This window comes from Bos mutus, chromosome 7, assembly GCF_027580195.1.
Source record: "Bos mutus isolate GX-2022 chromosome 7, NWIPB_WYAK_1.1, whole genome shotgun sequence".
NCBI classification, from domain to species: Eukaryota; Metazoa; Chordata; class Mammalia; order Artiodactyla; family Bovidae; genus Bos; species Bos mutus.
Window position 1 is genome coordinate 43,125,740 of NC_091623.1, and position 72,089 is coordinate 43,197,828.

At 42.8% G+C, this 72,089-nt stretch overlaps 3 protein-coding genes and 2 pseudogenes across 4 annotated transcripts; 4 read left to right on the top strand and 1 right to left on the bottom strand.

The window, feature by feature from the left end:
- The first annotated feature begins 3,436 nt into the window (after positions 1-3,436).
- LOC102273070 (olfactory receptor 7A17-like) lies at positions 3,437-4,386 on the top strand (annotated as a pseudogene).
- A 4,924-nt stretch (positions 4,387-9,310) lies between these two features.
- Positions 9,311-13,705, top strand: LOC102272779 (olfactory receptor-like protein OLF4; annotated as a pseudogene).
- A 7,285-nt stretch (positions 13,706-20,990) lies between these two features.
- Positions 20,991-21,929, top strand: LOC102272487 (olfactory receptor 7C1). Its single transcript, XM_005904162.2, has one exon. It carries the CDS (start codon positions 20,991-20,993, stop codon positions 21,927-21,929), a length of 939 nt encoding a protein of 312 aa, XP_005904224.2.
- An 11,421-nt stretch (positions 21,930-33,350) lies between these two features.
- Positions 33,351-34,313, top strand: LOC102272208 (olfactory receptor 7C2-like). Its single transcript, XM_070374694.1, has one exon. It carries the CDS (start codon positions 33,351-33,353, stop codon positions 34,311-34,313), a length of 963 nt encoding a protein of 320 aa, XP_070230795.1.
- A 7,490-nt stretch (positions 34,314-41,803) lies between these two features.
- SLC1A6 (solute carrier family 1 member 6) lies at positions 41,804-59,404 on the bottom strand. 2 transcript variants are annotated; one of them, XM_005904152.2, is made up of 9 exons: positions 59,200-59,404; positions 57,940-58,077; positions 55,922-56,126; positions 54,277-54,319; positions 53,521-53,864; positions 48,360-48,593; positions 46,916-47,110; positions 44,244-44,378; positions 41,804-41,999 (listed from the first exon to the last, which is right to left on the bottom strand). In XM_005904152.2, exons 1-9 carry the CDS (start codon positions 59,402-59,404, stop codon positions 41,804-41,806), a joined length of 1,695 nt encoding a protein of 564 aa, XP_005904214.2. The 2 variants fall into 2 exon arrangements, with proteins under 2 accessions (XP_005904214.2, XP_070230882.1); XM_070374781.1 differs by lacking the exons at positions 41,804-41,999; positions 44,244-44,378; positions 46,916-47,110; positions 48,360-48,593; positions 55,922-56,126 and having other exon boundaries at positions 53,834-53,864.
- Positions 59,405-72,089: the final 12,685 nt, after the last annotated feature.

Genomic DNA, 72,089 nt, shown 5'->3' on the forward strand with positions numbered 1-72,089 from the left:
GTTGATTTGTAAGGCATATATTTGGCCTTAAATTTTTCTTAATTTTATTTAGTTATATAGGTCTATTGTCTTGTTTCTGAGTCTTTTGCATTATTTAAGGTGATTCTCCCCCCCCAATTCATATTTATATTTCCATGTCAAAGGGTTCATCTAAAATGTGCTGGCTATTCTTACACTAAGGATGTAATGTCTCTAATATTTGTAAAATGTTTGAGGTAGGCGAGAAACCATTTTTTACAAGATAGATATTTATGCCAGCTTTAGGAACATTTCAGTCTTTCCAAATAAATTGAAATGCAACCTTGACATATATTAAATGTCCATATATAAGGAGACCTAAGTCCTGATTTATTTAACAAATAGTAACTGAGCATATGCTACATGCCAGATTACTCTAGGAACATTATATATCATATTATTTTGCATTTTGATCATTGCCAATTTTATTAATACATATTGATTGCTAATTGCTAAGTCACTTCAGTCGTGTCCGACTCTGTGTGACCCCATAGATGGCAGCCCACCAGGCTTCCCGTCCTGGGATTCTCCAGGCAAGAACACTGGAGTGGGTTGCTATTTTCTTCTCCAATGCATGAAAGTGAAAAGTGGAAGTGAAGTCGCTCAGTCATGTCCGACCCTCAACAACCCCATGGACTGCAGCCTTCTAGGCTCCTTCATCCATGGGATTCTCCAGGCAAGAGCACTGGAGTGGGGTGCCATTGCCTTCTTCGATACATATTGATAACATAACTTTTTTCTATTATATTTCTTCTTCAGTTAGTTTTCAGTGCTCCATTCAATTCTGTTTACCACAGTCTTGAAACCATGCTATTTAACTTGGTTTCATTCTCTTTGTTATTCTTTTTATTTCCTAACTTTTCATTTATCGAAATTCATTTTTATATAAGGGCATATACATTTACATACTCAGTTAAAATACAAAGATAAACAAAACAGCTGAAGTCCCTCCATGTATGGACCAAGCATTATAATTGGGAAGACAGAGTGCAATGAAGGAAATAAGTGTATAATACAATATCCCTAGGTGACTAACATGAAGAGTGTTGGTGACAGGTTGAAACTGTCATGGTGTATCCAGGTTTTATGTGTATGGACTTTTGATCTTTTGGGCAAAGATCAGAACCAGGGCTAGAGTGCACCCTTAGGACTCATCAAAAAAAAAGATTAAAATCCAAGAATAACAACAACAAGAAACAAGATGTCACATATAAAAGGGGAGAAAGAGGTTTGCTCCTCTGCTTTCGTATAAAAACACTTAGTCAAATGAAAATGAAATAAGGACAGGAAAAACAAGTTTTTCTGCCTGATATTAAAAATGGCCAATGTTCAATTCCTATCCATTGTGCTTTGTAAGCATCCTTTTGTGAAGTGCTATTTTGTTCCCTTTACTCATTTTTCTCTTGGGTCATTCAACCCATAAGTATTTTAGACCATAAGTTATTGCTACTCTAGATAAATTTATTTTTTCTTTTTAATAATTTCTGCTGGGCATCAAAGGAATATAATAGCATGTGAAATGTTATAAGAACCAAAGAAATTTTCTGACCACAGTCTCTCAGGGACCATTTGAGTTTATTAGATCTGTATTCTCTTTCATGTCCATTCTCTATTTCTCTCTTTCGCTCATGTGTAGAAATATATGTTGTTGTTGCTATTGTTCAGTTGCTAAGTTGTGTCTGAAGCCTTGTGACCCCCTGGACTACAGCACACCAGGCTCCCCTATCCTTCACTATCTCTCGGAGTTTGCTCAAATCCCTGTCCATTGAATCACTGATGTGATATAACCACCTTATTCTTTGCTACCCCCATCTCCTTTTCTTTCAGTCTTTCCTAGCATCAGGGTCTTTCCCAACGAGTCAGCTCTTTGCATCAAGTGGCCAAATTGTTGGAGCATCAGCTTCAGTATCAGTCCTTCCAATGAATATTCAGGGTTGATTTCATTTAGGCTTGACTGGTTTGATCTCCTTGTAGGCATATATATATGCTCAGTCATGTCCAACTCTATACAGTCCATAGAATTCTCCAGGCCAGAATGGTGGGTAGCCTTTCTGTTCTCCTGGGGATCTTCCCAATCCAGGGATCAAACCCAGATCTCCCACATTGCAAGCGGGTTCTTTACCAACTGAGCTATCAGGACAGCCCCATATATATATACATCCATATTTAAAGATACAATACTGACATATAATATAGTTGAACACTGAAAAAAAATTATATGTCTTTAATACATGGTATAAAATGGTCATACCAAAATTAAACACCAAGTTTCATTGATACCTAGGAAAATTACAAACTGGAATTTCTGAATACCAGTTGTACATAATCTTATCTGATCAACTTGAATTGTATCTAACTCTAAATCATTTGTGGTTGTTAAGGGTGAAAAATTCATGGAAATAACACAGCCTAGGAAGCCAGGGTCTTATTGTGTGTCTTTTGTTTTCTTGCCTTGTGAAGGGTGAGAAGTCTTCAGAGCAGGGGTACTGAGCTCACATATTCCACAGTGATTCTCATACACAGAGGCCAGAACTCAATCAGCAAAAGGTACTAAAGAAGAGATTCATTTAAACATATAGGCTACAACTTCCCTGGTGTTTCAGGGGCTAAGAATCAGCCTTCCAATGCAGGGGATGCAGGTTCAATCTCTGGTCTGGGAACTAAGATCCCACATGCCACGGGGCAAGTAAACCAATTCACCACAACTAGAGAACCTGCAACTACAGAAGCCTGTACACAGCAATGAAGAGTCAACAGAGCCCCCACCTCCAAAAAAAAAAAAAAAAAAATACAGGCCCCCTTTGCAGCAATTTCATAAAGTGCTAGAGAAATGTAATATGGAGGAGGGACTCCTTGTAACTTTCAGTCTCAGCAGCAGCAAGGAGACCACCTTGCTCAACATCCTCTGACACCATCTCTCCTCACTCTCCCTCCTATTCATTTCCCTCACCACACCAGTTTCCTTTTTTCAACTAAAACATCTTAAACGAGCACCTTCCCCAGGGCCTTTGCACTGGCTGTTCTCCCTGCCAGGTACACAGTTCTCCTGATAAGTTCATGGCTCCTGTTCTCTCTTCCATGAGGTCTCTTTTCAAATGTCGACTTATTTGTGGTCTTACCTGAACACCCATAAAAATAACATCCCTTCTTTACTCTTTCCTTTACACTTGCTTTCATTTTATTCATAGTATGTGTCACCATATGACTGTATTTATTTTTATTTGCTACATTGATTCTCCATGACTGGATTTCAGGAGCTTTTGATTACCAAAACACTGTACTCATTGCATGAACAAAATATTGACATTAATTTCCTAATCACAAAATACATAAGGTAGCATTTCAACAATGTGAGTAATGTTCACTTGCATGAAAATTAGTCACGTTTTTTCCCTTTACTTGTAGTCGCTTCCACTATATGGCACCAAAGAACATCACAGAAGTTTCAGAATTTCTTCTTCTCGGATTCTCAGAGGAACAAGAACTACAGCCCCTCGTATTTGGACTTTTCCTCTCCATGTACCTGGTCACTGTGTTTGGAAACCTGCTCATCATCCTGGCTGTCTCAGACCCCTGCGTCCACACCCCCATGTACTTCTTCCTCTCCAACCTGTCCTTTGTAGACATCTGCTTCACCTCCACCACCATCCCAAAGATGCTGTGGAACATCCAGACACAGAGCAAAGTTATCACCTATGAAGGCTGCATCACCCAGATGTTTTTTTTACACTGTTTGCAGGGTTGGATGACTTCCTCCTGACGGTAATGGCCTATGACCGCTTTGTGGCCATCTGCCACCCCCTGCACTACACAGTCATCATGAATCCCCAAATCTGTGGAATTCTGGTTCTGGTTAGCTGGGCCATCAGTGTCCTTCATTCCTTGTTACAAACCTTAATGGTGTTGAGACTGTCCTTCTGTGGAGAACTAGAAATCCCTCACTATTTCTGTGAACTCAATCAGATGGTCCAACTTGCCTGTTCTGACAACTTTCTTAATGACATGGTGATGTATTTTGCAGCTGGGCTGCTGGCTGGTGGTCCCCTGTCTGGGATACTTTACTCTTACTCTAAGATAGTTTCCTCCATATATGGAATCTCGTCAGCTCAGGGAAAGCTTAAAGCCTTTTCTACCTGTGTATCTCACCTCTCAGTTGTCTCCTTATTTTATTGTACGAGCTTAGGAGTGTACCTTAGCTCTTCAGCTACCCAGAGCTCACACTCAAGTGAAATTGCCTCGGTAATGTACACTGTGGTCACACCAATGCTTAACCCTTTCATCTACAGTCTGAGGAACAAAGACATAAAGAGGGTTATGCAAGCATTCTTTAGAAAGGCAGCTCTAAATAGGCCATTTGTCTTTAGCTGAAGAAGGCCACCTGATTGAAGGGTTCAAAACCCAGAGCCAGAAATTGCAGATCTTTTTTCAGATTCTTTCATTACATTGGAGAAGTAGGACGTGCTTCTTGTATTTATTTCCTAGAAGTTAAATTTCTTTGAACTCCTCCATATAACTTAATTTCACTCACTTGATTAAGATTTGTGATCTCTCTCATTTTCAAGAGTTTTTCCATGTTAAGGTTTTCCCACTCTCTCAAATTTATTCTCAACATTGGATCTAAACAATTTGGGAATTTCCATTATCGTGTGATTAGATATATTCCTTGATACAAATATATTATGTCATGTGTGCAGGCATACTCAGTCTCTCAGTTGTGTCTGAGTCTTTGCTATTCCACAGACTGTATGTAGCCCACCATGCTCCTCTGTCCATGGAATATTCCATGCAAGAATACTGGAGTGAGTTGCCTTTCTTACTGCATAGGTCATGTATATGTGGAATCTTTTTGAGAAGTCAAAATCATGCAAATCAGTTCAGTTCAGTTCAGTCACTCAGTCGTGTCCGACTCTTTGTGACCCCATGAACCGCCACATGCCAGGCCTCCCTGTCCATCACCAACTCCCGGAGTCCACCCATGCCCATGTCCATTGAGTTGATGATGCCATCCAACCATCTCATCCTCTGTCGTCCCCTTCTCCTGCCCTCAATCTTTCCCAGCATCAGGGTCTTTTCAAATGAGTCAGTTTTTCGCATCAGGTGGCCAAAATATTGGAGCTTCAGCTTCAACATCAGTCCTTCCAATGAACACCCAGGACTGATCTCTTTTAGGATGGACTGGTTGGATCTCCTTGCAGTACAAGCGACTCTCAAGAGTCTTCTCCAATACCACAGTTCAAAAGCATCATATTTTTGGTGCTCAGCTTTCTTTATAGTCCAACTTTCACATCCATACATGACCACTGGAAAAAACCATAGTCTTGACTAGACGGACCTTTGTTGACAAAGTAATGTCTCTGCTTTTTAATATGCTGTCTAGGTTGGTCATAACTTTCCTTCCAAGGAGTAAGCGTCTTTAAATTTCATGGCTGCAATCACCATCTGCAGTGATTTTGGAGCCCCAAAAAATAAAGTCAGCCGCTGTTTCCACTGTTTCCCCATCTATTTGCCAAATTTTGCAAATAGAGAGTAGAATAGTGGTTGCCAGGAACCCAGGCTTTTGGAGAGATGTTGATCAAAAGGTACAAACTTCCAGTTAAAAATGAAGATGCCTTGAGGAGCTAAGAGAGCATGATGACAACAGTTAATGATTCTCTATTATATCTTTGAAAGTTGCTAAGAGAGTAATTCTTCAATGTTCCACCACAAGAAAAAAATGGTAATTTTTTTTCAGGTAATGTTAACTAAATTTATCATGGTAACTATTTTAGAATACATAAATATATCAGATCATTCCATTGTTGGCTGAAAACAGCATCTCAAGTAACCCTGAGCAGAGAGCTCAAAGGATACAAGGGTAGGAACCAGATCATGCCGAAGTTTTGCAACAAGGGGCAGATAGTCTGAACGTCAAAAGATTTTTTGTAAATTAAAGAAAACTAAATACCCCATGTTAAGGACAAAAATTAGTTGTGAAATATCTTCCAAATATTAGTCAAATTCCAGACCAAGAGGAGGAACTGAGGAATGGAATATTTCCTGCCATATCAGTAAACAACAGATGTCAATAATCAGTAATTTCAGCCACCACAGAAGGTGAGCTGGTGAGCCCTGAGGGAACTCAAGAAGGAAAGATTATCTGCCATCTAGCAGTCATCAAATTGCTGCCACTCCCTATGATGAGCCCCAAGGAAGCTCAGGATGTGAAAAACACAGAATGAAAGTGAAAGTGTTAGTCACTCAGTTGTGTCTCTTTGAGACCCCATGCACTGTAGCCCACCAGGCTCCTCTGTCCATGAATTCTCCAGGCAAGAATACTGGAGTGGGTAGCCAGTCCCTTCTCCAGTGGATCATCCCAACCCAGGGATCAAACTCAGGTGTTCCTCATTGCAGCGATTCTTTACCATCTGAGCCACCAGGGAACCCCAGATAGGTGAGGTGCATATCAAAGGAATAAAGTCTCATGCTTTGTCAGAATGGATGTCTCCTCAGACAATTCACTTCTGAGTGTTAGACAAAAGCCCACTCTCAGGCCCCAGAGGGGTCCCCCTTCCTGCAACAGATTACTCCTGGAGGCTCCAGGGAAGAATCCATTTCCTGTCCTACTCCAATTCCTAGAGAATACTTGCATTCCTTGACTATCACCGCATCACCAAAGTTAGCAGCAGTTAAGATTTTCAAATATCTCTATGAGTTCAATTCTTCTGCCTCTCTCATTCATGTTTAGAGGATCACTGATTAATAATCATGGCTGCTCCTGCTGCTACTAAGTCGCTTCAGTCATGTCTGACTCTGTGCAACCCCATAGACGGCAACCCACCAGGCTCCCCCATCCCTAGGATTCTCCAGGCAAGAACACTGGAGTGGGTTGCCATTTCCTTCTCCAATGCATGAAAGTGAAAAGTGGAAGTGAAGTCATTGAGTCGTGTCCAACTCTGTGTGACCCCATGGACTGCAGCCTACCAGGCTCCTCCATCCACGGGATTTTCCAGGCAAGAGTACTGGAGTGGGGTGCCATTGCCTTCTCCGATAATCATGGCTAATTGTCTTAAAATGACTTATTAGGAACTTTATTCAACTAAGCACCTTAATTTAAACATTCCTGCTATGTAAAATAACATATTCAAAGATTATAGGGATAAGAACGTGAACATCTTTGGGAAGCCCTTATTCTGCCTACTACACCAACTTTTCCAGAAGTGCATTATTTGGGGCGATTCAAGGGCCCTTTTTTTGCCTTTTCATACTGTTCATGGGGTTCTTGCAGCAAAAATATTGAAGTGGGTTGCCATTCCCTCCTCCAATGGACCATGTTTTGTCAGAACTCTGTACTATAACCTGCCTGTCTGGGTGGCCCTGCATGGCATGGCTCATAGCTTCATTGAGTTACACAAGCCTACTTGCCATGATGAGGCTGTGATCCATGAATGGGACACAAACTGGATGCAGATTTTCACAGCCTCTGGAGTGAATGCACATGCTTTTCTTCAAAATTTCATACAAAGATGATTTGTGATAGAGAAAATGTAAAACTCTGTAGAAGACTCTAAAACATAACCACAGCCTTGTTTACTCAACAATGGTCAAAATCCAGTACCTGCATCATCAACACCATCCAGGAGTCTGTTGACTCACCAGGCAAGATCTGCTGATCAGAAAGTGCATTTGAACCTGCATCTGGGTGGCTGGTATGAACACTGATGTGGGAAAGTTATGGTCTAGGTTAGGTTTAATCATTTTCTCACTGTTTTCCTTTTGGGCAGGATCATTATTTGTGTTGGCTGCTGATTGGGCATTATAGTATAGCTGTTTAGCAGCACCCTTTCAGACATGACCAAATATCACCCAGGGTAAAAGCATCTCTGACTGAGAACCACTGGCCCAGAGTTTGAAAGCTGGAAACAACTGGGGAATTCCAGAAAAGGTCTCATACCTTACTCAGATTATAACTGGCAGATCACTAATCCCTATGAAGCTCATTTCTGCAATGGAAAATGGAGTTCATAGAAGTACTATCCTTCCCTGGAGGCTCAGATGGTAAAGAATCCGCCTGCCTATGCAGGAGACCCAGGTTCAATCCCTGGGTTGAGAAGATCCCCTGAAGGAGGAAATGGCAGCCCACTCCAGTATTCTTGCCTGGAGAATTCCATAGACAGAGGAGCCTGGCAGGCTACAGTCCATGGGGTCATAAAAGTCAGACACGACTGAGTGGCTAGCACTTTACACTTACCACATAGAATGGGGTTTTCTAAAAATTAAGCTGTAGAAACCCCAAAAGGAGGTAAGATCTATGAGTTTCTTATAATTAAAAACATTTTCTAATGCAGAACTACCTGATTTAACTTTTGCACTTAACTTCTGCACTTAACTTTTGCTTTAAGTGCAAAATTGTTAACATTTTTTACAAAACTGTAATGAATTCAAGCAGTGTACTGCCCCAGGTTTTACATTAAAAGAATAAATTTATCCCACTGTTTGAAGGTGAGAATAGTAATTTTCTAGAGATATTAGGGGCTGGGACCCACCAGGAGTAAATGCTTTGATCATGGACCCAGTCAAGACAGAAACCTCGATCTTAGACTCTGGAGAAAATGTGAACTCAGAGTTGGGAGAGGACTTTAAGTTTTACTCCCCCAGAAGGACAGGAAAAATCATGGAGAGAAGTAATAAATACTAAATCCATCTGACACTGTCACCTAGAAACAGAAAATGAAAAGAAAATATTCCTATTTGTCCAGACCAGTGTCCCACAGGGATATCAATTATTAGAGATGGTACTAACAGGAGGGAATTGTACCTAATGAGCAGACATGCTGCTGCTGCTGCTGTTGCTAAGTCGCTTCAGTCGTGTCTGACTCTGTGCGACCCCATAGACAGCAGCCCACCAGGCTCCCCCGTCCCTGGGATTCTCCAGGCAAGAACACTGGAGTGGGTTGCCATTTCCTTCTCCAATGCATGAAAGTGAAAAGTGAAAGTGAAGTCGCTCAGTCGTGTCCGACTCTTAGGGACCCCATGGACTTCAGCCTACCAGGCTCCTCCGTCCATGGGATTTTCCAGGCAAGAGTACTGGAGTGGGGTGCCATTGCCTTCTCCGATGAGCAGACATGGGGAGCTGTAAATATCTCCTCTGCTGCATCCCTCAGCCTGGGCAACCTTGGGATGGACAGGGCACAGCTGTTGCTTGCAGACTCATAATTCTGACTAGAAGACCAATGCTTGAATTCATCCCATTGTCTTGTCTGGAAACAGAGCCTCTGTCTCCATTATCAGTCATCCAAGAGCACCTGGGACATCTATGTTGCAAACTTCCCCTCAGAGACTCCACCCAGGTGAGTCCAAGAGTCCAGGAAATACTGCAGGAGAAGGTCAAATGGAATGGAGGCAAGAACATTTACCTGAGTTCACCTGAGCCAGTCTGAACTAACTCATAACCAAGATCACTGGGGTTGTTTGTTTACTTGGTTAATTAATGTTTTAACTTATAATGCAAAAAGAAATGTAAATATTGAATTACTGGTGGCACAGTGGTAGAGAACCCACCTTCAGTGCAGGAGATGCAGGTTGGATCCCTGAGTCAGGAGGATTCCCTGGAGAAGGAAATGGCAACCCACTCTAGTATTCTTGCCTGGAGAATCCCATAGACAGAGGAGACTGGCAGGCTACAGCCCATGGGGTTGGAAAGAGTCAGACATGAATGAGCGACTGAGAAGTGCAAGGGTCAGTGTTGGCCATTAAATGATGGACATAAAGGCTCCATTAAGAGAGTGAGTTGGAGGTGTAAAGCTTCCAGTAAAAGTAGAAACAAAGTCCAAGGATTTTTGCTATTAACTGAAGTAAAGATACTGAATATTAGCTGTGGAGGGTTGTACAGACATGTAAGGACTTTTATTTTTTAAGATGGAGCCAAGTGACTACAATGAGAGGGATCCAGACAAAGGAATACTGGCAAACATTTCCCTACAAAAGTAGTTCATGGGACATATCTTTCACAGTATCTTCTCCCTCCTAATATTCAAATTAAAGAGTATTTATTATGTAAAAATGGACATGCTAATGAGCTTACTTTGCAATTATTTCATTACCAGTGAGGCTGAATATATTTATATATTAATAAGAAAGTTAGTTGAAAACTGTCTGTTCAATTCCTTTGCTTTTGCATCATGAATTTGGCAGGATTCTTGCTTTTGATTGTATTCTTTCAAAGACTAAAATTTTTTTCATCATTTTTGCTCTTTGCCACTTAGTTGTTTTATGTATGTATACAAGTTTTGAGCAGAATGTCTGAGAGTTTATAATTTTTGTGTGGTAAAAATCAACAAGTCAGTTATATTCTGTTCTTTTCATTGCTTTTTAATTTTTTTAACTGAAAGAATAGAGCAGTCACTGACACATTCTTCACTGCTTTCACCAAAAATGAAAATGAGTGTTCTTCTGCATTGTGTTGTTGTGGTTGCATTAGTTGCTCAGTTGTGTCCAACGTTTTGCAATCCCATGGACTGTAGCCTGTCAGGTTGTTTTGTCCATGGGATTCTCCAGGCAAGAATACTGGAGTGGGTTGCCATTCCCTTCTCCAGAGGATCTTCCCAGCCAGAGATTGAATCCAGGTCACCTGTAATGCAGACAGATTCTTCACCATCTGAGTCACGAGGGAGGGCTTGATGCTAATAAATCATACTTTATACATATTTGCAACTACTTTTCACATCCCTTATTACTTGCTTTTGTTCTTTGTGATTAGACATTGCATTTTTATTTCTTAAAGTTGTACCATATTTCTAAAACTTACATTATATTCAGCCACCATTTGGAAGGCATTTCTCTTTACACTTGACTAAAGTTCACCTCTATCTTCCATATGCATATTTGAATCTGTATGTTTCTGTAAATTGTAATTTAGATACTGCTTCCTCCCCATATTTTAAAACACCTTCTGTTGTATTTTTTTATTTCCAAGTTTTTGGTAATCTAAAATTGAGCCAGTGACCCAAGCTTATATAATTAAAACATGTTGCTGTTCAGTGGCTAAGTCATGTCTGACTCTTTGTGACCCCATGGACTGCAGAATGCCAGGCTTCACTATCAGTGTCTCCCAGAATTTGCTCAAACTCAGGTCTATTGAGTTGGTGATGCTATCTAACTATCTCATCCTCTGCCATCCCCTTCTCCTTTTGGCTTCAGTGCTTCCCAGTTTCAGAGTCTTTTCCAGTGATCACCTCTTTGCATCAGGTGGCCTAAGTATTAGAGCTTCAGCTTCAGCATCAGTCCTTCCAATGAATATTCATGGTTGATTTCCCTATGGATTGGTGATTTGATCTCCTTGCATTCCAAGGGACTCTCAAGAGTCTTCTCTAGCACCATAATTTGAAAGCATCAATTTTCCAGCACTCAACCTTCTTTATGGACTAACTCTCATATTCGTACATGACTACTGGAAAAAACCATAGCTTTGACTGGACAGACCTTTGTCACAAAATGATGTCTCTGCTTTTTAATATGCTGCCTAGGTTTGCATAGCTTTCCTTCCAAGGAGAAAAGTGTTTTTTCATAAATTTAATTAACTAATTAATTTTAATTAAAGTATAACTATTGTATATTTTTGATGAAAATATAATGTCTATAGTTTTTCTTCTAGAAGTTGGCTTTGGATTTTCCTTAAATTTTGTTTCATATGGCTATGGGGTTTTTTATATTGAATTTCATTTTGCTGGAGATGTGGACAAGTAGAGATGTGGACGAGGGACTCCTTGTCACTTGAGGTTTCACCAGCTTCAGGGAAGCTTCCTTGTTCCTCAGCATCCTCTGACATCATCTCTCCTCCTTCTCCATCCTGCTGATTTCCCTCACCAGACTGGTTTCCTTTTTTTGAACTTGAACATCTTAAACCAACACCTTTGTGCTGTGCAGACCTGTGAACTGTCTGTACCCTTGTCAGGCACACACTTCCCCACAAATGTTCAACTACTGGCTCTCTATTCAAGAATCACCTTTTTGGCAGGTCTGGCCTGAACATGCATAAAAATTAGCACTCACACACCTCCTTCTCTCTTTTCCTTCCACCTACTTCCTTTTTCTTTATAATACCTGTAATCATCTAGCAAGCTTGTTATAATACCTGTAATCATCTAACACGTGTGTGTGTGTGTGTGCGTGCGCATGCTTAGTTGCTCAGTTGTGTCTGACTCTTTGTGACCCCATGGACTGTAGCCCACCAGGCTCCTCTGTCCAGGGGATTTCCCAGGCAAGAATAATGGAGAGGGTTGCCATTCCCTTCTCCAGGATATCTTCCCAACCCAGGGAGTGAACATGGTTCTCCTGCACTGCTGGCAGATTCTTTACCATCTGAGCCACCAGGGAAGACCCCTAAATGTGATATACAAGTTTTTAACTTGTTTATATTCTTTCTCAAATCTGGATTTTAGGAGCTTTTGTTTTTCAGCATGTCACAATCCCTGCGTAGACTATATGGGGAACATTGTTGCAATTCAATTTTCAAGTGCAGGAATTTCTCATTAAAACTGTGAATACATGACATCATGGGGGAAAAGTTAAAAATGGGACAAGTTTGCTTATTAGAGAAGGCATGGGGAATTCTCTGAAGGGGATAAGAACCATACATAAAATATTGATTTCTTGATGAAAAAATATGAATTGTATTATTTCAATGATGTGAGTAATGCCTATCTGTGTGAAAATTAGTCATGTTATTTTCCCCTTCCTTACAGTCACCTCTACCACATGAACCCACAGAATGATACAGAAATTTAAGAATTTCCTCTTCTGGGATTTTCAGAGGAATGAACACTGCAGCCCCCCATATTTGGGCTTTTCCTCTCCATGTACCTGATCACTGCGTTTGGAAACCTGCTCATCATCCTGGCCATGTGCTCAGACTCCCACCTCCACACCCCCATGTACTTCTTCCTCTCCAGCCTGTCCTTTGTAGACATCTGCTTCACCTCCACCACCATCCCAAAGATGCTACAGAACATAAGGCCAGAGAGCAAAGTCATAACCTATGAAGGATGCATCATTCAGATGTATTTTTTGTAATCTTTGCAGGATTGGACATCTTGCTCTTGACTGTGATGGCCTATGACTGGTACATGGCCATCTGTCATCCTCAGCACTACACAGTCATCATGAACCCCCAGCTCTGTGGACTGCTAGTGCTGGTGTCCTGGATTATAAGTCTTCTGCATTTCTTGTTAGAAAGCTTAATGGTGTTGCAACTATCTTTCTGTACAGACTTGCATATCCCTCACTTTTTCTGTGAACTCAATCAAATGGTACAACTTGCTTGTTCTGACACCTTTCCCAATAACATGGTGATGTGTTTTGCAGCTGTCCTGCTGGGTGTTGGTTCTCTTACTAGTATCCTTTACTCACATTCTCAGATAGTGTCCTCCATATATGGAATCTTATCAGCTCAGGGAAGGTATAAGGCCCTTTCCACCTGTGCACCTCACCTCTCAGTAGTCTCCTTATTTTATTGTATGAGCTTAGGAGTGTATATGACTCTGCTGCTACACACAGTTCCCATTCAAATGCAAAAGCCTCAGTGATGTACACTGTGGTCACACCCATGCTGAACCCTTTCATCTACAGTCTGAGGAACAAAGACATAAAGAGGGCTCTGAAAATGTTCTTGGGGAGGGCAACTCTAAAAGGATATGTGGGTCCTAAGGCTTAAGAAGTGCACATGATGAAAGCCTCAGAGCCAGAAATTACAGTTTATATCAGATATGGAAGTAAGTAAAACATGCCTCGTCAGTTCCTTATTGGAATTTCCATTTCTTTTATCTCAGCTTCTCTATACAATTTATGCAACTCATTTTATGAAACTTTGTGATCTCTCTTATATTCAAGAATTCTCTTGGAAGATTGGGACTGACATTATACACTGTTGATACTATGTTTAAAATAGATAACTAATGAGAACTACTGTGTAACACAGGGAATTCTACTCAGGGCTCTGTGGTGACCTAATAGGAAGGAAATCCAAAAAAGAGGGGATATGTGTATACATACAGCTGATTCACTTTACAGTATAGCATAAATTAACATCATAAAGCAACTATATTCTAATAAAGTTTCTTTTTTATTTTTTCCTTTGTCATTATCCTATTATCCCAAAGTTATCTTCAACCATGGATCTAAGATATTTGGATTTTCCCATTATCTCAAGGTGCTATGCGTGCATGCTAAGTTGCTTCAGTCATGCACAACTCTGTGGGACCCTATGGACTGTAGCCCACCAGGTTCCCCTGTCCATTGGATTCTCCAAGCAAGAATACTGGGGTGGGTTGCCATGACCACCTCCAGGGGATCTTCTCAACCCAGGGCTTGAATCCATGTCTCCTGCATCACAGGTGGATTCTTTTACTGTTGAGTCATGGCGGAAGGCCCTTATGGGAAAAAAAAAAAAAATACTCTTGGCAATCACAGCTACTTACATAAGCTTATAACAGAAAAAAAAAAAATCTGAGACCACTGTTTTCCTTTTGTGAATGTCATTCCTTTATATATCACTTCCTTAACTGCTCTTCCTAATACTCCAGACCTTAGCATACTCCTTGTTATAGTTGTTCATGGGTAATTTTCTACTCTTTTGATTTCTGTTGTTATTCAGATTGATGTCCTCCCTGTTTACAACTGACACTGGCAAGAACTGATAATAAAATAGATGTCTCCAAGTGGAAGCTACACAGAAAGACAAAAATGAATAAACAGATTTACATAATATGGCCTTAGAGTTACACTTGACTTTAAATATGATGAGGAAAATATTAATAAAACATTTATTATTACACAAAAGATAGTTGTGTATATGTGTAAGTGTTTGTCGCTCATTGGTATCCAATTATTTGCCACCTCATGGACTGTAGCCACCAGGCTCCTCTGTCCGTGGGATTCTCCAGGCAAGAATACTGGAGTGGGTTGCATGCTCTCCTCCAGGGGATCTTCCCAACTCACGATAGAACCCAAGTCTCCTGCATTGGCAGGCAGAATCTTTATTGCTGGTGCCACCGGAGAAACCCAATACATATGTGTCTCTATGTGTATACATTTCTCTTTCAAATAACCATGCTCACACACACATATGTACGTGCACACAGAATCATTTATAATCCAATTTATTCTATTAAAAGAAACCTTACAAGACTGTTGGAAGGTAAAGAAATTTTTAAAATGAACATTGCATAGTTAACATGAAGTCCAAGGAAAGTAGAAATTTAAACACAAAGATTTAAGGTAGAATGGGTGATCTAATTTAATAATTTTAATTACTTTTTCTATCTTAACACCTCAAAGTTCTCAAAATCAAAACCATATTTACACTCATGCAGTGTGGGATTCCCTGTATCAGTTAACAGAAGCAACTATCTCCAAATTGACTCTAATTTTCTTCATTTAAGGTGAGATTTCAATGGAAAATACTACCTGGAGGAACCTAAGTGAATAAATTGAGAGGCTTAAACTCAGTTTTTTGAACAAAATCTTATTGGATAAAAATATATGATTTATTTTTTACTGGGGTGTCCCAGGTGTCAGAGTGGTAAAGAATCCATCTGACAGTGCAAGAAATGCAAGAGAATCAAGTTCAATCGCTGGGTCGGGAAGATCCCCTGGAGTAGGAAATGGCAACGCACTCCAGTATTCTTGCCTGGAAAATCCCATGTACGCTGAAGCCTGGCAGGCTACAGTCCAAGAGGTCCCAAAGAATGGGACACAACTGAACAACTAAGCATGCACGCATGCTGCTGTAACAAATTATACCATTATAACTATGTATATATGTTATATATGGCTGTGTATATGCAAAGATAGATAAATAGACAGGTAGATAGATAGATGGATAGATCAGTTCAGTTCAGTTGCTCAGTCATGTCTGAGTGTAATCAATGAAGCAGAAGTGGATGTTTTTCTGGAACTTTCTTGCTTTTTTGATGATCCAACAGATGTTGGCAATTTGATCTCTGGTTCTTCCTCTGTCTTTTCTAAATTCAACTTGAACATCTGGAAGTTCTCAGTTCACATACGGTTGAAGCATAGCTTAGAGAACTTTGAGCATTACTTTACTAGCATGTGAGATGAGTGCAATTGTGCTGTAGTTTGAACATTCTTTGGGATTGGAATGAAAACTGACTTTTTCCAGTCCTGTGGCTACTGCTGAGTTTTCCAAATTTGCTGGCTTACTGAGTGCAGCACTTTCACAGCATCATCTTCCAGGATTTGAAATAGCTCAGCTGGAATTCCATCACCTCCACTAGCTTTGTTCATGGTGATGCTTCCTAAGGCCCACTTGACTTCACACTCAAGGATGTCTGGCTCTAGGTGAGTGATCACACCAACATGGTTATCTGGGTCATTAAGATCTTTTTGTATAGTTCTACTGTGTATTCTTGCCACCTCTTCTTAATATCTTCTGCTTCTGTTAGGTCAATACCATTTCTTTTATTGTGCCCATTTTTGCATGAAATGTTCCCTTGGTATCTCTAATTTTCTTGAAGAGATCCCTAGTCTTTCCCATTCTGTTGTTTTCCTCTATTTCTTTTCATTGATCACTTAGGAAGGTTTTCTTATCTCTCCTTGCTATTCTTTGGAACTCTGCATTCAGATGGATATATCTGTCCTTTCCTCCTTTGCTTTAACTTCTATTCTCAGCTATTTGTAAGGCCTCCTCAGACATCCATTTTGCCTTTTTACATTACTTTTTCTTGGAGATGGTTTTGATCACCACCTCCTATACAATGTTATTAACCTCTGTCCATAGATAGATATAAATAGATAAATAGATAATGACTTGAAGTTCTATGGACCCAAAGCTCAAACCAGAATGGGTCTCAGGGGGCTAAAGTCCACATGCTTGCAGTGCTGGGATCCATCTCGATGCTCCAGAAGAGAATGCATTTCCCTCCTAAATGACTTTCTGGTAGCCACCTACATTCCTTGGTTCATGGTCCTTTCTCAGTCTTCAAAACCAGCAGCATAGCATATTAAATGTTCTTTGACCTCAATTTTCTTATTCTCACTCAGTATTTAGAGGACCTTGTTATTACCTTTCACTAACTTGGATAACCTGGGCTAATCTTTTTATCTTACTATGAAACAAAGTCTTTTTCAGGTGTATGTTATTCGATGACACTGAAGAAACTTCAGGTTAAAGGATCAACTACTGAATGTATCACCGCCTTCATAATAAGTGAAGTGCTTTTCTTTCAAAATTACATACAAATAGCAGAAGAAGGGATAAATAAATGTGGTGTATATACACACACACATAATGGAATACTACTCAGCCATAAAAAGGAATGAAATGGTGCCATTTGCAAAGGCATGGATGGACCTAGAGACTGTCATATAGAGATAAGTCAGAAAGAGAAAAACAAATATCATATAATATTGCTGTTATGTGGAATCTAGAAAAATGATGTAGATGAATTTATTTGCAAAGTAGAAATAGACACACAGACATAGAGAACCGACATATAGGGATACTGGGGAGAGAGCAGGGAGGAAGGAGGATAAATTGGGAGATTGAGACAGATATATATGCACTACTATGTATAAAATAGATAACAAATGAGAACCTACTGTATACCACAGGGAACTCTACTCGATGCTTTGTGAGACCTAAATGAGACGGAAATCTAAAAAATAGGGGATATATGTATACACATAGCTGATTCATTTTGTTGTACAGCAGTACTTAACACCACATTGTAAAGTGACTCCAATAAAAATTACTTTTAAAAAAGAATAATAATCAAAATATTTACATATACATCTTATGATCTGGGATCAATTTTTTCTTGCTGTTCATAATTTAAGAACTAACTAGATTTCAATAGTGATGGGGCTATCTGGTTTTTTAATTATCTTTTTCTTTTAGAGACACATGCTAAAGTTGCTTAAATATTAATAGGTAAATGATACTATATGTGGGAATTGCTTAAAAATAATCATCTCGTGTGAACAGGAGTAGTGTGGCCAGGTTACAGGTCAGTAACTTGTGAAACCCATTGATGAATTGATGAGTGTTCATTATACTCTTCACTACTCTTCACTTCTGTATATGTGTGAATTTTCCATAATAAAAAAGGTTTTAATGGTCCCAGTGGGAGAAGACACATTCTTCCAATATCTACCCCTGAGGACATAACTGTAATTTTTTCCATTTTGATTATGGTCCCCATATTCCTGCAGTTATATTTCCCCAAGCTTACAAAAATAAAAAATTTTAATGAGAAGCTTTGAGAATTCAGCTTCTGGAGCTCAATTAACTTTGCCCCTCACCTTCAGTTCACAAATATGAGGGGAAAAAGACATTCTCTCATGCTTCCTAGAAACATCACCATGGTTCAGAGATCCACATGCTGTTAGTTGTTCAGTCGCATTCGACTCTTTGTGACCCCATGGACTGTAGCCCATCAGGCTCCTCTGTCCATGGGATTCTCCAGGCAAGAATACTGGAAGGGGTTGCCATTCCCTTCTCCAAGTGCCTGGCACCATCTCCCTCATGTTAGAGACACGACTACTGGCTACAAGATTCACTTTCCTGGGATGAGTCCATCAGACTGGAAATAACAACACAGAGCACCCTCGGGAAATAGAAGAGAGGAATTTCCCCAGGAGCACTGTCAAGAGTAAGAAAATTGAACAAATCTATAGATTAAAAATGATTCAGAAATGTTCAAGTGTTAACCAAGAAGGAATCCTCAAGTTTAATTACAGCCTCTTCTCTCTCCTCATCTCCCTTGCCTTCTGCTCATTCCCACATTATTTCTACAACGCTCTCCTAACTCATCAGGAACCATCTCTCTCCTAGTTTTCTCTTGGGCTACACTGGTCTCCCCCTAACATTTTACCCAGTACCCAGTCTCCTCCTGCTCACCTTACTGTAACTCGCACATCAGAGGGGCCACACTCTTCATTAACTTGTGCATTTCAGCGAGCACACACAGCCACGTTCAGTTGTCTCTGATGGACATGAGTGACAGCACTCTCATCCCATTTGTTTCCAGGGAGATGAAATGAGACCATTCGGGAGAAGAGATTAGCATGATTCCTGTACCTGGTAAATTTCATAAATATTAACTGCTATTTATATCATTTCTTGAGTGCCTTCAATGAGCCAGACTGTTAGTCTGTGTATGTCATATGTGTTAGTCACTCAGTCGTGTCTGACTCTTTGCAACCCCATGGACTGTAGCCCACCCCTTTCCTCTGTCTATGGAATTCTCCAGGCAAAAATACTAGAGTGAGTAGCCATTCCCTTTTCCAGGGGATCTTCCCAACCCAGGGGTCAGATCTGGGTCTCCCATGTTGCAGGCAGATTCTTTACCGCCTGAGCCACCAGGGAAGTCCTATTTTTGTACAATTTCAAATAGGATTTTTTTTTCTATTATGCATCTGTTTATTGCTGGAAATGGGAAAGAAAATGATACATGTTTATATTTCGATCTAGTTTCACCAGAAGGACTTCTTAGTTGTAATAGCTTTGCAATTGATTCTAGGTAGCCAGGTTTTCATCTGAAAATGTGATCAATTTACTTTTACCCAAGATGTGACCCTATGATTGTTTTTTTATTCTTTGGTCATATTGGTTTGAAATTTCAGAACAGAATTGGGTAGTGGCAGTGACACGCATACTTGTCTTCTGTATGATCTTCATGTAGATTTCTCAAATATTTTCATGTGAGGATTGACATAAGCTGATGACCAAGGAAATTATTTTCATAGTAATGAAACCCATTTAGTTTACTCAGAACTCCTTTCAAGCAATATCTTTAGCATTCAATTAGACTATCCAATTTTTTGGATGATTTTTTTTTCTACTTATTTGCTCTACTGTAATAAATACATTACCAATATGAAATGCTGGTTGCTTTCTAGGGTTAAATGTTACCCAGGCATAGTATTTGGTTTGCATGATAAACTTCTAAATATTTTTATATTTTATTGCTATTTTCTTTTGTTTTTTTTAATAATATGCTAATTAGAGATAAGTCTCTGATTTTTCTTATACAGCTGCTATTGTAGAAGGCATGTTGTATCATGATTAAAATAGCTCTAGAAAATTAACTGGAACACTTATTTTCATGTGCCTCCAGATAATTTTTATGTATTTCAAACAGGTTTTGTGAGATTTCAAAATTAGCAATTTTTTCCTGGGAAAAATTGATAACTCCATACCTTATTTCATGATTGTCCATTATACATGTTAATCAAGTGAGTAGAAAATACCATGTCATTATTATAGCTTATGGAAATTATACACAGACTCATGCTTTTTAAATTAGCATTTAAAGTAATAATTTAAATAAAATTAATAATAATTAATGGTGTTTATTGATTAATTATAAATTAATGAAAATTAAATAAAATGAATATTAATTTAAATAAATAATTATTTTATTATAAAGGCATTTAGTAATAAAGTACAAATTAGTTCAAAGGCATATGAGAAGCCTGGGTGACCAAGGGTCAAGGTAGTCAAACAAATGAGATCTTCTTTGGGTGCAAAATTAGTTTTCATGTGAAACCTTTCTAGCTACTGGTGGCAACACAGGAGAAGATGATGGCATTAAGAGACCTCAAACTGACAGACAAGAGAGAAGAGGCCATTAAGCAAAAGCATTGTCTCATCAATATATTGAGTTCGAGCTAAAGTGAAGTGAAAGTGAAGTTGCTCAGTTGTGTCCGACTCTTTGCGACCCCCTGGGCAGTAGCCTGCACCAGGCTCCTCCTTCCGTGGGATTTTCTAGGCAAGAGTTTTGGAGTGGGTTGCCATTTCCTTCTCCAGGGAATCTTCCCAACCCAGGGATCGAACCCAGATTTCCCGCATTGTAGACAGACGCTTTACCATCTGAGCCACCAGGGAAGTCAAGCTAAAAGTGACCACATTTCTAAGATGCCTGTTGATCACCAATTAAATCTTGCTTCTGCTTCTCTCTTGGCAGACAATCCTTCACATGCAACCAGGAAACCACTCACAGCTTCCAATATTTCTCCCCCTGGGACTTTCTGAGAAGCCAGAGATTCAGTCTGTTCTCTTTGGGCTCTTCCTCTCTTTGTACCTGGTCACCGTCTTTGGGAACCTGCTCATCATCCTGGCCATCATCACAGACTCCCACCTCCACACCCCCATGTACCTCTTTCTCTCCAACCTGTCATTGTCTGACATCTGTTTCACCTCCACCACCATCCCAAAGATGCTCCTGAACATCCAAACCCAGAGCAAAGCCATTACCTACACAGGCTGCATCACCCAGATGTATTTTTTCACAGTTTTTGGACTTTTGGACAACTTACTCCTGACAGTGATGGCCTATGACCGCTTCATGGCCATCTGCCACCCCCTGCACTACACGGTCATCATGAACCTGCGGTTCTGTGCACAGTTGCTCCTCCTGACCTGGCTCATCAGTGTTCTGGGGGCCCTTCCTGAGAGTTTAACCATGTCCTGGCTCTCTTTCTGCACCATCGTTGAAATCCAGCACTACTTCTGTGAACTCCCTGAGGTCCTCAAGTTTGCCTGCTCTGACACCTTCATCAATAATGTCGTATTGTATCTTGTGACAGGCCTTATGGGCTTTTTTCCTCTCACTGGCATCCTTCTCTCTTATTCTCGAATTGTTTGTTCTGTACTGAGGATCTCAACAACAGGAGGGAAGTATAAAGCATTTTCCACTTGTGGGTCTCACCTCTCTATGGTCTCCTTGTTCTACGGAACCTGCCTTGGGGTCTACCTCAGCTCCACATGGACACATGACTCTCAAACAGGGGCGTTTGCCTCTGTCCTGTACACCATGGTCACCCCCATGCTCAATCCTTTCATCTACAGCCTGAGGAACGGAGACATGAAAAGAGCTCTGAGAAAGCTTCTCTGCAACACATTGTCTCCCCAATGACAACATTGTCCTGGAGCCTGGACACGTGTGATCAAGAGCAATGGAACAGAACGCTTAAGAGTGTGGACTCTTAATTTTTCAGTGCACTTAGTTCTGAAGTTGGAATGAATCTGTTGAGAGAGGCAAGGGTGGGGAAGCAAGCTAACTATCCATCCTCAGGACACTGGGAACAGGTGTAGACTAGAGATGGAGAGGTGTGTGTTTTCGGGTGGACAGTGTGGGTGTGTTCGATCATGTCCGACTCTTTTAGTGACCCCGTGGAGTGTAGCCTCTCAAGCTCTTCTGTCAATGGGATTCTCCAGGCAAGAATACTAGAGTGGGTTGCCATTTCTTCCCCCAGGGGATCTTCCCAACCCAGAGACTGAACTCAAGTCTCTTGAGTATTCTACACTGGAAGGTGGATTCTTTACCACTGCACCATCAGGAAGAGCCCCAAAATTTTCCTAAATTCAAACGGTGATACCATCTTAGTATATGGTGATTTTTCAGTGATAAGATAAATATACTTTATTGTATTTTTTTTATCTTTAGTAGACTTTTTTCTTTTAAAAAAATTTATTTATTTTTAATTGGAGGATACTTGCTTTACAATATTGTGTTGGTTTCTGCTATATATAACATGAATCAGCCACAGGTATAGGTAACTCCCCTCTCTCTTGCACCTCCCTCCCACCTCCTATCCCTCCCACAACTCTAGGTTATTACAAAGCATCAGATTTGAGCTCCCTGCATCATACAGTAAATTTCCACTGGCCATTCTAATTTTACATCTGGTAATGTATATGTTTCAATGCTATTCACTCAGTTCATCACACCCTCTCCTTCCCCCACTGTGTCGACAAGTCTGTTCTCTATGTCTCCATCGCTGCCCTGCAAATAGGTTTATTAGTACCATCTTTCTAGATTCAATATATATGCATTAATATATTTGTCTTTCTCTTTCTGACTTATTTCACTCTGTATAATTGGCCCTAGGTTCATCCACCTTATTAGACCTGAGTCAAATATGTTCCTTTTTATGCCTGAATAATATTCCATTGTGTATATGTACCACAACTTCTTTATCCAAAGAATATTCAACCCCCATGCGCTTCAGTTGCTCTATCTGAAATGAACCTATAACAAGACATGCCTCAGAAGGGTGACAAGAGGTTTAAATGGAATAAAATGGCAAAGCTTCAGCATAAGGAATGCAGGTGGCAAGTCCTAAATAAATTTCAGCTCTCGTTACATACAAGAGTAATTTTTGTAATGCTTCAGCTTTTTGTTCCATATTATTAAGCCAATTTCTCCCCCATGTACACTGTCCTCCATTAGGACTAGGTCATAAAGCTCAGTATACCCCAGAAAGAAAGAGGATGTGTAATGTGGAGCAGAATTTCTCAACCTTGGCATCACTAATATTTGGGTTTGGGTCATTCTTTGCTATACGGGCTATTCCTGTACATTGTAGGATGTTTAGTCGTATCCCTGGATAAGATACATCACCACCCAAGTTGCAAGGACTAAAAATGTCTTCATATACTCCATAAGGGGCCAAATCACCCCTACTTGAGAACCATGGGAAAGTGACTTCCAAAGGGAAAGAGAACATATGAAAATTTTCCATGTGCAAAATCCCCATGGGAGTGAGCTAAAGCAGGAGTCCCCAAGCTCCAGGATCTAATGCCTGATGATCTGAGGTGGAGCTGATATAATAATAATAGAAATAAAGTGCACAATAAGTGCAGTGTGCTTGAATCATCCCAAAACCATTCCCCCTCCCCCCACCACCCCACGTGTGCATGCGTGTCTGACTCTGCAACCCTATGAATGATAGCTCACCAGGCTCCTCTGTCCATGGAATTCTCCAGGCAAGACTACTGGAGTGTGTTGCCTTTTCCTTCTCCAGCAAAATATTTTTCACACATGGTAAGAATGGACCATAAAAATGCCTGTACAAATAGAAAAGCAGAGTCCCAGATTTGACTCTATTTTGCATAACAGTCAAAAGAAGGAAAGGAGACTGGATAGACTACAAGGCTGATGACATTGAAAAACTAAAATCCATTATTCAAATAATATGTGGACAAAGAAGACATTTGGCACCCTGTCTCACTGGGATGATCCAGAGGGATGGGATGAGGAGGGAGGTGGGAGGGGGGTTCAGGATGGGGAACACATGTACACCCGTGGCGGATTTATGTCAATGTATGGCAAAACCACTAAAATATTGTAAAGTAATTAGCCTCCAATTAAAATAAATAAATTTATATTTAAAAAAAAGAAGACACTTGGCAACATCATTTTTAAGACTTTTTTTACATTTATTTATTATTTTTGGTTGCAGTGGACTTCCCTGTTGCACTCGGGTTTCCTCTAGTTGTGGCAAGCAGGGACTGCTTTTCATTGCAGTGCTCAGGCTTCTCATTGCACTGGCTTCTCTTGTTGTGGAGCACCGACTCTAGGGCACGCAGGCTCAGTAGCTGTCGCTACAATCATTCAAGAGGAGGATGCCCTAAGTAGCCTACTGTTTTTATTTGTTTGAAAAATTTTAATATTTGATTTGGGTTATAAAAGTTATTCCCTTATATACTGGTGTTCCTTTTTACTTTTTTATTGAGGTATAGTTTGTTAACAGTATTACATAAGTTTCAAGCCCACTGAAAAAATGGACAGAAGACCTAAATAATCATCTCTCCAAAGAGAACATACAGATTACCAACAGACACATGGAAAGATATTCAATATCACTAGTTATTAGAGAAATGCATATCAAAACTACAATGAGATATCACCTCATTCCTGTCAGAATGGCCATCATCAAAAAAAAAATCCGCAGACAACAAATGCTGGAGAGAGCGCTGGAGAAAGCATGAAGAGAAGGGAACCCTCCTACATTGTTAGTGGGAATGTAAATTGGTACAGTCACTATGGAGAACAGTGTGGGGATTCCTTAAAAAATTAAAAATAGAGCTACCACATGACCCTGCAATCCCACTCCTGGGCATAAATCCAGAGAAAAATATGATCTGAAAGGATATATGCACCCCAGTGTTCATTGCAGCACTGTTTATAATAGCCGAGACATGGAGGCAACCTAAATGTCCATCAACAGAGGAATGGATAAAGAAGATATGGTACATACACACAGTGGAATATTACTCAGCCATAAAAAGAATGAAATAATGCCATTTGCAGCAACATGGAGGAACCTAAAAAGTGTCATACTGAGTGAAGTTAGACAGAGAAGGATAAATATCATATGGCATCTCTTATATGTGGAATCTAAAATGATACCAATGAACTTACTTACAAAACAGAAAGAGGTTCATGGACTTAGAAAATGAACTTATGGTTGCCAGGGAGAAGGGACAGTAAGGGAGTTTGGGAAAGTCATGCACGCTGCCATAATCAAAATGGAGAGCCAACAAGGACTTAGTGTGTAGCACATGGAACTCTGCTCAACGTTATGTACCAGCCTGGATGGGATGGGGGTTTGGGGGAGAATGGATACATGTATACATAAGGCAGTGGATGAGATGGTTGGATGGCATCACTGACTCAATGGACATGAGTTTGAGCAGGCTCCAGGAGTTGGTGATGGACAGGGAAGCCTGGCGTGCTGCAGTCCATGGGGTTGCAAAGAGTCAGACGCAACTGAGCGACTGAACTGAACTGATGCATAAGGAGAGTCCCTTCTCCGTTCACCTGAAAAAAAAACCACAGCATTGTTAACTAACTATACCCCCAATACAGAATAAAAAGTTTAAAGTTTGCAAAAAATATATTATATGTTTCAGGTGTACAACCTAGTAAGTCACAATTTGTAAAGGTTATACTCCATTTACTGTTACTGTAGAATATTGTCTATATCTCTTACTGTACAGTATATATCCTTTGCGACTTATCTTACGCATGGTAGTTTGTACCTCTTAATCCCGTGCCCCTGTCTTGCCCCTCTCCCTTCCCTCTTCCCACTGTTGGCCACTGATTTTTCCCCTATGACTCCAAGTCCAGACTTCCTTGGTGGTCCAGTGGTTAAGACTCCACACTTCCAGTGGAGAGGGCATAGGTTCAATCCATGCTCAGGGAAATTCTATATGCTGAGCAGTGCAGCCAAAGAAAGAAAAAAATTCTATGCCTGTGAGTCTGTTTCTTTTCTGTTATATTCACTAGTTTGTTTTATTTTTTATTTTTTTAGATTTCACGTATAAGAGATATACAGAAAACAAAGTCACTCGCTTGTGAATTATTTAGGATAGCCCATTCTCTCTGGACTAGAGTGTTGAGGACCATCCAATTAACTTGACCCTGAAGTCAAGTTTTGACCCTGAAAAGCCACATATTCCCACAGAGTCTGCCTGAACAGCCAGTCAGTCCACTTCTCACACTACTTTTCTTGTTGTATTCCTGGAACCTCCTTCAGATTGCCCTTTCAACAGTGGGAACAGAAGCTGTGGCAAACTCATTGGTCTGGCTTTGTTGGTAGCTGGGTACGACCCACAGCTTTGTTCATAATTTCAAGTTAAGCTGCTTGACATTCACATGATCTTGAAAAATGTGCCATCATGCTCTTGATAGACAAAGAAATTCCATCTCAGATGTTGAGGAAGTGCTTGTGGGAAAAAATAGTGGAGATCAGATCCTGGGGAAAGAGCATTGTGACTAAGGTGCATGGGGAGGGGTGTTCCCATGGGAACAAAGTTAGCAGGAAAGAAGGTCCTTTCTGGTTTGGCTTCCACACTCATGGGAACCAAATTGCTCAGAGAGCAGAGAGCAATGGAACAATTACCTTAATGAGCAGTTGTGAGAATTCAACCTCTGAAGTCACAGAAACAATAAATATGCCCCTTACTCCTCTCAGTACAGCTTCATTGTCCCAGAAAGGAGGAAGTTCAGCGGTGCCCTTTCAGAGAATGGATGCCTGATGCCACCTTCCTGCACTTTAATGGAGCTGAGTTGAGGATCCATCACCCAGGAATGAAAGGATCCAGAGAACTAGAGGCTCACTGAGGACATTAAAGTGTGTGCTGTGGAAAACAGGTATGGAGGCAGGCAGAACTCTCAGAGTATTAACTTGGATGGCACAAATGAGGATAACACAGTTGGTAAGAGTCCATTTACTTAAAACACCCTGCACAGTTCAAGTCCTAAGTGTCTCAAAATCTCTCTTCCACTCAGGTTCCTTCCTCTCTCTTCTGGAACCCAACTCTGAGAATCTCTCACCTTCCTAATGGAAACTGACCTTGTTTAAGCTCCCAACATCTCTTCATATTTCTTACCCAACCATCCTAGCTATTTCTCAGGAACTATGTGCTTCTATTCTCCATCTGATTCTCCTGTATTCTTTTATCTACCAAATCTTCCTTATGTATTCACTCACTCAAACAAGAAGCATTCTCTGGGATTCTTCCTATTTAGCACTTCATATATGTGTGTGCCACTAGTAAAGTAATGCTCAAAATTCTCCAAGCCAGGCTTCAGCAGTATGTGAACTTCCAGATGTTCAAGCTGGTTTTAGAAAAGGCAGAGAAACCAGAGATCAAATTGCCAACATCTGCTGGATCATCAAAAAAGCAAGAGTTCCAGAAAAACATCTGTTTCTGCTGTATTGACTATGCCAAAGCCTTTGACTGTGTGGACCACAATAAACTGTGGAAAATTCTGAAAGGGATAGGAATACCAGACCACCTGACCTGCCTCTTGAGAAACCTGTATGCAGGTCAGGAAGCAACAGTTAGAACTGGACATGGAACAACAGACTGGTTCCAAATAGGAAAAGGAGTACGTCAAGGCTGTATATTGTCACCCTGCTTATTTAACTTATGTGCAGAGTACATCATGAGAAACGCTAGGCTGGAAGAAGCACAAGCTGGAATCAGGATTTCCAGGAGAAATATCAATAACCTCAGATATGCAGATGACACCACCCTTATGGCAGAAAGTGAAGAGGAACTAAAAAGCCTCTTGATGAAAGTGAAAGAGGAGAGTGAAAGAGTTGGCTTAAAGCTCAACATTCAGAAAACGAAGATCCTGGCATCTGGTCCCATCACTTCATGGCAGATAGATGGGGAAACAGTGGAAACAGTGTCAGACTTTATTTTTTGGGGCTCCAAAAATTTTGCAGATGGTGATTGCAGCCATCAAATTAAAAGACGCTTACTCCTTGGAAGGAAAGTTATGACAAACCTAGAGAGCATATTGAAAAGCAGAGACATTACTTTGCCAACAAAGGTCCATCTAGTCAAGGCTATGGTTTTTCCAGTGGTCATGTATGGATGCAAGAGTTGGACTGTGAAGAAAGCTGAGCACTGAAGAATTGATGCTTTTGAACTGTGGTGTTGGAGAAGACTCTTGAGAGTCCCTTGGAGTGTAAGGAGATCCAACCAGTCCATCCTAAAGGAGATCAGTCCTGGGTGTTCATTAGAAGGACTGATGCTGAAGCTGAAGCTCCAATATTTTGGCCACCTCATGTGAAGAGTTGACTCATTGGAAAAGACCCTGATGCTGGGACGGATTGGGGGCAGGAGGAGAAGGGGATGACAGAGGATGAGATGGCTGGATGGCATCACCAACTCGATGGACATTAGTTTGAGTGAACTTGGGGAGTTGGTGATGGACAGGTAGGCCTGGCGTGCTGGGTTCATGGGGTCACAAAGAGTCGGACATGACTGAGCAACTGAACTGAACTGATATGTGTGTGCGTGCTCAGTCATGCACAACCCTTTGCAACCCCATGGACTGTATAGCCCACTAGGCTCCTCTGGCCATGGAATTTTCCAGGCAAGAATACTGGAGCAAGTTGCCATTTCTTACTCCAGGGGATCTTCCCAACCCCCAGGTACTGAACCCAGGTCTCTTTCGTCTCTTGCATTGGCTGGCAGATTCTTTACCACAGTGCCTTACAAACCCATTCAGCCCATTCAAATAGCTTTGTGATATTAAGTTACTGAATATTTCTCTGCTCAGTTTCCACATTTATAAAATGAGAATAATAATAGTATCCACTTTGTGAGGTTAGTATGAAAATTAAATTAAAAGAGATAATGCACAAGAATGTTTTTGTCTCCATCACCCAGGAGGTATCTATACATATTAATGATTATTGTATACTGTTTACATATATTCATTTGTTAGATCAAAACAATAATGATCATGATAAAATGAGCTAAGGCATACAAAACTTAGCACAAATACTTGACATATGGAGGTCCTCAAGTCATTTGACTTATTTAGTAAATGTATCACTTTAATTTATTGTGTATTTGCAAATTTCCAGTCCCTGTTTTAAGAGGCTCACATTTTTGCTGATATGTGAAATGATTGTGATTATTTTCTGAAAGATTTAACTGCACATATGAACACTGCTGGGGTTATTTTTCTCTTGTACCCACTTTTTATGTTAATTTTTATTTTTGAATAATTTTAGAGAAATTTTAAAGAAAGTTACAAAGATAGCACAGAGAGTTCTCATAGTGGTGAAAATGTTTCAAAATTTGATAGAAGCAATGATTGCAAAACATCTGAATGCCACTGAATGTTACTTTAAGGTGACTATTGGTTTTTACATATTTGTTTTGTATCGACTGCCTTACTAAAATCATTTTCAGTCCAAAGAGGTTTTCTTCCTCTAATTAAAAATATTTTTTTAAAAAAAGAGGTTTTCAGTTGCCAATTTATTATCTTCAGGCAATCCATCATCTTCAAACAAATAATTGCTTTTTTGATACTTACATCTCTTGTATCTTTTCTCCTTGTACTGCATTAGCTAGAACTTTTCAGAATTGATAATAGTGATGATAAACTTTCTTTTCTTCTTCAATATTTAAAGGGGAAATCTTTTGTTCCTGCCCTCTGGTCCCACAAAGGCATTTTTGAAGGTAAATCTTGTTGTTTGCTTAATTCCCTCCTTAATTGTTGATCTATTATCCTCCATTCTGAATCAACTTTGGACACCTACATTGTCCCAGAAATAAATTAATTTCTTAGAGATTTTCTAGTTTTTTATGCCAAGTTTTAAGTAATATTTTCTTGCAAAGTTGAGCGTTTCCTTACATCTATGTTTATTTTTCTCATTCCTAATTTTAGGCATTACTGTTCTCTTTCTTATTTGATTCATTAGACTAATTTTGCATGTATGTTTGCTTTTACCAAAGAATTAGCTCTGGATTGTCTCAACTTTACACCTGTTCTTCTCTTTAATTCCTTAACTCTGCTTTTACCTTAATTCTCTGCTTTACCTAGTTCTGTTGTATGCAACTTGTATTAAAAATGTCTTCCAAATCTTTAAATGTTTTTCTTGAGGATAGACTACATGTGTGTTCATTTGTAGTTTTTGAAAGGTGTATAGAAGAAAATGAGTTGAAAAATCCAGACTCATTTTATCACTCCAAGATGATTCTTGTCCACATTTTGGTATATCTTGTTAATCATTTTCCTTGGATTTGTGCAAGGAAACTTATAAACAATCTGTACACTGATGTAATTTCTCCAGTCCAGAAATACAGATCAATTATCATCTCATAGCAGTATGTGAAGTGCTATTTCTCTTTCCACTTGATGAAATTTTGCATTCCTAGTCTTTATTTTTCTCAGTGGCTTCTTAATTGTCTCAGTGAAAAGGTATCTTATTTTACTTTCATCCTCTTAAGTTAATACTAGAAAAAAATCTCAAACATTTATTATCCTTTTTATACTTTTTAATAAATCTTTAATATTCTATGCCTTTTTCCCTGGTAATATATTAATGTTTATATGATTTATAATTAAGGCTTTATAGGTTAAAGGTACTAACTTTTATTAGTCAAATAATTATCTTTTGCATCCCAACTTTCTGCAGGGCACATTTTCTCATTAATAATTTTTCAATTTGTTGTCCAATTATTGATCTTTTCTTCCCATATTTCCATCAAAGACTTTTTATTCATAGAGAATGTCTACTTTTAAAGATTACTTATGCATGTGTGTGTGCTAAGTCGCTTCAGTCGTGTCTGACTCTATGCGACCCCATGGACTACAACCTGCCAGGCTCCTCTGTCCGTGGGATTCTCCAGGTAAGAATACTGGAGTGGGTTTCATGTCCTTCTCCAAGGGATCTTTCCAATCCATTGATTGAACCGATGCCTCTTACATCTCCTGCACTGGCAGGTGGGTTCTTTACCACTAGCGCCACCTTAGAAGCCCAAGATTACATATATTCATGTATAAATTATATTATCTATGTATTTTAATTATATTCTTCTGATAGCTTATATGGTCCCTAGCTCCACACCCAACATTTGAAATTTATTAGGGAATATGGGGATAAGATTTAACACTATTTTTTTCTAAATTATTAACCAATTGTGAAACACTTATTTGTATCTTTAAAAGGCCCTCTAAAATATATAGGAATAAAAAATGCAAGTTAAAATGATAAAATACATAGAGATATATCCTAAATTATGATAAAAATCATATTAAATAAAAACTCTAAAATTATTCCCTTGAATAAAGGAAGAATAATAAGAATTCCAACTCAACATAAATTTGAACAGCGTTGTGGAGTTTTATAGCAATGCAATAAGACTTAAAGATAAATAGATGTTGTAAATTAATACTATTTGGAGAAAGCATGTAAACATTAGAAAAAAATGTTAATTAATAAAGAAATCTAGAAAATGCCCATAACACCTTATAAATACAGAAAAGTCTAAGGTTTTCCTAATGTAATAGTGATATCAAAGATACAATGTGAAGGAATATCATTATTAATAGCATTAAACCTAAAATACATTAAAATGCCATGTAGAAATTCTGCTATTTGCAACACCTCAGATGAATCTAGAGGACATTATAATAAGTGAAAATAAGCTGGACAGAAAAGAACAAATAGTGTATGATTCCACTTACATGAAGCATCTAAAATCATCAAACCCATGGATGCACGGAATAGAATGTTGATTGGAATTATTGGCTGGAAGGGAAGGGAAATAGGGAATTCTTATTCAGTGTATCAAGATTTGTTATGCAAAATGAATAAATTCTAGAGATCTGGCATATAATGTGGTGGTGGTGGTGGTGGTCTAGTCTGACTTGCAACCCTATCAATTGTAACCCTCCATGTTCCTCTGTCCATGGAATTTTCCAGACAGGAATACTGGAGTGGGTTGCCATTTCCTTCTCCAGGGATATAACATAGTAAACAGAGTTAATAATACAGTATTGTACTCTTTAAAATATGTTAGAGGAATAGATTGCAAGTATTCATACCACACAAAAGAATACAAGGACATTTTTGGAGATGATAGGTATGTTTTTATGGGCTTCAAAGATTGCTCAGTGGAAAAAAAAATCCAGCAGCCAATGCAGGAGACTCAGGTTCCATCCCTGGGTTGGGAAGATCCCCTTGGGAGTAGGAAATGGCAACCTACTTCAGTATTCCTGCCTGGAAAATTCCATGGACAGAGGAGCCTGGCGGGCTACAGACCCATGGAGTCTCAAAGAGTCAGACAGGACTAAGCATGCACCCACCCAAAGCTAAAAATAAAAGATGATTTATGTGAAGACAAACTCAATATTTAGAAACTCTAGGAGCCTATATTTAGAAGTTCAACTTTGATTGAATTTATATAGGGACATTGATAATATAAATGAAATATACATGGTGATTAACAATAATATTAAGGTTTTTTCTTTTTTCAGCAAAAGGAGCACCCAGGGTCCAGAGGATCTAAGAAAATCTCAATGAGTGAGAAGAGCTGCCTAGAGTTAGGGAATTCCCCATTTCCATAAGCACTGAGCAGAACCACTGAGTGGTAATCCGGGATTGCAGGAAAGGGATGATTGTTTGGGGATGCAGGCAAGCACTAGAGCAGTGCTTCTCAAACTTGTTTGTGTCAGAATTTCCATGAGGGCTTGTTGAAGTGCCAAGTGCTGGCTTCACACCCAGCATAGCTGATTCAGTAGGTCAGAGATGACTCAATGAAAAAGAATCCACCTGCCAATGCAGGAGATATAGGAGATGCAGGTTCTATACCTGGGTTGGGAAGATCTCCCAGAGGAGGAAATTGCAACCCACTCCAGTATTCTTGCCTGGGAAATCCCATGGACAGAGGGGTCTGGCAAGCTACAGTCCATGGGGTCGCCAAGAGTCAGACACACAACTGAGCACACACGAAGGTCAGATGAGCCTAAAAAATGTGTATTTCTAACATTTCTAGGGATGGCTGATGGTCCTCAAGAACCACAATTTGAGAAGTGCTGAACTTGAGACAATTTTTCTAGATGTCAACAGTAACCACAATTTGTCATCAAAGAAAGTCAATCCTTAGCCAAAATGAATGACTTCATGATCTCCCTGGGTTTAGGTTAAGGATATTTCTGTCTTTCTGGGGAATGTTTATTTGGGGTAAATTTTGTATTGCTTTTTTCCTCCTTGTTGGCAAGCCCAGCAGACTCATGAAAAGAGGAAACCAAACAGGAGTCAGAAGCTTTCTCCTCCTGGGATTCACAGAGGACCCAAACCTGCAGCCTCTCCTCTTCGGGCTGTTTCTGTCCATGTACCTGGTCACATTCACTGGGAACCTGGCCATCATCCTAGCCGTCATCTCAGATTCCCACCTCCACACCCCCATGTACTTCTTCCTCTCCAACTTGTCCTTTGCTGACATCGGTTTCACCTCCACCACCATCCCAAAGATGCTGTGGAACATCCAGAAACAGAGTCAAGTTATCACCTATGCAGGCTGCCTCAGCCAGGCTTTTTTTTTCATTGTGTTTGGATGCCTGGACAATTTACTCCTGGCCGTGATGGCCTATGACCGCTTCATGGCCATCTGTCACCCCCTGCACTACATGGTCATCATGAACCCCTGGCTCTGTGGGCTGCTGGCTCTGGGGTCCTGGAGCCTCAGTGTCACAGGCTCCCTGCTCATGACCTTAACCCTTGTGAGGCCGTCCTTCTGCAGAAGCATGAAGATCACACACTTTTTCTGTGATCTTCCTGAAGTCCTAAAGCTTGCCTGTTCAAACACCATCATCAATAACACAGTGGTGTATTTTATGACTATTATCTTAGGTATTACTCCTCTCTCTGGGATCCTCTTTTCTTACTCTAAGATTTTCTCCTCCATCCTGAGAATTTCATCAGCCAGGGGGAAGTACAAAGCCTTTTCCACTTGTGGGTCTCACCTCTCGGTGGTTTCCTTGTTCTATAGCACAGGCCTAGGGGTCTACCTCAGTTCTGCAGTCACTTCATCCTCTAGGACAAGTCTGGTGGCCTCAGTGATGTACACCATGGTCACCCCCATGCTGAACCCCTTCATCTACAGTCTGAGGAACAGGGACATGGAGGGGGCCCTAGGGAGACTCATCAGCAGGGCACCATCTCTTATTCACAGGGTCTTTAGAGGGCTCTCATAAGTAACTGAGCCCATAATATTGAGGGTCAGACATCCTGGCTTCCTTCATTTAATGCTTTTCTCTTTCCTAATACTCATTTTTTAAAGAAAAACTTTCCTTGGGTCTTCACAGCCCTCTCTATTTTCCTTCATACTATATCTTTGGTTCCCTTTTTCAATTTGTAACCATATGAATTTTAACTTCATATAAATTGAACCTGATATTTTCTGTTACATTTAGTCATGATTTAAATTTCTTAAAAAATAAACTAAATCTCATGTTTTTAATATATATCTTCACAGTGAGGGGATGTATACCTATTAGGGAAATGTTGCCCTGCAAACTCATTTATAGAGATGTTTTCTGAGGCTATGTGAATCAAATCAACTGGAAGAAGTGCATTTTTTATGAATAACTTTCAGTCATATCAAAACTTAGTGATGTATATTCATTTCTGAAACATGAAGTCTGGAGCTAAACAGTTCAAAGCTGGCCTTCAAGTACTCAAGATCTTTGTGCTTTTCTGCTCTAGCTCTAGCATGAGTCTTCCACCCTCGTGGTCACAAAATGGCTTCTGCCCTTGCAGCCACTGCAACTGCATCCCAGGAAGGTGGAATGGATAAATACAATATAAAAGATATTCTTTCATCATTTATCATTTCAGCACATTCTGTCTGGCTTCCAACTTTCGTATCTGCATCCTTTGCCTAAGGGATTTCTCTAGCCTGCCCTACCCATGTTCAGAGAATTAATGTCCCAGGAATCACTCCTTAACCAGAGAGCAACAGGAGTTGGTGTATAAATCACTTGCACATTGGGTAAGATAAGTCTGTGGCATATATGTTTGTACTGGCTCCCTGTCTTTCTCCAGCAGAAGTCCACCAGTCGATTGTGGTGGTAACTGGCTTGATAAACACACCTTTTATGGCTGTATTCTCTTGCCTGACTCACAGCTCTATTTCCTGGGATCACTAAAATCTTTGTCTTAACTGGACTGAGCTACATTTCCTGTACCACATAGGCTTTACAGGAAACATCACAAAAGGTATGCCTACCCAGAACCTGTGAATGTGACATTTTTAGAAAGAGCTTCTTTGCCAATTTAATTAAGGGTCTTGAAATGAGATAACTTTGAATTACTTCAGTTCAGTTCAGTTGTGGAGTCGTGTCCGACTCTTTGCAACCCCATGAATCACAGCATGCCAGGCCTCCCTGTCCATCACCAACTCCCTGAGTTTACCCAAATTCGTGTTTATCGAGTAGGTGATGCCATCCAGCCATCTCATCCTCTGTCATCCCCTTCTCCTTCTGCCCCCAATCCCTCCCAGCATCAGGGTCTTTTCCAATGAGTCAACTCTTCACATGAGGTGGCCAAAGTATTGGAGCTTCAGCTTCAGCATCAGTCCTTCCAATGAACACCCAGGACTGATCTCCTTTAGGATGGACTGGTTGGATCTCCTTGCAGTCCAAAGGACTCTCAAGAGTCTTCTCCAACACCACAGTTCAAAAGCATCGATTCTTTGGCACTCAGCCTTCTTCACAGTCCAACTCTCATATCCATACATCACCACTGGGAAAACCATAGCCTTGACTAGATGAATCTTTGTTGGCAAAGTAATGTCTCTGCTTTTCAATATGCTCTCTAGGTTGGTCATAACTTTCCTTCCAAGAAGTAAGCGTCTTTTAATTTCATGGCTGCAATCACCATCTACAGTGATTTTGGAGCCCAAAAAAATAAAGTCTGACACTGTTTCCACTGTTTCCCCATCTATCTGCCATGAAGTGATGGGACCAGATGCCATGATCTTACTTTTTTGAATGTTGAGCTTTAAGCCAACTCTTTCACTCTCCTCTTTCACTTTCATCAAGAGGCTTTTTAGTTCCTCTTCACTTTCTGCCATAAGGGTGGTATCATCTGCATATCTGAGGTTACTGATATTTCTCCCAGCAATCCTGATTCCAGCCTGTGCTTCTTCCAGCCCAGTGTTTCTCATGATGTACTCTGCACATAAGTTAAATAAGCAGGGTGACAATATACAGCCTTGACGAACTCCTTTTCCTATTTGGAACCAGTCTGTTGTTCCATGTCCAGTTCTAACTGTTGCTTCCTGACCTGCATACAGGTTTCTCAAGAGGCAGGTCAGGTGGTCTGCTATTCCCATCTCTTTCAGACTTTTCCACAGTTTATTGTGGTCCACACAGTCAAAGGCTTTGGCATAGTCAATAAAGCAGAAATAGATGTTTTTCTGGAACTCTCTTGCTTTTTCCATGATCCAACGGATGCTGGCAATTTGATCTCTGGTTCCTCTGCTTTTCTAAAACCAGCTTGAACATCTGGAAGTTCACGGTTCATGTATTACTGAAGCCTGGCTTGGAGAATTTTGAGCATTACTTTACTAGCGTGTGAGATGAGTGCAATTGTGCGGTAGTTTGAGCATTCTTTGGCATTGCCTTTCTTTGGGGTTGGAATGAAAACTGACCTTTTCCAGTCCTATGGCTACCTCTGAGTTTTCCAAATTTGCTAGCATATTGAGTGCAGCACTTTCACAGCATCATCTTTCAAGATTTGAAATAGCTCAACTGGAATCACCTCCACTAGCTTTGTTCGTAGTGATGCTGCCTAAGGCCCACTTGACTTCACATTCCAGGATATCTGGCTCTAGGTGAGTGATCATACCATCGTGATTATCTGGGTCGTGAAGATCTTTTTTGTACAGTTCTTCTGTGTATTTAAGGGAAGCCCCTTAATCATACTCAAATACAAAATAAAAAAAATTTAAAGGTCTATACTTCCTTTTACCCATGGGATAAAATCAAATCCAAACCACAGTCCCCCCCGCCAAAAAAAAAAAAATGATCTATCTTTCCCTAGTTTCTTTATTCTTTAAAATGCAGGCTTATAAAGAAAATAGAGCTGGAAGGGGTTCTAAGGATTGGAGGCAATGGGGTCATGGATCCCTTGACAGTATGTCACACTTTGTGTGATGACCTGAGTTGTGTCCTCTACAAAATTCATATGCTGAAGTCCTAACCCCCTATACCTGGGAATGTGGCTGAATTTCAAGATGGGATCTTCAAGCCATAGTAATAAGCTTCCCAGATGGTACTAGTGGTAAAGAACCTGCCTACCAATGTAGGAGATATAAGAGATGTGGGTTAGATCCCTGGGTCAGAAAGATCCCCAGGAGGAGGGCATGGCAACTCACTCCAGTATTCTTGCCTGGAGAATCCCATGGACAGACGAGCCTCTGGAGCTATGGTCTATAGGGTCGCAAAGACTCGGACACAACTGAAGCAACTGAGCGTGCACGCAAGTTAAAATGAATTCATTCAGGTGGGCCCTACTCTAATTTGACTGGTTTCCTTAAGAAGAAGAGATTAAGACTCAGACACACACAGGAGGAAGACCATGTGAAGACACAAGGAAAAGACAACCATCTACAAGCCAAGGAGAGAGGCCTCAACAGAAACTGACACTGCTGGCATCTGTATCCATCACTTCGCTGTTTGTGTTGTTGTTGTTTTAACACAGTGAAAACTTTTATATTTGGAATTAGCCAGCTGGACTCAGTTTAGATGATCCCAATTTTTTTGGCAACATCCAAACCATCACAGTCAGGAGCCAGTCGAACATATGCCCTCTTCTCTCTGTCAGGCCTGATCATGGCATTGACCTCAGCCACATCAATGTCACAGAGCTTCTTCACAGCCTGTTTAATTTGGTGCTTGTTAGCCTTGACTTCCACAGTGAATACCAGTTATTTTCTTCATGGCTGACTTGGTGGTGAGGGGGAATTTGATGATGGCATAGTGGTCGTTTGTTTCCCCTAGGGGCGCTCTTCTGAGGACATTGGGGCTGCCTCCTGAGCAGTGGTGTTTTGGGGCTGCCAGAAGGTGGGTAACACCCAGATCTTCTCTTTTGTATGGCTGTGGACACCTTTCAACACTGCTTTCTTGGCCTTCAAAGCCTTTGCTTTGGCTTCAGCTTTCGGAGGGGCAGGGGCTTCCTTCTTCACCTTCGGTGCCATCTTCATGAAAAGACGTGACTTTATTTATTTGGCTGTTCTGGGTCTTAGGTGTGGCATGCAGGATCTTTGATCTTCATTGAAGTATGAAAACTCTTAGTTATGGAATGTGAGATCTAGTTCCCTGACCAAGGATAGAACCCAGGACCCCCTGCATTGTGAGTGCAGAGTCTTAGCCACTGGACCACCAGGAAACTCCTAGATCTAGGACTTCTAACATCCACAACGATGAGGGAAAATTCTATTGTTTAAGCCACTCAATCTGTGGTATGTTGTCACGGCAGCCCTAAAGAACTAGCATACCCTGCTTCCACAGGAGCCCTCTGGGGACGTAGAACACTGACCATGGGGTGGATAGAGATAAAAGCTGAAATGCTAGTTTAACACTGGGATCTCAGGCAAAGTTCCCCAAGGTCCATTGTAGAGTTGAATATTTTACAAGTGGATGAGCTTCTTGTCTTCTCATGGAATATTTCTCAACTCTTACCATAATTGTCTCCAATGGTTGTTGTTCAGTCACTAAGTCATGTCTGACTCTTTGTGACCCCACAAACTACAGCACACCAGGCTTCCCTGTCCTGCACTATCTCCCAGAGTTTGTTCAAACTCATGTCCATTGAGTCAATGATGCCATCCAGCCATCTCATCCTCTGTCGCTCCCTTCTCCTCTTGCCCTCAATCGTTCCCAGAAGCACAGTCTTTTCCAATGAATCGGTTCTTCAAGTCGGGTGGCCAAAGTACTGGAGCTTCAGCTTTAGTATCAATCCTTCCAATGAATATTCAGGGTTGGTTTCCTTTAGGATTGACTGATTTGATTTCCTCGCTGTCCAAGGGACTCTCAAGAGTCTTCTCCAACACCACAATTTGAAGGCGTCAATTCTGTGGCCCTCAGCTTCCTTACAGTCCAACTCTCACACCTGTACATGACTACTGGAAAAACCATAGCTTTGACTACACAGACCTTTGTTGGCAAAGTGATGTCTCTGCTTTATTAATATGTTGTCTAGGTTTGTCATAACTTTTCTTCCAAGGAGCAAGCATCTTTTAATAACACCATTCACAGTGATTTTGGTTCCATGGTAAGATAAATAAATTAAAGATTTATGAAGTGCTTCTCTCAAGTTCTCTCAGTTGCTTATGCTCAAGAATTCTCTTCAAACCTTTAAGAAATGGAGGATGGAGCATCCCAAAACCTACACATGTTTGAATTTCCCACCCTATCCTCCCCCGCCTTTAGTAGAGGTAAGTGCTCAAGTGAAGTTTAATTCGATTTAGAAAAAATTAATATTATATTTCTTAGACAAAAGGATCATGGAGTTGAGTTATATTTATAGCAGTTATAATCATGTTACCTTCTGTTTTTCCTTGTTCTCCCCACACCTTTAGTAAGGTCTCATGTAATTTCCCACCTGGTTCATTAGCCTGCAAGAAAATAATGGTTAAACTCTGACATCCACCGTTACATATAAGGGGCCCCCTGGGGCCAGCCTGGGACTGTCCAGGCCAATTAGTCCCAGGGGTCAAGTGCTGGGGTTACAAGTCCTCACTACTCATCTCCATGGGACCTGCTTCCCCAGTTCCCAACAACGAGGTGTATGAAGTAAAAGGTTTAACGTGGAGGATAAGGGGTGCTCAAAGCCTGTACATCCCAAAGAAAGCACTGGCCCTAGACTGCTTCTTGAAACATGACCTCTGAACCCCTGGAATATCCTGCCTAATAAAAGTGTCTTTGTTTACCTGGGGCTTTAATCCATGCCAGGTAGTCTGGTTGATGGTGAATGCCCGTTTTTGTTCACCTGGGACCCAGGGCAATGCTATACTGTTTGTGCGTAGTGGCTCACTTATGTCTGCAGTAGCCCACCAATCCATGGGATTTTTTAGGCAAGAATACTGGAGTGGGTTGCCATTTTCTGCTCCAGGGGATCTTTCTGACCCAGGGATCAAACCTGCGCCTCCTGCATTGCAGGCAGATTCTTTACCCACTGAGCCATCGGGGAAGCCAGGCTTTGTTCACCTGGGACCCAGGGCAATGCTATATTAGTTTGACCTCTGGAGGGACTCAGGCTTCCCTGGTGCCTCAGATGGTAAAGAATTCACCTGCTACTGCAGGAGGCCTACAATCTCTGGGTCAGGAAGACCCCCTGGAGAAGGGAATGGCTACCTACTCTAGTATTCTTACCTGGAGAATCCCACAGACAGAGGGGCCTGGTGGGCTGCAGTCCATGTGTTCACAAAGAGTCAAACATGACTGAGTGACTAACACTGGAGGGACTCAACAATGAGCTGTGAAGGGCAGCAGGAACTCCATGCCTATGTGACACACCTGGATAAAAACTCTGGACACCACGGTTCAGGTGGGCTTCCACGGTTGGCAGTATTTCATACGTGTTGTCACACCTCGCTGCTGAAAGAATTAAGGGCTAGTCATGCAATTCCCCTGGGACAGGACAAATGGGAGCTCACATCTAATCTCTTCTGGACCCTTGTCACCTGCATCTTTTGCCTTTGCTGATTTCAAAGTGTCTTTTCAGGGCAGTAAACCATAAATGAGAGTATCCCAGCTTTTTCAAGTTCTATGAGTCCTTCTGGTATATCATCACATCTGAAGGTGGTCATGGGGACTCCCCACACAGAGGCCATGGATATTGTTTTAAAGCTAGACAGTGTATTTAAAAAGCAGAGACACCACTTTGTCAACAAAGGTCCATATAGTCAAAGCTATCATTTTTCCAGTAGTCATGTACGGACGTGAGAGTTGAACCATGAAGAAGGCTGAGCACCGAAAAGTTGATGTTTTGGAACTGTGGTGCTGGAGAAGACTCTTAAGAGTCCCTTGGACAGGAAGGAGATCAAACCAGTCAATCCTAAAAGAAATCAACCCTGAATATATACTTGAAGGACTGATGCTGAAGCTCCAATATTTTGGCCACCTGATGCAAAGAGCAGACATTGGAAAAGACCCTGATGCTGGGAAAGATTGAAGGAAAAAGCAAAAGCGGGCAGCAGAGGATGAGATGGTTAGATAGCATCACCAATCCAATGGACATGAATTTGAGCAAACTTCAGGAAACAGTGGAAGACAGAGGAGCCTGGTTGTGCTTCAGTCTACAGAGTCACAGAGTACTGAAGAACAACACTGAGGAACAGTAGTTTACCTTCTTGAGTTGCATCACTCTTTGAAAAAATGAGGAACACAAGCTGACCCCTCATCTTGTTGAACCTGAAGCTTCTCTTACCCCTAATCCCAGGGTAAATATCTCCTTCTCTGCCTGCTCGTGGCCTCCCCCACAAATATTTCAGTATATTCCCAGAGAGAAACAGACACCTTAGACATCTTTCATTCCTGCTCCTTTATCTCAGTTTCCCCCCAGACGCGCTGGAAAGAACATATGTGTTCAGTGCACAGTCACTCAGGTAGTGGTTCTTCACCAGGAACCCCCTCCCCAACCCCCTTCCCTCCTCTCTGGGTGGCAGAGCAGGGGGCTCTCACATAGCACTCTCGTTTCCTCCCCGTCCCCTGGACGCCCCTTTCTCCTGTGCCATGAGTGACTTGTAGGGCTTCCCCAGGCTGGGGAGGGTGAGTTCAGCTTCTTGCAGCTCCAGCTCCCGCTGAGACAGATGTTCAATGACGGCCGCTCCGATAGAGTCCCCCAGCACATTGGTCATTGTGCGAAGTCGGTCACTGCAGAGGGGAGGGGAGAGAGAAGCTGCCGTTAATCAAGGCTTGAGGCACTCCACAAAGAAGGTGCAGCAGCTGGGGGTTCCTTGTGCCCTGGAGTCAGGGCTCACACTCCAGTCCAACACAGGCTGGACCAAGCTCTGATGTGCTCATATTTGTTCTCAGCAGTGCAATGCTTTTTTTAAATGTAAATGTCTGATATAGCAAATTAGGGGTATGGACATATATATGGAATCTAGAAACATGATACTGATGAACCTATTTTGCAGGGCAGGAATAGAGACACAGACGCAGAGAATGGACATGTGGGCGCAGCAGGGGAAAGAGAGGGTGGGACGAGTTAAGAGAGTAGCACTGACATATATGCAAGACCTTGTGTAAAACAGATAGCTAGTGGGAACCAAAAGCAGAGACACCACTTTGCCAACAAAGGCCCATCTAGTCAAAGCTATGGTTTCTCCAATAGTCATGTATGGATGTGAGAGTTGGACTATAAAGAAAGCTGAGTGCCAAAAAAACGATGCTTTTGAACTGTGGTGTTGGAGAAGACTCTTGAGAGTCCCTTGGACTGCAAGGCGATCCAATCAGTCCATCCTAAAGGAGATCAGTCCTGAGAGTTCATTGGAAGGACTGATGTTGAAGCTGAAACTCCAATACTTTGGCCACCTGATGTGAAGAACTGACTCATTTGAAAAGACCCTGATGCTGAGAAAGATTGAAGCTGAGAAGAGAAGGGGACGACAGAGGATGAAATGGTTGGATGGCATCACCGACTCAATGGACATGAGTTTGAGTAAACTCCAGGAGTTGGTGATGGACAGGGAGGCCTGGCATGCTACAGTCCATGGGGTTGCAAAGAGCTGGACATGACTAAGCGACTGAACTGAACTGAACTGGGAACCTGCTAGGGAGCTCAGCTCAGTGAGCTCAGTCCTCTGTAATAACCTAGAGGGATAGGAGGGAGGGGGAAGAAGGGAGGCTCAAGAGGGAAAGGATATATATATATACCTGTAGCTGATTCATGTTGCTGTACTGCAGAAACAGTGTAAAGCAACTATACTCCAATTTATTGGGAACATGTGTACACCCATGGCGGATGCATGTTGATGTTTGGCAAAACCAATACAATATTGTAAAGTAAAAAAAAATAATAATAATAAAATAAATAATAATTCATTTTTAAAAAGAAAATTAGGGATTATGAGCTGAACAGCATGCAGAATGAGGAAGGTAACCACTGTGAGTAAATAAGACCCTGCTGGAAACCATCTAAAAGGGAGTGAGATCCAGGCAAGAGCTCCAAGGTGGAGATGAAAGTCCAGATTTTTATATGTAAACCTCCTATTATTAAAAGTTGAGAAAATTTCCTGGCATTCCAGTTGTTAGAATGCAGATTTCACTGCCAGGGCTTGGGTTCAATCCCTAGTCAAGGAACTAGGGATTCATCCAACAAGCTCTGCAGCACAGTCAAAAATAATTAATTAAAAAATAAAAGTTGAGGGGGGCTCCCCTGGGGGCACTAGTGGTAAAGAATCTTCCTGCCAGTGTATGAGACATAAGAAATGGGGGTTCAATCCCTAGATCAGGAAGAACTCATGGAGGAGGGCATGGCAAACCACTCCAGTATTCTTGCCTGAAGAATGCCATGGACAGAGGAGCCTGGCGGGCTACCGTCCATGGGGTCACAAAGAGTCGGACACAACTGAAGAGACACACACACACACACACACACAAAAGTTGAGGGACTTCTCTGGTGGTCCAGTGGCTAAGACTCTTCACTCCCAAAGCAGGGGGTCCAGGTTCAATCCCTGGTCAAGGAACTAGATCCCACATGCCAAAACTAAGAGTTTGAATACCGCAACAAAGATAGAAGACCTGCATGCCCCAGCTAAGACTTGGCACAGTCAAATAAATAAATAAAATTTTTAAAATAAAAGTTGAGAATTTTTTTAAAAAATTTGCAAGTCAGCTCTGCCCCATGGATCACCTTTTTGTGTGATTTCTACATAAGGCACGTACCAAGGGCTTTTCTGGAAGATGGGTAAAGCCCTTCATGGCTTACTTTCCTATTTCTAAAGATTATGGAATTTGAGGTCCATACTGCTTGGGATGTTCTCCAACACCCTCTTTTCATTCTAAAATTCTAGAGCTCTGTCCTTGCTGCAATGAGAGCCCATTCATTGGGAGTCCTACAGGGAAAGCAGGGGATTCAAGGAGAGAGAGTAGAGGAGTCTGAAGAACACTCACAGGAACCAGTCCACAGCGATGATGAGCGTGATGTCTTCAGTGGGCAAGCCGACCGAGGTGAGCACAATCACCATGGTGACCAGACCTGCCTGGGGGATGCCGGCAGCCCCGACGCTGGCTGCTGTAGCTGTGATACTGCACAGGGAGAAAGGACAGAGGGACGCAGGCAGGGGGAAGGGAGAAATGAGGGAGTGTTAGGAGAGACACAAAAGAAGGGAAGGGGTCAGATCCCCAAAATACAGAGCAAATTCAAAGCGACTTTTATCAAAAGCAATGCAGAGATATCCCCTCGTCTTTTATTGGGATCTGGCTGGAGTTTCATCCAATGATGGACATTTAAACAGTTCATATTGCAGATGCGAGGGCAGGTGTTTTGTTTTGTTTTGTTTTGTTTTTTTAAGCTGAGTTGTTGTTGTTTAGTTGCTCAGTCGTGTCTGACTCTTTGCAACCCCATGGACTGCTGCCCACCAGGCTCCTCTCTCCATGGTATTTCCCAGGCAAGAATACTGGAGTGAGTTGCCATTTCCTTCTCCAGGGGATCTTCCAGACCCAGGAATCAAACCCCCATCTCCTGCATTGGCAGGCAGATTCTTTACCACGGAGCCACGAGGTACACAACTTAAAGCTGAGAGTTATGTTTTATTCCAGGACCTTACTGAACCAGAGTGACAGCCACTCTGATAGCTCTGAGGAAAGGTTCTGGAGACGTTAAGGACGAAGGAGTTTTTGTTGAAAAAAAAGAGAGAAAAGAAAAACACTTGTCAGGAAACATCTAAAAGATTACTGCTAAACACAAAAATAAAAATTAAAAAAACAAGAGAGTAGCCCTGACATATAGATACTACCCTGTGTAAAATAGATGGCTAGTGGGAAGCTACTGTGTACCACAGGGAGCTCAGCTCAGTGCTCTGCGGTGACACAGAGGGGTGGGATGGGGGAGGGAGAATGGGAGGGAGGCTCACAATGGAGGGGATGTGTGTTTACTTATAGTTGATTCACACTGTTGTACAGCAGAAACCAACACAACACTGTAAAGCAATTATCGTTCAAATAAAAATTAAAAATTAATTTTTAAAATCATCCTCCAATTAAGATTTGAATTAAAAACACCAGACATCTCAAGTCAGTAATTTGAGTGCTTTTCTATGTATGGGATAATACAAGAGTCTGGCCCGTTGATATCATTTCTAGATGTGAACTCTACAGGGCCAGTAGCCTGCTTTGCTCCATCCTGAATTGCCCCCAAGGGGCACCTTTGGGGGCAGCTGCAGCGGCCAATAGCTGATGGCAGGGTGACAACCTTTGTTTACTGAAAAGACCAGAGACACTTTTTTGTCCACAGATGCAAAGGAAAGCAAGCAGTCAGCATGGCATGAGTGTCTAGGGATGTCATATCCATGCCACCCAGCTTCCCTCATGGCTCAGTGGTAAAGCATTCACCTTCAATGCAGGATTCGTGGGTTTGATCCCTGGGTCGGGAAGACACCCTGGAGGAGGAAGTGGCAACCCACTCTGGTATTCTTGCCTGGAGAATCCTACGGACAGAGGAGCCCGATGGGCTACAGGCTGGGGGTATCACAAAGAGTCAAACACCTGAGCGACTAAACAACAACAACAAACCCATGCCACCCAGTGCCTCACCCAAAGAGAGCAATGAGAGAGGTGATCCTGATGCCCTTTACAGTTTCCTCAATGTTTCTTTCTTTGCTCCTTTAGTCTTCCTAGGTGTAAAAGCAGGGATTTAACCAGCTGCCTCTGGGGGCTGGAAGAGGGCAGAAGAATCAACCTGGGCAGCAGCCATGAAGCAGAAGCTTGAGTCCCCCATACACACAATGTGCTAGAAGTAGGTGGGTCAGTATAGAGTGGTCCTGATGCCAGGAAGGACACTCTTGAAGGTGGGCTAAGTTTAGAATCAAAAGAAGAAACTGTCTATGGCACTGAGTGAGTGAAAAAACATATACACTTACATGTATATGGCTTAGGAAAACTAAAATGTACCACACCTGGAAAATGAAAAAGACGGTGGTCCACCACCAAGTAGAGGGTCAGACTGAATCAAGAGTAGGCTAACGAATTGAGAGAGCAGCATCAATATATATACACCGTCAGGTGTTAGTAAGACATCTAGTGGGAAGCTGCTGGGTTTCCCAGGTGGTGCTAGTGGTAAGAACCCACCTGCCAATGCAGTAGATATAAGAGATATGGACTCGATCCCTGGGAAGATCACCTGGAGGGCATGGCAACCCACTCCAGTATTCTTGCCTGGAGAATCCCATGGACAGAGGAGCCTGGCAGGCCACAGTCCATGGGGTCACAAAGAGTCACACATGACTGAGTGACTGAGATCATACACAGCAAGAGTTTCATAAATGTTGGCCATCATCCTCACCATCAAAACCATTACCACCACCATCACCACGATCAATACCATCCACATCATCTCCACTGTCACCAACATAATCTACATCATCATCATCATCACTGTCATCAGCATTACTATCATCAGTGTCTCTTCCTTAGACTAGATCTTCCCTAAGTTCAGGAACCATGTCTTATTTTTTCCTGCACCCCTCAATACACCCCCCCAACCAATATCCAAATGCTCCCTTCCCTCCAACACCATCCCCGCTCTGGTCTCACCTGTTGGCAGGTTCCAGCCAAGGCCAACTCACCTGATAGTTGTGATCTGGCCCAGGTTGAGCTCGTAGTTGTTGACTTGGGCGATGAAGATGGCGGCCAGGGCCTCATAGAGGGCGGTGCCATCCATGTTGACAGTGGCCCCCACGGGCAGTACGAACCTGGTGATGCGGCGGTCCACACCGAGGCCCTCCTCCAGACAGCGGAAGGTGATAGGCAGTGTTGCAGAGCTGGGGAAGAGAGCACCAAGGGCCAAGGATAGGGGGTAGCCATGGGCCCAAGGAGGGCTCCCCTTGAGAACATTGGGAGGCAGGCTGGGAACTAGAGTAAGGGGAAGATGGCAGATGTACAACATTTCAGGGGCTGATAACTTTTCATGGGGAGAGGGACTCTACATGACACAGGGAGCACACAGCAGTGACGTCCCCCAGGCTCAGGCCTCTTGGCCCACCTAAAGTCAATAGCTTAAGGCTACTTACTACACACTACTTCAGGTCACTGGTTCATGCCACTAGTTCACTCTAACTATCCACTCCCAGAAAGAAGAGGAAAGGCCTTCTAAGTTCCCACCTCTCAAGGCTAAGAGAAGGGTATTACAGAAGACTCCTATTCCCCACTTTTCATGTTTACTTGGGGACTGACCTCAGCTATACTATCCTTCTCAGTCTTTCTCCCCACTTGGAATCAGCTGATCCATAAAACATGTGCTCTGTCTGGTCTGTTTTATATCATGCAAAGAGAAGCCTGGACCCACAGAGAGGATGTTTAGGTGTCCATGCCTGTGGCAACCTGGTGAGTTTAATTCTGGGGGTACAAGCAAGCCAATCCTACTTGACCACAGATCAAAAGGCACATTCTTCAGTGTATAAGCAATAAAAATTACATCCTTCTTCCATCTGGTTGGCTCTAGTGATACGTCTCAGATTGTTTTGAATTTGGTTGATGGGAGAAAGGGGAGCTTCTTATGAACCCCCTGAAACCACAAAATAAAAGAAGCCAAGAGATCTCCCAGAGGCCACCTCAAGGAAAGATGAGACCCTACAAGCTAGAAAATGACTGAGATCAGGAGGCATGTTGGAACCTTTGTCCTAACCCCTAAGTTGGTACCTGGCTCTCTGTCCATATTAAATAGAGAAACAGAAAAAGAGGGGGAAAGAGTCACAACAGCCAGCACATGACAAAGATCAGTGCCCAGGTGTTGGGTGCTAAGTCACTTCAGTCATGTCTGACTCTTTGTGACCCTATGGACTGTAGCCTGCCAGGCTCCTCCGTCCAAGGGATTGTTCAGGCAAGAGTACTGGAGTGGATTGCCATTTCCTCCTCCAGGAGATCTTGATCCACCTTCAAAGAGCCACTGACACTACTCAATAGCCCAGATGAGGTTCTGAAGTGGTAGAGAGGGCAGGACTCCCAGGAGATCCTGGGAAACACAAAGAGTGGATCTAGGAAAGGTACCAGCAGTGGGGGTCAAGGTCATACCTGGAAGACGTGCCCATGGCGGTGATGAGAGCCTGCAGTATTCCTCCAATGAAGGGGAAAGGATTCCGGTGGGTGATGAGGAAATAGATGAGAGGCAGGATGCCACCGGCATGAACGAACAAACCCACGATGACGGTCAGGGTGTACATGCCCAGCTGACCCCCCAGGACAGCCATGTCTTCCATCTCTAAGATCTTGCCAGCAATCAGGAACAGGATACCCACGGGTGCATACCTGGGCCAAGCCAGACACCCGTCAGGCCTTCCTCATGACCTCCCCTGGCACTAGCAGCCCCAAGCCTTTGCCCATATAGGCCCTGGAGCTAGGCAACACCCACCATACAGCACCTGACTCCCCTCCAACCTCCCCCACACAATAACCTATGGGGCGAGGTTCCATGAACATATCCCCTCTTTTCTTCCTGCTTATCCATAGCTCAGCCTCAGTCCTACAACTCCAAGATATACTCTCTTACAATGTAAGGGCACTCCTTCACCCATTCTCCCCTTCAAAGATCTCCCAATAATCGTCTTCAGGACTTCATCCTGAGGCGAACCCAGATACTCCCTATCTCTGACCCTCTAACTTCCTTCATTTCCCATATTTGTACCTCGTATGCCCCTATTCTCTTCCCTAAAAGTGCATATCCTCATTCATTCACCAGCCCTGAGCTATTTCACCTGGATTTCCCACAGACATGTCAAAACAATCTCTCTCAAATATCCTATGATATCACTTATATGTGGAATCTTTAAAAATGGTACAAATGAACCTATTTACAAAACAGAAATTGTGTCACAGATGTAAAAAACAAACTTATGGTTACCAAAGAGAAATAAATTGGAAGAGTGGGATTAAAAATGCACACTACTATATATAAAATGGATAACTAATAAGAGTCGGACACGACTGAGTGACTGAACTGAATAAGAACCTATTGTATAGCACAGGGAACTCTGTTCAATACTCTGTAATGACCTACATAGGAATGGAATCTAAAAAAGTGGATATGTGTATGTATATTATATATAACTGACTCTGCTGTACATCTGAAACTAACACAGCATTGTAAGTCAACTATATGCCAATAAAATTTAATTATAAACAACTTGTCTTATTAAATTACCTATTTATTCATTTACTCAACAAATGTCCATTGAGCACCTACTATGTTCCAATCACATGGTCCCTGCCCTCTTGGTGCTTACATTCTAATGGGTGAAATATGCAGTACACAGAGAAATATGTCATTAAAAACTTCAGTGTGTGATAACTGCAAAATCCCCACTTTTGAGTGGGACTCTAAGAAGGATTGGTCAGGGAGGGTTTCTCAGAAGAGATGACATTTGCACTGAGACCTGAATGATGAAAAGCAACCATGCATATCTGAGGGGAAAGCACTTCAGGAACAGTGCAAAGACCCAGAGGTGAATGTGAGCTAGGAGTATAAGAGGAGCAAAGAGAAGACCAGTGTGACTGAAGCAGTGAGTGAAAAAGATAGTAGAGGAAACAGAAGAAGCAAGTTCATCAAGGGCTCACCTGTTTTCCCCTCAAATCAGCTCATTGCTTAGTTTTATGAGTTTCTACCAAAAGTGCCCTAATTAACCCATTACCTGGCTTCCTCTGTTACTTCTCTCCCTTTAGAAATTGAAGTCTACACTTGTTCATTGTCATGGAGGATGTACTACAGGAGGTGAGGACCACTTGGGAAGTTGGTGCAACAGCTTAGGACAGAAATGATGAGACCCAAGCTAAGGTGGAAATAAGAATACAAGGAGACACCTCCAGACACTTCTGGGCTCAAGGATAGGCCTGGTGGGTGATTGCTGAATTGTCCCCAACTCTATGTCTATGAATATTCCCAAACTCCTCACCTCCATCCTTCTTTCTCATCCTCTGCAAAATTCCTCAACTCTGGATCAATTGTACATGATTTCTTTCCTTCCATACTCAGCTACCTGGCACATACAGTGTTTGTGCGTGCTTGCTCAGTCGTGTCTGATTCTTTGTGATCCCATGGAATGAAGCCCACCAGGCTCCTCTGCCCATGAAATTTTCCAGGCAAGAATACTGGAGTGGGTTGCCATTTCCTACTCCAGGGGATCTTCCCAACCCAGGGATTGAACCTGCAACCCCTGCATCTCCTGCATTGGCAGGCAGATTCTTTACCATTGTGACACATGGATATTTTCCCAAACATGCCAAATACCACTATAAAACTCATGATTCCCAATTCAGTTGAGTTCTCAATACTTCTTTTCAATCTTCTTGCTTATCCTTGATAAGCTTCCCCGCCAAGCTAAGTTGAGATCCTGGAAAAGCAGCTGGAAGGGTCTAGGGCATCAGACCTCATGGGGTTAACTGGACCCAAGTGGGTAAGAAAGGGGAGAGGGGGACTTTTCCCTCCTGCACAACCTCAGAACACCAATTGTGAATACAGTGGAGTGACCTTACTGGCCCCACAGTCCCCGTCCCCTCCACTTCTGAAACTTGTTCCTAATGACAAAGTGGTTATGTGCAATGCATACAAACATACTATGGGTCTTCTGGTTCAGTACTGGATTCCCTTTAATATATTTTATGTTGCAAGTTATTTTGCTTCCTTCTCTTGTACTTTCATCCTGTTTTGCTTTCCTTCTTGGGTTTTGTTTTGTCTATTTTTTTGTTGTAACCTCTTGAAGTAACAGCACTTTAAAAAGGGTGACAACTGGGGCTTCCCTGGTGATTCAGTGGTTAAAAATCTGCCTTGCAATTCAAGGGACATCAGTTCAATCCCTGATTCAGGAGGATCCCACATACTGCGGGGCAACTGAGCCCATGGGCCACAAGTTATGAGCTGGCACTCTAGAGACTACAGGCTACAATTACTGAGCCCAACGGGCCACAACTACCAAAGGGTGTGCAACGTGCCCTAGAGCCTGTGTTCTGCAACAAGAGAAGCCACAGTGAGAAGCCTGTGCACAACTGCAGAGTGGCCCCCACTCGCCACAACTAGAGAAAGCCCGTGTACAGCAACAAAGGCCCAGCTCAGCCAAAAATAAATAATTTTTTTTCAAAGAATGACAACTGAATTACAAGACGGAGACCACCTTGAGCCTGACTGGGGAGACCACTCTGTATCCATGACTTTTGTTTTTAATCAGAAAATTTTGTTTTAACATTTGCCCTTTAATTTTCATTTGAAATCAATTTTTTAAAATATTTTACCTGTAAGTTCTGAATAGTGAAGATATAGTAGATGCTGTGAGCACTCAGTACTGTCTCCCACTCCCTCTCCCCACCCCAATCCCCAGGCCTTGCCTCTTTGCTTAAGATACAAACAGGCATTCTGCACCCTGCTGCTTTCCCAGGCTCTCAACTTAGCCTCTAGCCCCTCCCGGCCACTTTCACCTGATTTGGGATGATGTACAAAGTCTTCCCCAATTTGGGAAGATAGCCTTGTTCACATCTTCCACCACTATTCCCAACGTATGCTCCCACCTTCTTGAACTCCTCACCATTCCTCAGACAACTCAGATTCTTTCAAGCTTTGCATGTTCTGTTCCCTCTGCTTGAAGTACCTCTTCCTTCTTCATGTCCTGTTGGACTCCTACTCACCTTTCAAGACCCAGCTAAGAGGTGGACTTCTCCATGACTTTCTCCTCACCTTCCCAGGCAGAGTTCACTGCATATATCTCACTGGCGGCTTGCTTTTCTGTATTCCCTATACTATTTTTTCCTTTTGAACCTTTTATTTTGTACTTGAGTCTAGTCGATTAACCATTTCATGGTAGTTTCAGGTGAACAGCGAAGGGACTCAGCCATACAATACATGTTCCATTCTCCCCCAAACTCCCCTCCCATCCAGACTGCCACGTAACATTGAGCAGAGTTCCCTGTGCTCTACAGTAGGTCCTTGCTGGTTATCCACTTTAAATAGAGCAGAGTGTACATGTCCATCCCAAACTCCCTTACTATCCTGTCCCCCTGACAACCATAATTTCGTTTTCTAAGTCTGTGAGTTTTTTTCTGTTTCGTAAGTAAGATCATTTGCATCATTTCTTTTTAGATTCCACATATAAGGGATATCATGTTTTTCTCTTTCTCTGACTTACTTCACTCGGTGTGACATTCTCTAGATCCACCCATGTTGCTGCAAATGGCATTATTTCATTCTTTTTAATGGCTGCATAATATTCCATTGTGTATAAGTACCACAGCTTTATCCATTGCTCTGTCAATCATATTCCCTATACTTTTTAAATGTCTCTTGACTCTAGAACCTTCCACCTTGTATCATATTTATCTAATATGCATCTGTCTCCTCTAAGACTTTGTGAGCTCTTTAAAGACAAGGACTGAATTCAAGTTATCTCTGTATTCCAGAGTTTGAAACAAAGTCTGCCTGGGAAAATGTCTGCTGAAAGAGTGATGGGATTTAAAGAGTGAATGAATGAATGAATGTGTCAATTAATAAATAATTAGCAAGTGGATAAATGAATAAGAAAATGAGCAAATGAAACATGAATGATGGGTGTGTGAATGAATGAGTGGGTTAAGCAAACAGATGAATGAATGCAGGGGATATCTGATTGAATGATAGAATAACAAATGTAGAGATGAACAAGTCAGTCAAAGAATGAGTCTGAATGAATAAATGACTTAGTGAGAAAATCGATCAATCAATTAATCAATGGATTAACTAATGCATGGATGAGTTTGTGAATGAATTTATGAGTGAATGAATATATGAATGAGTGAATTAACTTATGCACAGACAAATGAACAAATGAGAAAATGAATAAACCAATGCATGGAAGAATGACAATAAATAAATAAATGAGTGAATGGATAACGTGGCTAATCCATAGAAGAATGAGCAGAGGAATAGATGAATGATGGAGTGAATGAACAATGCACAGAAGCATGAGTACAATGAATAGATGAGTGAATACATAGATGAATAGGGGAGTGAATGAGTGAATAAACCATTGCACAAAGGACCAAACGAATGAGTGAATGAGTGGGTGAGTGCATGAACCAATACATATATAGATGACTTTGGCCAAAGGCTCCCCACAACCATTTCAGTAGCTAACCCACAGCCTGACTTCCCGATCCTGACATCCTTCCCATGTACCATCACCATCACTCCCTGCCCCCGTCACAGCCCAGCACTCACCAGATAATGATGCCCACCAGCCTCATAATAGCCTCATTGAGGCTGTCGAAGAAGTCCCGCAGGACTCGGCCCTTGTGTTTCATGCCACCAATGACCAGCCCGAAGGCCACTGAGAAGACCACAAGGCCCAGGGCATTGATGCCATTGGCCGAGCCAGGCACAGGGACAGTCTCTTCAAAGCTCAGCACCTCCTGCAGGGTGCCCAAGGCTCGCGTGACATTTTCCAGGAGGCCGGTTCCATTCTCCAGTGAAGATAAAGGCGGCATAGAGGTGCCCAGCTCAGATCCATTATCTGTCCTCACAACGGTCCTGGTTACCAACCTCGTGCTGTACTGTGTCTTAAACTGAAATATGGAGATATCAGGCCACAGATGAATGCATAGTAGATTGAGTGCATCGATAAATAAATGAGGAAGTGCACAACCAGTGCATGGGAGAATGAGTATACATTTTGCATGAGCAATGTTCAGACAGATTTGGGGGGCCTGTCTCCTCAACAATTTATGATCAGAAGCCCTGGTTCCTTCTCCATTACCATCCCCAGGCAGCCTTGGGTTGGCCTAAGTCCTTGTCTCTAACCTTCCCTGATCACCACCCCATAGGAAGCACAGTCTTCCTTTCAGACTCTTCCAAAAGCCCTGAACAGTGCTCTGTCCCGTCCTTCTTCCCATCCCTCCCTCCTGGACCATTCACTCAGCAGCAAGCTCCCCCAACCCCCCAAAACCTCCTTGATCAGACAATGTCTTTCCCCCTGACCTGTTTGAAGCAGGCCTCCACAAGGTTGGGTGGAAACATATTTCTGCAGAAAAACATCAGATAAATGGATGTGGTTAGACTTTGGAAGAGAACCTAGAGTGATCATAGCAATAATAATAACAACAGCAACAACAATAATAGCAGACAGCATTTGAACACTGAGCTAAGTGCCTTACCTCTAGGATCTGATTTAAACATCACACTAACTCTGGAGAATCCCATGGACAGAGGAGCTTGTCAGGCTACAGTCCATGGGGTCAAAAAGAGTCAGACATGACCAAGTGACTAAGCATGCATGCAACCCTAAAAGTATCACTGATTCTCCCCATTTTACATACAAAGAAACCAAAGCAAAAAGAACTTATGTAAGTTACCCAAAGCCACACAGCTGCTAACTCGGGGGGAGGGGTAGATGGACCTCAAATTCAGGTCTGTCTGAGCCCTAGGTTAGGACACTATGCCATCTCAGGGACTTCCTATACAGTGATGTCTCAAAAAAAAAAAAAAAACACAGAAAGCTCCTGAACACTTCGAACACTGCTGCTACTGCTGCTGCTGCTAAGTCGCTTCAGTCGTGTCTGACTTTGTGCGACCCCAGAGACGGCAGCCCACCAGGCTCCCCCGTCCCTGGGATTCTCCAGGCAAGAACACTGGAGTGGGTTGCCATTTCCCTCTCCAATGCATGAAAGTGAAAAGTGAAAGGGAAGTCGCTCAGTCGTGTCCAACTTCTAGCGACCCCATGGACTGCAGCCTACTAGGTTCCTCCATCCACGGGATTTTCCAGGCAAGAGTACTGGAGTGGGGTGCCATTGCCTTCTCCCTTCCAACACTAGCTTTCCCCAAATTAAGTCACTAGGGGAGACTTGTGGCCAATCTTGACGCTGGCAGGCAAAATCTTGCTACTCCAAGAGAATTATTCACCTTCCAATGCATCTCTGCATTGGAACACCATTTGTCCTGAGCCCATACCAAGAAGGTGCAACTATAGCCTTCTGAGCCTAAGGATCAAAAGATATCATTTTGGAAGTAAGCAAAATCAATCTCAGGGGATCTGTGGGCTTCCCTGGTGGCTCAGTCAGCAAAGAATCTGCCTGCAATGCAGGAGACCCAGGTTCCATCCCTGAGTCAAGAAGATCCCCTGGAGAAGGAAATGGCAAGCCACTCCAGTGTTCTTGCCTGGGAAATCCCATGGACAGAGGAGCCTGGTGAGCTACAGTCCACGGGGTCACAAAAGAGTCAGACACAACTTAGCGACTAAACCACCACCACCACCCAAGACAGAAACTGGGTGCCAAGAAAACCCATGTGGGCACTAGTGGTGATGAATCTGCCTACCAACTCAGGAGACATAAAAGACGTAGGTTTGGTCCCTAGGTCAGCATGATCCTCAGGAGAAGGAAACAGCAACCCATTCCAGTATTCTTGCCTAAAAAATTCCATGGCCAGAAGAGTTTGGCAGGCTACATACAGTCCAGGAACTCACAAAAAGAGTCGGACATGAGCATACACTATTATTCTAAAACTAGGCTCAACTTGGGTGCTATATTTCCTGACTGGGTCCGCCTGTCTCCCTATAGGTCTCCCCATGAGTAAAGGTTGTTACACGTAGGGCTGGAATTCCCATCAACATTAGAAAGGACGTCACCTGACCAGGTCCATGAAGGCATCTGCCGTGGGGATGGTCTCGATCCGACCCTCTCGGTGCAGCCCCTCCTTGGAGCCTTTCCCAGGGTGGATGATGGTGACCATGAGGATGCCGATGAAGACCGCGATGACCGTGGTCACCATGTAGTACACAGCTGCCCGCATCCCCATCCGCCCTGTCGCCTTGTTATCCAGGGACGCCATACCTGGAGGACAGGTGATGCAGCCCCGAGGAGCCCCATCCACACCCCACAACCCCCTCTCCCATCCACTTGCTCCTCAGTCCCCATACTGCCACAATCAACCCTCCTCCCATGACCCAGCCCTCCTCCCGTGACCCAGCCCGTCCTTCCACCCACCTGGCCACCCTCCAACTCCCATTCTGTGTTCCAAATACACCTTCCACTCCATCCTTTATCCCAAGCACCAATTCACTAACCTTCCTTCTACTCCAAGCCAACATTTTCAACCCCTACTCCATCCTCTAATTACCCCTATTTTGCACCATAACTTCATTCGCATTCCTCTCTTTATCCTACTATCCACCCCAAGAATCACACCTCCCTTCAACCCACCTCACTATACACTATCTGTATGTAGTATATACGCTTGGTACCCTATCCAGACACCCTTTACCAGGCTGATACACCAATCTTTCCACAGCTGAGCCTGCTGGCTGCTAACGACTCATACTGGCCCCTTCTCTTGAATGTTGCTCTCAGCACAGCAGGAGCTTCAGTCAGTTCAGTTGCTCAGTCGTGTCTGACTCTTTGCGACCCCATGAATTGCAGCACGCCAGGCCTCCCTGTCCATCACCAACTACTTACCCACAAAGGCCTCAGGGGAGGCTGGGAGAAATGACTGATTGGTACAGGATTTCAAAGGCTCAGCTTCTTTGATTTAGAGGGAGGCAGAGTTGTGGAGGACAACTCTGTAGTTTTATAAATCCTCCAGAACTCTCTATGGGATCAGGCTGAAGCCATTTCTGCTTAGCTTCTTTATCCATCCCATCCTGCTCATCTCACTTCCTCATAGGTTTCTCTTGAGAACTATTTTATCCCTCAATAAATCACTTGTGCAAATATTCCCATCTCAGACTCTGCAGCTAGGGAAACCCAACCCAAGAAATCATTCTTCTATGCCTTTATCATCAACCACCGCCCCACCAAAGCTGGTGCTTGGGAACTGACCACTCATGGGCCAAATATGGCCTGCTGCCTATTTCTATAAATAAAGTTTTATTGGAACACAACAATGCCCATTTGTTTACTTACTAATCTGCTGCTGCTTTTGCATAACAAGAGAAGTGAAGAGTTGCGACAGAGACCACATGGCCCTTGAAACTGAAAATGTGTTCTACCTGGCCCTTTATAGAAACAGTTTACCAAGCCCTGCATAGGCTGTCTATACTTCCATCCTACCCTCCACCCACCAGGGCTTCCCTTGTGGCTCAGCTGGTAAAGAACCCACCTGCAATGCAAGAGACCTGGGTTTGATCCCTGGGCTGGGAAGATCCCCTGGAGAAGGGAAAGACTACCCACTCCAGTTTTCTGGCCTGGAGAATCCCAAGAACTGTATAGTCCGTGGGGTCGCAAACAGTCAGACACAACTGAGTGACTTTCACTTTCACTTTCTCCACCCACCATTTTGTAACCTCCGTCTCAAACACCTTCATCCACAGCCCACTCCATGACCATCCACACCATATCCCAGGTGCCTTTCCTGGTGGCCCCACAACAGCCTTCCCTTCATCTCTAAGCCCCCAACAGGCTGGTATTTTACCTCCAAGGAAAAGTACAGGAACATCACTGAGATAAGTCATCTAGGTCATACGGGTTCTAGAACCCAGGTCTGATTGGGACTGGGGCTTTGGTCAAGGACTCAGAGCGAGTTGTATGCTCCCTGTTTGAGGTCCTGAGTTGGGGAGGTGGTCCCATTCTTGGAACAGCCTTGGCTCAGGGTGTGAGCCTGGACTTTGGGCTGGGTCTTGGAGGCCAGCCCCAGCCTGGGTTCTCTCACCTGTGACCAGGCTGGAGACAATGAGAGGCAGCACCAGCATCTGCAGCATCCTCATGAGGAGCTCTCCAGGGAAAGAGAAGTACTTGATCTGGCGGTAGCTGAGCTGGTATGGGCGCAGGGCAAAGGCCAGGCTGACCCCTAGGGCCAGAATGAGGGGTGCATAGAGTTGAATTTGGTCACTGAGCCCCGAGGATGGGCCATCCATCCCAAACAGGGTCTGTGTGTGTGTGGATGGAGGTAAAAGAAAAGAGAAACATTTGATGAGTGTGTGTCGGTGTGTACATTGTGGAATGCATGAATTTATGTGCTACTGCTGTGGCATGTGTGTGTATGTCTACACACACTCCTGTGTACCTATGTACACATATGTAACGGTGTATGCTCACTTGTGCACATGTATCTGTGCCTGTATGTGAGGGCCCATGTACATGACATGTACATGTCTTTCCTATGTGTGCATATAGGTGTTACTTGTATGTGTTGGCTTCCTTGGTGGCTCAGTGGTAAAGAATCCACCTGCCAATGCAGGACATGCAGGTTCCATCCCTGGGTTGGGAAGATCCCCTGGAGAAGGAAATGGCAACCCACTCCAGTGTTCTTGCCTAGGAAATCCCATGGACAGAGGAGCCTGGCAGGCTACAGTACAAGAGTTGGACATGACTTAGCTACTAAACAACAACATGTTCACTTGTGCACACGTATCTGTGCCTGTATGTGAGGGTCCACATACATGAGATGTGCATGTTTTTCCTACATATTCACCTAGGTGTGACTTATATGTGTGTGTTACTATTTTCAAGCATGAGGGTATACATGTATTTAGTGACCTTTTCAGTGAGCCAGTGTGTGGGCAGAATAATGCATATGTGTGTGTGAACATGTTTGTAAGTTCTACTATAGGTGTACAAATGTGTGAGTTTACGTGTTTGCACCTGTAAATTTTGTGCATGAATAAAAATGTGTTCGTGTCTGTGTTCACATGCAGAAAGTGTATACTGTGTGTTCATATGCAGATAGTGTGCATTTGAACAGTGTATACTTATGCATGTGCGTACACTTGCATATCCATGAGACGCTGCACATACAGCTGTGTTTGCAGGAGTGTGTACCATTTGTCTATATCATGGGGAGGCGGAATGGTGGATTTGGGCACGAGTGCAGGTGAGAATAAGTAAGTGGAGGGAAGAAACGTGAGTGCAGAGGGTGTCCCTCGAGTCCTCACCCTCCAAGGGCAGAGCCCGCCCCTCCCAGATGACTCACCAATGACCACGGCACTGACAGTCAGCAGGATGAAGGCATTCCTGCGCAGGAACCGCAGCACGTGCTCACGTGTCATGGTCTGCAGGCGCAGGCGCATGCGCAGTGCTCTCTGCTGCAGGCTCTCCTGCAGCCGCTGTAGCCAGCCCACCTGGCCCAGCCGCTGGCCACTCTCCCGCAGAAAGAGGCTGTTGCCATGGCTGCTCATCGTCTATCTGTAGGGAACAGAGGGAGCAGATCTGGTGAGGGATGAGACAGAAGGCGAATGTGGGTAGAAAGGAAAGGGCAGAAGCTAGTGAGGAACTCGGGGAGAGAGCCGGTCCAGTGGGGATGTGCCCATGCTGGGCTGCCTGAGAACACCGCCTGGAGTTCAAGGGTGATGTCCTGGCAGAAAAAGGATCAAGGTCTCCAGAACCATTCCCAGGCATGTGGGAGAGACAAAGAAGCAGATCACAATTTCAGGGACGATTTTGCCATTCTGTATCTCTGGCCCCCCTCCTTAGTTCATGAAAAGTGAAAGCATTTGTCGCTCAGTCCTGTCCAACTCTTTAAGACCAGATGGACTACAGCCCACCAGGCTCCTCTGTCCATGGAGTTCTCCAGGCAAGAATCCTGGAGTGGGTTGTCATTTCCTCCTTCAGGCAATCTTCCTAACCCAGGGAACATCTTCCCAACCCATTGAACCTGGGTTTCCTAAATTGCAGGCAGATTCTTTACCCTCTTATGAGATCCTTACAAGTAATTGGGAGCTTCCCCATCTCACAAACCAGACTAACAAGCCTCTGCCAAGCACCAGTTTCACACAGAGCCTTAAACAAGGTACTTTGGGGCTAGCACCCCAAATTAATACGATTTCATGTTTGGCTTAGTTGCTGTGCTGTGCTCAGTCGTGTCCGACTCTGCCACCCCATGCACTGTAGCCTGCCAGGCTCCTCTGTCCATGGGATCCTCCAGGCAAGAATACTGGAGTGGGTTGCCATTTCCTGCTCCAGGGATCTTCCTGACCCAGGGATTGAACCCATGTCTCCTGCATCTCCAGCACTGCAGGCAGACTCTTTACCACTGAGTCACCTGGGAAGCACGAGAGGTGCCACCAAATGGGCTTTCCACAATGATGGAATCAGCAGATGCCTGCATTTACTGGTGCCCAATAAATGGAGCTCCTCTGCATGAATGCCCAAGTGAGCAACAGGGAGAGGGAGAGTCCCATGGGATGAAAATGGTGATCTTTCTTGACACCAGCACCTCTTCAGGATCCATTTTTGAAAAAAAAAAATGGGATGCTCAGAGTCACCCTGGGATGCCAGATACTGTTTCCCAAACTTCAGATTTCCGTGTCTTCACTTTACATTCAGCCAAATCCATGTCACTTCCCAGGTGGCGCTAGTGGTAAAGAACCCATCTGCTAATGCCAGAGACGTGGGTTTGATTCATGGGTTGGGAAGATTGCCTGGAGGAGGGCTCAGCAACCCACTCCAGTATTCTTGCCTGAAGAATCCCATGGACAGAGGAGCATGGTGGGCTATGGGCCATAGGATCGCAAAGAGTCAAACACGACTGAAGCGACTGAGCACATGTCATTTTACTTACTTATCTAAATAAACGAATCTACAAGTGAACTCACAAAACAGAAAGAGACTCACAGACTTAGAGAACAAACTTATAGATGCCGGTGGGGAAAGCTGGGGGGAAGGGATAGTTAGGGAGTTTGGGATGGGCATGTACATACTGCTATATTTAAAATGAATAGCCAACAAGGTCCTACGGTATAGCATAAGGAACTCTGCTCAATGTTATGTAGTAGCCTGGATGCGAGGGGAATTTGGGGAAGAATGAATACATGTATGGCTGAGTCCCTTTGCTGTTCATCTGAAACTATCACAACTATTGGCTACATTCCAATACAAAATAAAAAGTTAAAAATATATATATAAACTGGAAAATTTAGATTATTACTTGAAATGCTGATTATATTTTAATACACATTAAATAAAATGCATATAGAAATTAAAACTTGCCTATCGTTTTACCAATACCATATATGCACAGCGCAGTCTGGAAATTGTGATTTTCATGAGTCTGAGGAACATTTGCCTTTGTGGTCCCTTACTCCATTAAAACATACATCAAAATTAACCTACAGGGGTGTGATGGGGTGGGTGGGAGGTTGAAAGGAGGTCCAAGAGGGAGGGCACATATGTATACCTATGGCTGATTCATGTTGATATATGGCAGAAACCAACACAATATTGCAATTATCTTTTAATTAAAAAGAAATAAATTTCTAAAAAATATTTTACAACTGCATTGGTATAAAAGTGAATATAATATTTTGGAGCTTGATAAAGGTGATTGCTGTACAATGTTGCAAATGAACTAAATGCCACTGAATGCCATTTTTTTTTGAATGCCATTTTTAAATGGATGGTTGTTCTGTGCACATTTTACTCCAGTTTTTTAAATGAATATATTAATATTATGTATTAAAACATTTTTTTCAACCCAAAGTTGTATTCTGTATTGTAATTTTAAAAGAAGTACAAACAGGAATTTCAGTGGTTAAGACTCTGCCCTTCTACTTTTGGGGGAGCATGGGTTTGATCCCTGGTCAAGGAATTAAGATCCCACATGCCATGAGGCTCAGCAAAAAAAAAAAAAGGCATAAACGTTTGCATGGGTCCTTAAAAAGTATTGTGGGCCCTGGGCACCTCCTAATCTGGAAAGATAAGTAGATTTGCCTATATGACCTCACAGCAAGTGGCAATGTCCCTACTGTAGGCATACTGGAAATTCTGTTATCCCTCTAGATTTATTTCCAGGCAAAAGGCTAACCACTAGAGATAGCATTGCCCAGGCTGCCCTGCCATTTCAGTCAGGCCAGTGGAAAACAGCAGAATGGAAAGTGGGAAAAGATGGAGATGGAGCATTCTTCCAGCTCCCCCTGCCAGGCTCGTGTTTGGCAGGGACTGGCTTCCCAGGTGATGCAGTAGTGAAGAACCCACCTGCCAGTGCAGGAGACGCAAGAGGGTTCGATCCTTGGGTCAGGAAGATCCCCTGGAAAGAGGAAATGGCAACCCACTCCAGTATTCTTGCCTGGAAAATCCCCTAAACAGAGGAGCCTGGCGTGCTACAGTCCATGGGGTAGCAAAGAGTTGGACACAACAGCACACACACAGGCACGTATTCCTCTACATAAGGCCACAGCTCCCATCAGACAATCCTCTGCAGCTGTTGGACATTTGGACATCTTCTTTGGAAAATGATTATTTAGTTCCTCTACCCATTTTTCAGATTGATTTTTGTTGCTGAGTTGTACGAGATCTTTATATATTTTGGATATTAACCCCTATCCAATGCATGATCTGCAAAGTTTTTCTCCCCTTCTGTAGGTCGCCTTTTCATTTTGCTGTTGTTTTGGTTTTGGGTTTTTTTTGTTTGTTTTGTTTTGTTTTGTTTTTGCCATACAGAAGCTTTTAAGTTTGATGTAGTACCACTTGTTGATTTTTGCTTTTGTTGTTTGTGCTTTTGCTGTCATACCAAAAAAAAAAAAAAAAACTCATTAATGGGACCAGTGTAAAGGAACTTCTTTCTAACATTTTCTTCTAAGTTTTATGGTTTCAGGTCATATATTTAAGTCTTATACCCAATCAATCCATCCGGTCCCATCACTTCATGGCAAATAGATCGGGAAACACTGGAAACAGTGAGGAACTTTAGTTTGGGGGGCTCCAAAATCACTGCAGATAGTGAGTGCAGCCATGAAACTAAAAGATGCTTGCTCCTTGGAAGAAAAGCTATGACCAACCTAGACAGCATATTAAAAAGCAGAGACATTACTTTGCCAACAAAGGTCCATCTAGTCAAAGCTATGGTTTTCCCAATAGTCATGTATGGATGTGAGGGTTGGACTGTGAAGAAAGCTGAGCGCCGAAGAATTGATGCTTTTGAACTGTGGTGTTAGAGAAGACTCTTGAGAGTCCCTTGGACTGCAAGGAGATCCAATCAGTCCATCCCAAAGGAAATCAGTCCTGAATGTTCACTGGAAGGACCGATGCTGAAGCTGAAACTCCAATCCTTTGGCCACCAGATGCAAAGAACTGACTAACTGGAAAAGACCCTGATTCTGAGAAAGATTGAAGGCAGGAGGAAAAGCGGACGACAGAGGATGAGATGATGGTTGGATGGCGTCACCGATTCAATGGACATGAGTTTCAGTAAACTCCGGGAGTTAGTGATGGACAGGGAGGCCTGGTGTGCTGCAGTCCATGGGTCACAAAGAGTCGGACACGACTGAGTGACTGAACTGAACTGAACCCATTTCAAGTTAATTTTTGTAAGTGGCATAAAATTGTTGTTTAGTCGCTAAGTCACATCCAACTCTTTTGTGACTCCATGGACTGTAGCCCGCCAGGCTCGTCTGTCCATAGGATTTCCCAGTCAAGAATACTGGAGTGGGTTGCCATTTCCTTCTCCAAGTGATCTTCCCAATCCAGGCATCAAACCTACATCTCTCACATTGGCAGGCGGATTATTTATCCCTGAGCCACCAGGGAAGCCCAGTATAAAATGGGGGTCAAATGTTATTATTCTGCACGTGTTTAACCAGCTTTCCCAACATCATCTGTTAAAGAGATCATCTTTTCCCACTGAGTGTTTGTGGCTCCCTTGGCATGATAAAAATGCTATTGCTACAGTGGCAATCATGTTTCTGTGTTGGCCCAAAAGTTCATTCAGATTTTTCCATAATGTCATATGGGAAAACCCAAAGGAACTTTTCAGGCCAAACCAATATTATACAACATATAAATATATCAAAACAGCATGGTGTACATCTTAAAATGTATCCAATGTTATGTATCAATATATATTGCAATTAAAAAAATAATAAAGACAATTCTTTGTTACAGCCACAGCTCTCTCCAGGTCTCCCTCCTGCTCCCTCCCTGACACTCCCTATTCTTGCTGTTCTCTGAGTGTTGTACCAACTTTACTGGTTTAACCTTGTAAATAGGCCTTAATTTTCAACTCCCCTTTTCGAGTATGCTGTCAGTTTCCTGACAGACACACTAGATTCATCTGACTCCTAGAGGGAAAAAAAAAAACTCTCCAAACCAAAGGAAGGCAGTAAATATTGTATCCTGTGCTGAGCTGTGCATATTCAGGTTGCCTGGATGGCTGTAGAACCTGGTCTTCCTCAGCTACTCTCTGATCATGGTTTCAAATTATTCTCCTTGCCACCCTTTTCCCAAGCCCTAATCCCAAGCCCAGTGTCTGAATCCATGCAGATCAAGTGGGAAACTATCAGAGATAGGCCAATAGGTAGTTCCCTGAACTTTTTTGGGGGTCGGGAGGAGCGGTGCTGTCACTAGCTGAGCAGCTACTTTTCTGAGCTCACTGCCTTTCTTGTCCTCTTATGCACCCCATATCCCAGGGACAGGGTATCCGCCTCAGCTTTCCAGGCTCTCCTTCCTTCAGCTCTAAGTCCTAGTTCCAAAGTCAAATCCCAGTTAGGATCTTGCTCCAAAGGATCCTGAAATCACGATGGTACTTTTCAGCTGGCTGTCAAAAATCCGATAGGAAACCAAATGTGTGATTACTCTCTCACCTCTAAGATGCATGTTCCCAGTCACCAAGAAGTATTATGAAGCTTGCCCATGGGTTGAAAGGAGTTATTCAACTGAGATGTTAACTCATCACAAAAAATCCAGAGTTAGTTTGCCTATTTCCTATGTCATCCTTAAGAGAAACAGCAGGGATGGACAAGCCATTGTCCAAGGGTCAACTCTGGCCTGCTGCTTGTTTTAGTAAATAAAGTTTTATTGGCACATAGCCATGCTCATTTCTTTATTCTCTACAGCTACTTTTGTGCTACAATGGTGGAGTTGGGTTGTTGGGACAAACGAGATTTTATGGATATCCATACACTACTGCTGGTCCTTTACTGAAAATTTTTGCAGAACCCTGACCTAGAGGAAGAGCATGCATGAGCTCTTTGTTTCAAATCCAGCTCCACCTTGCAGGACCTGGTCACTTTCTATGCGATTTGATGACTCGATTCATGTGACACTTAGAATATTACCTAGTGAGCATGAAACAGATGACAACCACGGTTAATAAAAAGCATCAGTCCAACAGACATATGACTGAAGACAGAGAAAAACACTGACAGGAAAGAGAGTTTTCTCATCAGTCTTGCTCAGTCCTAACTGCATTACTTGCCAAGCAATGTTTGACTTGAAATGTTTTTCCCAGGAATGTGGCCTCCACTTGGCCCCTTCTCAGTCTCTCTTGGACCCCTGGGGGCTTCTGCCCTCACAGCCCATTCTCTCTTGTCTAGTCTCTCCTGGTCCTGGGCCTTCTCTTGGCCCTGCTTCTTAGGTTCCTGATAAGGAAATGACCCTCCCAGTGTCCCCAGTATCTGCAGGAGTTCAAAAACAAGTGCCCCACCTGCTTCCCCCAACCTCCAGACTTGCAGATGTGATGAGATATGAAAGCCACCCTTCTCTCAGGACCAAGGAGAAGAAGAAGGAACTTCTACATTCTAAAGCTGAAGCAAACTGCAGTGGGCAAACGAGGATGCTTTCCACACATTTTATCTCAATACTCTGCTAGCCTGAGGAGTGAGTGAAGGGAGAGGAGAAGGAGGAAATCACATACATTACACACACACACTTGAACACACAACCTCACACACCTCGTGTGTACAACTGACATATACACAACTGCACAAAGACACACATTCTCACACACACAGAACTGTTCGACATACAACACACACAACTTCAGAAATGCAACTCCAGGCATTATACTAAGTGAAATAAGTCAGACAGAGAAAGACAAACACTGCATATTACTTATATGTGGAATCTAGACAACAACAAACTAGAGAACGTAACAAAAGAGAAACAGACTCACAGGTATAGAGGACAAATTAGTGGTTACCAGTGGGGAGAGCGAAGGGGGGAGCAGCAACTCAGGGGTAGGAAGTTACATGTACGAACTATTGTGTATAAAATAAGATACAAGGATATATTGTACAACATAGGGAATATAGCCAACATTTCACAATAACTATAAATGAAGTAAATCTTTAAAAATTGTGAATCATTATTTTTTATGGGTGCTCAGTCACTAAGTCGTGTCCAACTCTTTGCGACCCATGGACTGTAACCCACCAGGCTCCTCTGTCCATGGGATTTTCCAGGCAAAAATACTGGAGTGGATTCATTTCCTTCTCCTGGGGACCTTCCTGACCCAGGGATCAAACCCGCATCTCCAGTTTGGCAGACAGATTCTTTACCACTGTGCCACCTGGGAAGCCCCTATTGTATTGTATATCTGTAATTTATGTAATATTGTACATCAGCTTTACTTCAATTTAAAAAAAAAAAGAAAAGGAGCTCTATTCATGCAGCATGTCATACAATTCCTACACACACAAACATACACACACTTGACATTCATGCACACCATCAGACACAAAACCCCACAGTCCTCCTCAGACACACAGCTGCATATACACACACACACACCTTCAGGATCTTGCACAACTCCCCTTGTAAATGAAGCTCTATACAGGCAGGTGCATAATACGCACACACACACACACACACACACACAACTGGAACACAAGACACAAAACTTCAGACATGGAAATTCCTCCCCACGTTTAAACATTCAGCCTCATACATCTCTGTGGGTTGGCACTCCTATTCAAAATTCAGTCTCACACACACACACACCATCACCACCACCACCCCTCATAGAACTTCGGACCCAGTCCCCCCACAGCGGTGACCAACGTCTCAGTCACAATCAGGTCCCTCCGGATTGGAGGAATAAACCTCCTGATAGGGAAGGGATCCAAGCCTTGGAAAGGGATCAGGCATCAGGCAAAGATGGAAACCTGCCCACGGGTAGAGGCCACGGATAAGAGGGACAGGATGGACAAGAGCGGAGATGGGTAACCAAGGAGACAGGAAACTCACCAGGGCTACAGGAGATGAGCGGAGGCTACGACTCTACGGGGCAGGGAGCAGCTGAGACAAAGAGCAGCCAAGAGATGAGAACATGGGCGAAAGAGGGGCCCCACCCGCCTGACCCCATGATAGGCCCAGCCGGCCCGGGATCCCGCCTGCCCAAAATCTCAGAGCCCCCGCCCTCGCGGAGCCGCGGGGCTCGCACTCACCAGCGCCAGGAGCGGCGGGGGCGGCCTGCCCGCGCGTCCGCCTGCGCGCTGCGCGGGGATGCAGGTGCCGGAGCCCAGCGAAGCGCCCGGCCGGGGCAGCGGGGACCCGCCAGAGACCGCGCGGCGCCTGCTCCAAAACCAAAAAGGCCGAGGTACCGGCGCGGAGCCGCGACGCGCTGTGCAGCTGGTGGGATCCGCGCCGGCCCCGCGTTCACGTGGGTGTGGGGGCGCCTGGCCGTTGGAGGTGGGGGGGGCGGGATCCCCTCCGGGATAACCCCCGCCTCCCCCGCGCCCAGCTCAGGCTCAGCAGTGGAGCGGGAGAAAGGGCACCGCGTGTTTGGGGAGGGGTGAGTGGCCTCTCTCGCGTCTAGCCCCCGCCCCCAGCTCGGAGCCGCGCCTCCGAGCCCCGGCCTCCAGCCGCCTCCCGGGCCCTCCAGGCTCCTGACCATCCCTGGAGAGCGCGGGGACCAGGCCTCGGCATCACTGGGCCCGCGCCCGCATCCTCAGCGGAGGTCTAGGGAAGGCGCGGCATGGACTCGGCTGCCCGGCTTCCCCCTCCAGGTGCACGTTCCATCTTTGGCCACATGGCCGCTGTGTGAGCTTGGGTCAGCCCCTCTCCCTCTCTGAGCCTGGTCTCCTCATTTAAACAATGGAGGTGACTCTGCCAACCCCACAGAAGATTAAAGCTGAGAAAATTAAAAGTGCGCCTGAGCCTGGAAATCCTCCGTGCAGAATGAAGCCTTGTGCAAGTGGGAGGCAAATCACTGCTGGTAGCCTTGTAATTAATATTATTCTTTGCTCTCTTTAGGATACCCCGGGCAGTGTTGATTTTGCTTTTCTTCCCAAATGGCACTGATTTGGTCCCTTCCAGTATCTCCTACTAATTGCCATTTTTAAGAGCTGAGCACAGAGCTTGGCGTGTGATTAAAACCCCAATATGTGTTCTCTATTATTATTACCGAGCAATTGTTTATGGCAACCTCCTAGTCTAGCCAGGCTCTTTTACACGTATTTAATCTTCACACTCCTATGTAGTAGCTATCACTACCCTCAATTTGCAGATGAGGGTACAGGCTCTCAGAGAGGTTCAGTAACTTGACCAAGATTACACAGCCAGAAAGCAGTCACGCCAGTTCCAACTCTGGGTATATAGCCCCCACTTTCCTTCTTGACACAGCACCTTCTATTAATAGATAAGCAGTTCTCAAACTTAGCTGTACCTTAGAATCACCAGCTGTTGTTGTATAGTCACTCAGTCGTGTCCAGCTCTTTTGTGACCCCATGGAGCCCTCCAGGCTCCTCTGTCTGTGGGATTTTTCAGGCAAGAATACTGGAGTGGACTGCCATTTCCTTCTTCAGGGGATCTTCCCTGGCCCAGGGATGGAATCCACATCTCCTGCATTAGCAGGCGAATTGTTTACTACCGAGCCACCAAGGAAGCCCACTTTTACACCTGTGTGCTCAGTGGCTCAGTCATGTCTGATTCTTTTTGACCCTTTGGACTGTAGCCCTCCAGGCTCCTCTGTTTGTGGGATTTCCCAGGCAAGAATACTGGAATGAGTTGCCATTTCCTTCTCTGTGGGATCTTCCAGACTTAGGGATTGAATACAGGTCTCCTGCATTGGCAGGTGGATTCTTTACCACTGAGCCACCTGAGAGATACTAATAATAGGGGAATAATAATAGGGGAAATTTGGGGGGTGGGGGTGAGAGGATATGGAAATTCTCTGCACTCTTTTAGGAGAAGGAAGTGGCAACCCACTCCAGTATTCTTGCCTAGAGAATGCTGTGGACAGAGGAGCCTGGTGGGCTGCTGTCCATAGGGTCACACAGAGTCGGACATGACTGAAGCGACTTAGCAGCAGCAGCAGGAGCTGCACTCTTTTCAGTTTTTCTGTAAATCTAAAACTATCCTAAGAAATGTTGTCAACTGATTAAAAAGATCATGGAGAGGAGGACATCCCTGGAGACCCCTGGAGGTGGTCCAATGGTTAAGACTTTGCTTTCCAGTGAAGGGGGTACAGGTTCAATCCCTGGTTGGGGAGTTAAGATCCCACATGCCTAGTGGCCAAAACACCAAAACATAAAACAGAAGCAGTATAGTAACACATCCAAACAAAGACTTTAAAAATGGTCCACATTAAAAAAAAAAAAAAAAACTTTATTAAAAAAAGAACTAAAAAAAATTATGGAGTATTCCAAAGAGTTCTTGTCTATATGTTATACTTACTAATCTTCACTGTGTTGGAAATTAAAACTGAATGTACTTAAATATTCATTTTAGGATAAAAATAAGCTCATTACATGTTAACATAAATAGCAGATTTTTATGAAAAATAACTATATTTTCCAAAACAAGGAAAAAGCTATGAGAGTAGCAATATTTTACAGTTTCACAAATTGCTTTAATGTCTAGCTTAATAAAAAACAAAGCAAGCATTATACTTTGCGTACTCAGCCACTCTATGTCTCATTTTTAATTGAACATTAAGGGAATGTAGTATTTTACAAGGGCTTCCCTTGAAGCTCAGTGGGTAAAGAATCCTCCTGCAGAGCAGGAGACCCGGATTTGATTCCTGGGTTGGGAAGATACCCTGAAGAAGGAAGTAGCAACCCAGTCCAGTATTCTCACCTGGAGAATATCTTGGACAGAGGAGCCTGCCAGGCTACAGTCTTTGGGGTCACAAGAGTTGGACACAACTTAGTGACTAAACCACCACCACCAATATTTTGATCATAACTCTGCCAATATCTATCTAGAGGCTTGTTGCCATTTTTGTCTTTTCTGAAATTTTTGTCACCAAGAAAGGCAGGATGACATTTTTTTCCTTCCAGATTGAGTTGGTGTAGTGTGTTCTTGGTTATCAAATGCTCATGGTTTTGAGACTTTGAAATGATAAATATTCATGATGTGTGAAACAGCATGATACATAACTGCATGATCTCAATTACATAATAATGGATGCTTAGTTGTGAAAATACACAAATGAGATTTAGCAGGACACATCAAACAAGCCTGTGACTGTGAATGACTGTTTTTTGCTTCTTGTGTTTTTTTGGTTTCCTATTATACACATGTTAACTTTTAAGAAATAAATGTTATTTTAAAAACCTTTAAAAAAAAAAAAAAAGAAGAGAAAAGAAAGCAAGATTCTCATACAGTTGATACAGTTGACCCTCCTTGTGTAAGAATTCCATATTTGTAAATTAACCGACCTGCTAAAAATTTTATGTACCCTAAATTCAATATCCATGGCAGTTTCACGGTCATGCACAGAGTGATGAAAAATTTGAACTGGTTAACATGCTGAGGTCAAATATACAGCTACAGTCAAACAAGGCAACCCTCTACCTTCTTGTTTCAAGTGTCATACCATAACAAATGTCCTTTCCAAATTCTGTTTAGTGCTGCATTTTTCAAATTTTTGTGCTTTTTGTTGATTTTGCTGTTTCGAAGGGCCCCAGGCCTAGTGCAAAAGTGCTGTCTAATGTTCTTTAGCACAAGAAGACTATGTTGTGCTTCATGGAGAAAATCTATGTGTTAGATAAACTTCATTCAAGCGTGAGTTACAGTGCTGTTGGCTGTGAAAGCAATGTTAATGAATCAACAATATGTATCAAATAATGTGTCTCTAAGCAGAAACACCCAGACAGTTGGAAAAGATAGGAGTATTTTAATCAGCTTTTTAGGTTATTATGCCTATTCTTTGAGACTGTACCGAGGCTTGACATGTTTTAAAGGATAGTTGCAAAGCAGAATCTGAAAGTATCACTGAACCTTTACTACTCTATTAACATTACAATCCATGGAGTGCATCTTTTTACCTATGGATGATTTTGAAACATCATTCACGAGTCACCTGAATTACACAGATCATCCAAGTATTAACACATTTCATTATTCAGTATCAAAAAGTGACATTTGTTAATATGACTACCAATCTCATCAGAAAAGTCTTTAAATGTTGGCAAGCTGTCAAGATTACAGTAGTAAACACAAGTTTTTCAAAATTCTAATTTTCCCTTAAAAGTCCAGATTTTATCATGGACAACAAACACTGTTTTCCTTGATGCTACAGACTCTTTCTTTCACTTCTGTGAAAATGTAGGCTTTCTCTTCCTAACTTATTTTACTTAGTATGATAATCTTTAGTTGCAGCCAAATAATATTGCAAATGGCATTATTTCATCCCTTTTTATGGCTGAGCAGTTGAACTGTACTCTTTCAAATGGTTAACTTCATGTTGTTTGAATTTCACCTTAATTTAAGGAAAAGTAAAGAAATGCCCAGAAAAACTCGAGTATTAAATGAAGTGTTTTTAAAAATAAAATTAATGCAAAAATTCCACAATGAACAAGTTATCAGCATTTCAAATAAAGACAAGATCAGAATTCCTGATTTTTCCTTGTGCTTCAGACTTCCATATAGCTCAACTTAACACTCTTCCTGATTCTGTCTTTAAAATAAACATTTTGATATTTTGCTTACCATGGATTTTTGCATTAATTTTGTGTGACTTTTTTTTTTACTGCACCCAGTTTTAGTCACAGCACACGAGATCTTTAGTTAAGGCATGCAGGCTCTTACTTGTGGCATGCAGGATCTAGCTCCCTGACCAGAGATTGAAACTGGGCCCCCTGCATTGGGAGTGCAGAGTCTTAACCACTGGACCACCAGGTAAGTCCCTGTGTGACTTTTTAATTA

Excerpts from the sequence above, each read along its gene's own strand:
- LOC102272487 (XM_005904162.2), top strand. The coding sequence starts at position 20,991 with ATGCAACCAGGAAACCACTCACAGCTTCCAATATTTCTCCCCCTGGGA.
- LOC102272208 (XM_070374694.1), top strand. The coding sequence starts at position 33,351 with ATGAAAAGAGGAAACCAAACAGGAGTCAGAAGCTTTCTCCTCCTGGGA.
- SLC1A6 (XM_005904152.2), bottom strand. The coding sequence starts at position 59,404 with ATGAGCAGCCATGGCAACAGCCTCTTTCTGCGGGAGAGTGGCCAGCGG. Across the intron at positions 56,127-57,939 it reads TGTCTCCAGCCTGGTCACAG|GTATGGCGTCCCTGGATAAC; the intron begins GTGAGAGAACCC and ends CCTGTCCTCCAG. Across the intron at positions 44,379-46,915 it reads GGCCAGATCACAACTATCAG|TATCACAGCTACAGCAGCCA; the intron begins GTGAGTTGGCCT and ends CTCCCTGTGCAG.